At 36.6% G+C, this 72,089-nt stretch overlaps 2 protein-coding genes across 2 annotated transcripts; both read right to left on the bottom strand.

Moving 5' to 3' along the window:
- Positions 1-10,443: 10,443 nt before the first annotated feature.
- Positions 10,444-19,598, bottom strand: LOC129283286 (serine/threonine-protein phosphatase 6 regulatory ankyrin repeat subunit B-like). Its single transcript, XM_064113971.1, has 5 exons — positions 15,841-19,598; positions 15,258-15,428; positions 12,895-13,052; positions 12,455-12,489; positions 10,444-11,718 (listed from the first exon to the last, which is right to left on the bottom strand). Exons 1-5 carry the CDS (start codon positions 19,102-19,104, stop codon positions 11,168-11,170), a joined length of 4,179 nt encoding a protein of 1,392 aa, XP_063970041.1. The 5' UTR covers positions 19,105-19,598; the 3' UTR covers positions 10,444-11,167.
- A 29,545-nt stretch (positions 19,599-49,143) lies between these two features.
- Positions 49,144-67,093, bottom strand: LOC135157647 (uncharacterized). Its single transcript, XM_064114014.1, has 4 exons — positions 66,996-67,093; positions 66,339-66,489; positions 64,641-64,710; positions 49,144-55,673 (listed from the first exon to the last, which is right to left on the bottom strand). The coding sequence occupies exons 1-4, from the start codon at positions 67,089-67,091 to the stop codon at positions 55,241-55,243; spliced, it is 750 nt and encodes a 249-aa protein (XP_063970084.1). The 5' UTR covers positions 67,092-67,093; the 3' UTR covers positions 49,144-55,240.
- Positions 67,094-72,089: the final 4,996 nt, after the last annotated feature.

The following is a 72,089-nucleotide window of genomic DNA, read 5'->3' as shown; positions in this document are numbered from 1 at the left end:
TTTGTCTACTGACATTTTATTTTTAACGGGGTGCACAGGGTGGAATTAGGAAAGAAGAAAGAAAGGCATATCAGCAAAAAAAAAAGAATTAAAATAAAACAGAATTATGAATATCAAGGGCATTTGCGAATTCTCATTATGTTAAAACAAACGTGCGGTCAATATTGGGATCGTCAATTCGTTGACATGGTTGATAAAACCCTAATAAGGGGAATGAAAGTTACGTTGAAAACAAATACTAGTATGACCAAGATCATACAAAGTAGACGTGCAAAAAGCGAACACCAGCAAAACTGGTTGTGCTCATCGATTTGTTATTTTGTTCTTTTGTTATTGTCAACAGTCTGGTAGAGGTTTGCTCCCCACCCACACCTTTGATCTCCTTTGATCACATCCGCTTCCCAATTTATGACAAGATGTTCATAGAAATGGGGGGGGGGGGGGTAGTAACAATAAATGAGGATATTCTTTTCATTTCGGTTCAAATCGGGTCTCTAAAACCCTCACCCTATAAAAGTATAAATTTACCTCAACGTAACAGATGGAACAGATTTATCTGATCACATTACCTGCTCTCTATTGCGGTTTTTAAGTTACATTGGTAGATATTCGAATTGGGAAGAGATGAAAGTGGTGGAAATAATAAAGGAGAAGCATGAAGAGGAGTGCAGCTTCATGATGAGAACAACGCATATATTTCGCTAAATTTTATTCAAAATTATAGATGGTATTAAAACCAATATTAATATCCCTGATGCACCTACATGATGATAATAACACGAATAATTGACGTTGAAGTCAATATTAAACTATCATATTTACGGACTGCGGTTTTATATTGATATAGATTAGTCGGACATCAATTAAAGTTATACAAAAAAAAAATTTGTTTAAAGTAAAGCAAGATTTTCCTTCTAAATATATTTTTTTATATGAATTGGAAATGATAAAACCAAGACACAACTTGGTATAATACAGAATTCAGTGTTATATGGCAGCTAAAAATAATAATACATGATATTTGTAAAGCGCACTTTCCATCTTGATTGGATGCTCAATGCGCTTCAGAGCAAAGCAACAAAAGTATTTACATAATGTAACTATTTATTTTTTTAGCACATTTAGCTTCAATGTTTAAACACATACCCAAGTAAAAGTATGTTTTCGAATGCTACTATGACGTAGTGTGTGGAATGGGTACTTAACGAGTTAATTATCACTTGCCGACAAAGCGAGAATGGAGCTATACAAACCATTCTTTTCTTTTGTTAAGAGTTTTGGTGGGTGCTCACGCAAACGCTAACTATCAAACCTAACAATTCTTTTCGGGGAACAAAGGAGTTAGTCAAGCCAAGTTAAAGAATGAAAGCCCCGTCCCTGTTCACCTCTATATAGTCGAAAATCCTTTTAATCATCACGCGTGAGCATTACTTAGTAAAACAAGTTTCATAACCAAGTACTGCAGAACTATAGGGTATCCATATTACCATGAAACAATAAGCCCCCTCTATTTTCTCTTTCTCCCCTTTCCCCTTCTTTTTTTCGCTCCCTTCTCCTTCTCTCACTTTTTCTATTTTCCTTCTCATTTTCCTTCCATCCCTTCCTTTTTGTCTTTTCTTTCATTTTTCTTTCTTCATTTTCTTTAATGAGCGGATATTAATTCGGGACAAGTTTTTAATTGATGCAACGAGAGCAGAAAATTGTGAGCATGGTGAGAGAAAATAATTACAAGATTGAGCGCAAACATGTTCAATACTTTTCATAAGCGTAAAAATGGGCAGATGCGAATTACTAAAGTATTTTCTGACATGAAAAACTGGAAAATTTCCCAAATTTTTCTTCGAACACAATAAGTCATTCAGTGAAAAAGTCTAAAATCTCAGTTATCAACCCAAAACTTTGTAATTTTCATAACGGACTTTATCCACGATAAATGATCAAATGCTCATATGCTTGATATGAGATAAAATCACATGCAGTCTTGAACGAATGTGTCAAATCAGACCTCCTCTTTCGACCAAGAATGCACGGCCGAACATCCTAGGGAAACACCATAGGATAGACGCGGGCGCTCCCCTAGGGCACTCATGTCCTAGGGGAGCGGACGCGGGCGTCTTCCCTCGTCCGCTCCCCTCAAATGTCCGCTACGGGCTACCGCGTTCGCCCTAGGGGGCACTGTGACGTTTCCCGCGGCCGGCACTGTAGGATGGATTTCCAGTCCTAGGCGACGACTGTGGTTAGACTTCCTTGTATGTTGGGTCTTTTTGCACGCCAGCAAGAGACTATACCAGGGCTTGCTCGTTTGGTAGTCTGGTTGGTCTGGAAGCGGACGGTTCGGAGTCTGGAGCAGAAGGCTGGTGGTCCGGAGCAGACGGGTTGGTCTGAAGTGGATGCTTGCTGGTCTGAAAGCAGACGGTCGGAGGTCCGGAGCAGACAACGGTGAAAACTACAAGTAGAGCAGAGCCAATGGGTATGGTCGTGAGAGCCTGACTGCAGAAGGGCCCATACATGTGGTCGAAGAACCAGACGTAGTTTCCGGTACTGAACAGATGTCCGTAGTTGCAGTACGGTATCAGACGTGGTCGTGGTACTGAACAGACGTAGTTGCAGTACTGAACAGACGTTGTTGCAGTACGGTATCAGACGTGGTCGCGGTACTGAACAGACGTGGTTGCAGTACTGTACTGACGTGGTTACTGGTCTGGAGCAGACAGACGGAAGTCTGGAGCAGACGACGTAGGAAATTACATGTACAGCAGAGTCCATGGGTATGGTCGTAGGAGCTTGACTACAGAGGAACCCATACCTATGGTCGTAAGAGCTTAACTACAGGAATCAGATGCATATGGTATGGTCGAGAGAGCTTAACTACACAAGCTAGATGCATATGGTCGGGTGAGCTGTTGGAGCTGACAACAACAGAGTGTAGCCGTCTGGAGGTAGCCTCGTGGTGGTACTGGCTGGTTTGAGGCTTGTGCAAGTGTCAACTGCGGCAGTATATCTCTGCCAAACGGATCCGCGACTAAAGTTTGGAAATCGACGTGGCAAAAGTCACCCGCCGGCGGCAGGCATACTTACAAGAGCGGGCTGCCGGCGGACCGACCACCTGCGCCGCCGTCTAGTCCGTCACAATATATATATATATCTATATATATATATATATATATATATATCTATATATATATATATATATATATATATAACATCTACTGTTCTTCATGTACATTTGTTCAATATGACTAAAACAAAAATAAAAAGACTGGCACATCGTCAGATACCCATGAAAAGCAAGAGAGTGGGACTCCAGAAAAAGCACACATTGAAGAAAATCTATATTCGCCGACATCGCATTGTACAGTCTTTAGTTACAACTAATTCCTCATTTCTAGACAGAATAAAATTGATGATACAATCAATTGTAGATGCAACGTACCAACGACTCGTAGACTACACATAGGAAAATCGAGGTTTCATACATGTACTGGAAGTTAAGATGGAGGAGAACCAGAAGGCCATGGAGAAGCTTCACAACATTGTGCAGTCACAACAGGAGCAGCTGGATACCCTGAAGAGAGCGAACAACGATCTCGAGCAGTATTCCCGCCGCAACTGTATCAGGATTTTTGGAATACCCGAGATTCGAGGAGAGAATCCTGACCAACTTGTCACTGATGTACTCCAGAAGCGATTGAAGCTCGACGTAACGTCAGCTGACATCGAAAGATGTCATCGCGTAGGAAAAACGGATCCAGATCCTGGAAAACATCGCGCACTGATAGTTAAGTTCTGTAGCTATCGTGTTAGAAAGCAGGTTATTTCATCACGCAGAAAGTTGAAAGGATCACGCATGTCAAAACAAGAAGACCTGACTATGAAAAATTAATCGCTATACCGTAAAGTCTACAAAAGTGTAAAGATGAATAACAACACTGTTCTTTATTCATGGACCTATGATGGAAGAATCTTTGCCCAAGTTAAAGCAAGTGGTGGCAAGACAGTAACACTTGTCATCTCTACAGAAGCAGATCCTGCTCGTCTTACACAGTGACTCTTCAAATGCCTCATCTTGCTTTCCAAGTATAAATCATACTTTTATTATTATGCAGATATCCACTGGCAATCTTTGATTCCCTTCTCAATTCATCAAAAAATCAAAACATTTGTAATCTCTTACATGTAATTCTAGACTTGTAATTTAAAAGAGATTAATTTTATGACTGTTCCCCCAGACACTGCAATGCATTCATTCTGCTGCTGCTGTTTTAGTCTTTACACATGCTACTAATTATGCATGCCATCATTATTTGTTACTAAAAGATTAATTTTTGATGTCTCTGTTATTGTTCAATATTTGCACTGCATTTTTACCTCATTTTCCTGATGTTTTACCCTTAGATACACAATTGTAATGTCACTGTTAGATGTGTCTAGCTTTCTGCTCTGTCATTACCTGTTGTGAACGATGAGAGTTATATATTACAGGAAGAGGCTGATATTGACTGTATATATGTAACACCAGAAGACTTTTCAAATGAAAACTTAGGTAAAACACCTGGTTTTTCAGTCCTGCATTTAAATTGCCGTAGCTTGCCAAAACACTATGATGATATAACGTCTCTACTGCCACATTTAAATAATTCTTTTGGTCTTTTAGCATTTACTGAAACATGGTTGGACAATGGTAAACAAGATGAATTTAATATTGATGGATATAAGACTGAGAGTAAATCACGAAATAATAGAAAAAGGAGGAGGAGTTGCATTTGCCATTAGAAATGATGTAAGATACATCATGCGTAATGACATCCTAGTATTTAATTGTCATTGTGAAAGCCTTTTTATTGAAATTTTAAAACCAGGAAAGAACATTATTGTTGGTGTCTTATATAGACCACCTGATCAACCACATGCACATTTTATGGATACTTTAGGAAATATTTTGTCTACAGTTCACAATGAGAAAAAAAAAGAATGTATATTTCTTGGAGACTGTAATATTGATTTAATGAAATTAAATGGACAGAGTTCTTCTAATGAGTTGCTTGAATTAATTTACTCATATTGTTTTTTTCCTTGTATTACAAAACCAACAAGAATAACTAACTCCACAGCTTCATTGATAGACAATTTATTTACAAATAGTATGTGCAATATTTCCACAGGAACACTAACCTGTGACATATCTGATCATTTGCCATTACTTGCCATGTTTGATTTTAAAGGTATATATGAAGATGAACCTGTTACATATAAACATCAAATTAATGATATAAATATTGACTGTTTTCCGAATGTTTTATCTTCAACTGATTTTAACAATCTGCTTTGCAGATATCAGGTTGAGCCAAATTATATGTATAAACAATTTATGGAGTTTTTTTCTGAGACTTAAAGGAAATGTTTTCCTCTCAGAAGATTGAAAATAAAGAAAAATCATAAACCCTGGTTTAACAAAAAAACCTTAAACAGATGTGTTCTAACAAAATAATTTATATAAAAAGTATATTAAAAATCCTACATCACACAGAAAAGAATGTTATACTAAATTTCAAAATTCTTATACAAAACAAATACGTGATGCAAAAAGAGATTACTACATTTCTAAGTTTCATATGTTTAAATGAAACATTAATAAAACATGGAAAACAATTAATGATCTGTTGCAAAGAAAAAGACTCCATAAAAATACCTCTGTCTTCCAATGTAACGGTATACTTATTAGTGAATCCAAGAATATCGCTGAAGGTTTCAATGATTATTTTAAGAATGTTGGTCATGAAATAGCTGGAATGAATAATAGTAACACTTGCAACAACTTTGAATCATTCTTGGGTAAAAGTTGTCCCTATACAGCTTATTTTTTACCTATTTCAGAAAAAGAAATAATTATTATTGTTTTATCTTTCAAAAATGGAAAAGCTCTTGGTTTTGACTCTATATATTGATTGCACTGTTCTCAAAAGAGTTATACATGTTATTTCTAAACCACTTTGCAGTATTTTTAATTTATGTATTAAAAAGGGTATTGTACCTCAAGGTCTGAAAGTTGCTTAAGTTATTCCGATACATAAAAAGGGACCAAAATATTTATTTACAATTATAGACCTATTTCCTTACTACTAATATTTTCGAAATTTGTTGAAAGATGCATCTATACACGACTTCAAAACTTTCTTGATAAAAACAAAATTCTTTTTAATAAACAGTTTGGTTTCAGAGCTGGACATTCCACTCATCATGCTATCTTATATTTTTTAATGAGTGTGTCAAAAGCAATCGGAAACAAAGATATTATTATTGGACTGTTCCTAGACTTTAAAAAACATTTGACTCCATAAATCACAAAATACTTTTTAAAAAACTTTCTCATTATGGAATCCGTGGTGTTACTTTAAATTTAACAGTTATTTGAGTAACCGCAAACAATTAACAGTGTACAATTCTAAAAACTCTAATTATCAAACTGTTTCTTGTGGTATTCCGCAAGGATCAATCCTCGGTCCCATACTTTTTTTTATTTACATCAATGATTTAAATTCAGTATCTCCACTATTAAATTGTTTGTTATTTGCAGACAACACCAATATATTCTATAAACACAGTGATGTGGAATGTCTTACTCAAAAATTTCTGAACTCTGTACTTTCATAGGTTAGCAAATAGGTTGAAGCGAATAAATTACAACTTAATTATAAAAAGAACCATGTAATGCTGTTCAATTCTCCGTAAAATAGTGCAAAAGGAGTAAATATATATATATTATTGCCAACTTAATTCAACCTGTAAATACAACATAATGTTTAGGAATTAGTATAGACAAGGATTTAAAATGGAAGACACACGTTTATGAGGTTTTAAGAAACGTTTTCAAAACAATAGGAATAAGGAGTAAACTTAAAGACGTTTTACCACAAAATATTCTTCTTACATTGTATAATTCATTGATTTTACCTTAATACATATCTTATTGCAACACTTACTGAACCGCATCTTTCTTCTTCAAAAGAGAGCAGTTCGTATAATATGCCATAAACCCTTTCTAAGTCATAGTAGACCTCTTTTTTAAATTAAATATACTCCCAATTTCTTTACTACATGATTTTCAATTATCTGTTTTTATGTATTCCTATTTTAACAACATTTTGCCTAATAATTTTGACATTTTTCAAACCATAAAAAAGATATACATACATGTAATACTAGAAACTCAGCTGATACTCGTGCAATATATGGCCATTATTCTTTCTCAAAAAACACATGTTTATGTAGGGGTCCCAATATTTGGAATAAGATCCCTTAAAATATTAAGCTGTGCAAAACCCTTCAAAGCTTTAAAAGACAATTAAAAATACATTCCATGCAGAAAGTCTAATACTAATAGTAATACTGATATAGATACAATTGTATACTTTTGTTATGTTTGTTTGTTCTGTATTTCCTTACTGCATTTGTTTTTAATTGTGTTGTTTTGTGTTACTTTCAGGATCACTAATTCATAAGTTCCTTGTAACTTTTCAGTGATCCTTCCACTATCCTTAAATATACTCACTTTTGTTATAATGTATTTTATTGAAATATTTATACTTCTTGATTTGTATGTTTTTTTTATGAAGATTGTGGTAAATAAAGTTTCAATTTCAATTTCAATTACCAAAGCTTGAACTATAAATAACTAAACTATTAAAGGAAACCAAATGTAAAAATAACAGTCCTACATTCGTTTTCTTGTACACATGCATCAAAATATAAAAATATTTTCATTAATTTAATTCTTTATTTTCATTTCTTTAGTTTGTCATTTCTTTATGTTTTCATACCGGCAATAGTCTATTGTAGCAATAATACAACGCAAGTTATATTTCAGTGTCATTAGCGCCTGTTTCTTCGTTTTGAACATAAATTTTTGATATCGAAATTATTATGGTCTGCAATTAGAATCCATTATCACATCATCATCCGAATAATCATCACATGCAGTCATCTAGTTTGTTCTCCTAAAAAGGAAGGGCTTAACTTGAACTATAAACATATACACATGTTGTTTGAAGGTTTGCATGGTGGTATGTACAATCGCTGATGTGGTTTACGGTACACCATGTAAAGTGTTATAGAAACAGTGGATAGAAGAAAAGAAATGAATAGGCGAGAAAGTGGAGATTTGAGAGTAGAGTATTCTTTCTTGAAAGTAGTCCTGAAAAGGACTGTAAACCAGGAAAGATTGATGAGTTGAGAACAGCTTGAGTAGTAGAGCTAATGAGGAGATGCTGGCTTGAGTCGGCGAGTAGAGATGATTAGTAGAGAGATTCGACGTTTCGGGCAAGTTGACTGTCCGTCTTCAGGAGTGGAAGAGTTAACCGGAAGGGTTAACAATTTAGGGCAAGTTTTCCACTTTCAACTTCACCAATCATGACAATGCGAGGTTTGTGAAACATTATACATACGGCGAAGGTGGTAAAATACATGATAGTTAAATCTATTCGTGAAATTCACTTTGACCAATCGCCTTGGAATGACGTACCTATGAATTGAGGATTAGTGCCTTCATCCAGAACATAGGGGGAATGATGTTCTGGCTATTTAAGGGCCAAGCAGTGACCAATTGGGCCACATTAGACAGGAGTGAGTTATTTGGAATAATATTTACTCAAGGTGAGCTTGTAATATTTCCAATCGAAAGGGATTGAACGCATTTCCATAATTGCTCCACAGTCGTGTTTATTTGCTGCTAAAGTCATACATTGGATAAATAGTCAAAGTGGCCAAAATAACAAAGATGGTCACAACTGTTTGATTACGTACTATAAGTAATATATATTAAAATCAATAAGTATTTTGTCACTTATTATGATTTAAATATAATACATCTTATTAACAACACAGAGCAACAACATTTGAATCATTTTTGATACATTCAAATGTCATTGGTCACTGTAGGGTCCAAAACTGACCAAAATGACCACTAGCTCATAAATGGTCATTAAGACTGACATATATAATGTATATAGAATCATTGAATTAATCAACTTCAGAAAGTTTAGAAACATGTCCTAACATTAAATGATTCTAAAATGTCTCATTCCTGAATTTGATGCCCCATATATGTGAAGTTTCCATTTACATGTAGAACGCGGTCAAGGTGGCTAAAATCATGAAAATGACCTCAGTGCATAGTCAAAACCCTTATGTATGATCGATGTAAAGGATTTTATCACATTTATCAACACTCTTCACCGATTATTGGTAGTTCTTGCTGATAATGATACTGACCAACATTTGAGCCTTTTTTAAATAATCAAAGCATGAATGATCACTGGTGAGGAAATAAGTGGTAAAAATGACCACATGGCCCAATAGTTAGGCCAATAACACTGGACTATGTGAATCATTGTATTGATTTTCACCCAAAAGCTTTCAAACTTCTCCCTATTTAACAATACTTGATGCTAATATTAAAGCAATCATGAATGTCTCCTCACCATGCTGGTCAAGCCCGGGTGTCAAGGTGGCCAAAATGACCAAGGTAGTCAAAATACTTAAGGGATGCTCAATATCAAGGATTCATACACCAATGTAATAGGTGCCACAGCACACCCTTGTTACGATTCTGGTAACATTTCAAGCTGTTGAATAGGGTAATTAGGACTGACATATTTGGAATCAGCATATAATAAAAAAAAAAAGACCTTGAATGCAATCCCATCTTATAAGGGAAGAAGATAATACACGTTGAAGACCTCAAATTCCTGCCTATTTGAACAGTTGAACGCAAAACTGCGCGAATGGTCAGTTATGTCTAAAGTACTCAAAATGACCCTCAAAACTGATGGAATAAGTTACAGATGTCAAAATACTTTTAAGATGTTCAATTTAAAGAATTAATACACCAATGTTTGGTGTCACAGCACACCCTTGCAACGATTCTGGTAACATTCGAAGTATTTTTGGATAAATGAAACTTGACTGTGTTATTGGTCACTTTGAGGGACATAAGTGACCAAAATGACCACAAGCTGTTGAATAGGGTCATTAAGACTGATATATTTGGAATCACAAGGAGGATCTTTGAATGTATTCCCATTTAATAAGGGAAGAAGATGAAACATGCTGAAGTCCTCAATTTCCTGCCTATTTGAACATTTTATATTGCAAAACTGAGCGAATGATCAGTTAGGTCTAAAGTACCCAAAATGACCCTTATAGGTCAAAACTGACGGAATAACCTTCATGAGGTTGATTTATTATGATCCAGCGCACATTTTAGAAATAAATGTAGATTTCTTAAGACATCCAATTATAGTTCTGATCAGTACTTGTAACACATTTTGGACAACAAAAATCGTGAAAAATGTAATTTTTTTAAATAAAAACGTGGCAAAAATTACCACTTATATTGTGATTTGGCGAATGAAACTACTTTATATGGAGTCTGGGTGCATTTTTTTTACTAAAGATAGACCCCTTTAATTGGATGTGGGTACAAACGTATTCCGTTAAGGGACAATTTTCCAAAGAGTGATCAAAATTGTCATTTTTGGTCAAAAATTGGCCAAAATAGCCAAAACCTCGTGAGTACGGTCAATAAGACTGACATTTTTGGAATAAGCACACAATTCCACCCCGGATAAGCCTGTCAAACCTTCCCCACCAAAAATTCTGAATAATGCCCCCTATCTCCTAGACTAAAAGGAGAGGACTATTTTTACGCGGTGGACTGACACCAGACCCACGTGACCAAAAAGTAATGAGGTTTCGCGGTCTGTGTCATAATTTCACCACACCCGAACTAGTCGTATGGTAAAAAATATGAAAATCAAACAGACTGACCAAGAAATTATTTTGTTCACTATAAGCCTATTGTCTTTGTTTGGGAGAACGAAATGCTTAAATCTTCAACAATCCGTCGAATAGGTAGAATTCATGTATGTTTTCATGCAACTTTTTCTCGATCAATCATCAATCGTAACTTGCGCGTGCAAATAGAAATTTACTATCATCTCTTTCTAACTCAGTCATGCATGCATTATGAACGTTGAAATTGGTATCAAATCAAAGAGGGGAAATCATGTTCCCTTATCGATGTTTATCTCATGAAGCAAAGTTATGATTATTATGGCAAACATTACACTGAATTCCGGTTTCTTTTTTTCTGGGATGCACTGTTTATGCATTAGCTCAGCGCTCCGATTGTTTCATGCACTACTATTCCACCACCTCGTATTAAATATGCAATAAAAAGGGGAAAGAAGACCGAGTGATATATAAAATCGCAAACTTTACCACTTGGTCGATAATAGATGCAGACTTCTGCATCCTGTGGCCTTGCGAATGCAGCACAGTGGGGCATCGTTACTTTAACAGGACTGTCAAAGATTGCATCTGGAGGCGACATCTTCAATCCAACCGATATGATGGCTTCTGTTTCCTTCAGCTCCAGCTCAGGTGGGACGTCTTCAATCACTTCCACAGAGATGTCCTTTGCGCTGTAAATTTCATATTTGGAAATTCTGACCGTGATACCATGCTTTTCAAGTTTAATCAGGTCATATTCTTCATCATCAGTATGATCCGCATCTTGTCCTGTAGTTTGGGTTTGAGTTTCATTTTTACCCGCTTCCCTCCTATATTCAGGCTTAGGAGTATCTTGGGGCGTAGTGAAATCCTCTGAAATTCCTTGATCAGGGACCCTAGATTCCTCTGGACGTTCTGTATTCACTATGTCTGTCCATAAAATAACAAAAACAGCATGCATAATGATCTATCAGCAAAAAATAACACCAGGCAATGAACTTCAACACTCTATGGTTCAGGTATACCTTGGATGCCCACCCCAACCCCCGCGCCCCCATTAAAACACAGTTCATTTTATCTCGCTTTGTAAAGGACATGAAAATATAAAAAGAAAATAAAAAGAAAAAAATAATAAGATAATAATAATAATGATAATCCGCTTTTATACAGCGCGTCCCACAAAGAACGAAACCGAGATTTATCGATGATTTATCATGCCTTAATCGCAAATACAATGGACATGTGACCTGTCATCGTAAAGAAACATAACTTTGTTATTTCGTGACAATTTTCTGCGATGTAGCTATCAAATCAAAGAGCCAGTATTGAGATTTTTTAGCATGCGATTTTCTTTTTGAAATTTTGATACCCCCGCCAAATGACATTTTGCTGTCCTTTATTCTCATTTTCTTCATGCATGGATGAAAAATGTTGTATGTCATACCATAGAGCTATTAACAGATAGCTCCATGGTTATACCAGCTAAAAGGAGACATTCTAAGCTTTACAATGACCGGTCATTTGGCTATTCATTTGTGATTATATTATGATAAATCATCGCTAAACCTCGGTTTCGTTTCACGTGGGACGCGCTGTATAGCGCTTAATACATCGGAACGACGTGTCTAAGCACTTTACATATATATTCTTAACCATATATTCTTACCTTGATGATACCAGGCCGGTTCAGGAAAATTCATTCTGAAAATTAATGAAGCGTGCATTAAATAGTGACGTTATCTACAAGGAATAATTGCACGAATGAATTTATTGCTATACAGGTATACTCTGTTAGAGGAAGGTTGAATATCAATATTCAAAATATGGAATCAGAAAATGGAATATGATACATCTACGACTGACAATCTTTTAATGTGGCCAATCACGGAATATTCAATCAATTTCAGAACTAATGTCTCTCTCATTGTGTGATTAGTGCTCTGAACGTTTTATCTATATAAAGATGAAAATAGGAATTTGACTTTTGTTATACATCAGTGTTTAACATTATTGTAATGCTAATTCAAAACTATTCGAAAATTGCTGTATTAGGAAAAAGTGTGCCTATTGAGTCAAAGTAATTTTTGTCATGAAAAACTAAATTACCTCGATAAGATCATCTGTTTGACCTCTTCATCCTTGGCATAGTGGATTGGTAGTTTGCCAGACCTATCTTCTACATCTGTCTTAGCTCCATTGTCAAGTAGATAGAACACCAAAGCCTTCTCGGGTGATAGGTTTCCATTGTAAAACTCATCAGAAATCTGAATCAAGCAAAACTCGTAAGCCACTACCCCCTAATATTTTCTTCCGTACATGGAAGCAGTATGGTACATGAACTATTCATAAGTTGCGCTAAAAACTAAAGTGCGCAGGCGCATGGACTTAAACATAGTTCTATAGCTTGATCAATTTGTACATGAACGAACGGATTAGCACACTCTTGTACAAATGAATGGACTCCATCTCAATCTCCCTTCTTTTTTAAGTTTCGATTTCTCACCCCCCCCCCCTCTCTTGCAATCTCTCTCCCTTCCTCTCTCTTAGCATACTCTATCTGCCTTTCTTTATAAATCATGAATGAATTGACTCGCATAATGCCCCCCCACCCTATAATCTCTGTTCCTTACTCTAACATGTCAGCCTAGTTCTCTTTCTCTGCTGCTCTCTCTCTCCCTCTCTCTGTTTGCCTCTGCCCCCTTTGTCTCTCTCTCTCTCCCTCTCCCTTTCTCCCTCTCTTACCATGTCCTTTTACTTTCTCGTTCTGAATCTTTTTTTGATGTGTATATAAGTATGTCTTCTTACTTATGTTTTCTTTATGTTATGAATTATATATTTTTAGGTATTAATGCAGAGCCCTGTGGAAGACAAGCAATTTTTAATGAATGTTTTAATAGTATATATTGTGTAATTTTACATAGGCCTATTTGTTTGTGTAAAGCTGAACAGGCTACTCTGGATAAAGATTTGAAATAAAAATAAATAAAAAATAAACGGTTTGGATGGTCGCCACGACATGGTCTTCTAAAAAATATTAAGTGATGGTAAAAATAGCGGTGAGAGATGGACGATCGCGTGGTGTCGATCAAAAACAAACACATTCGTTTTCCAAAGACACTACAATTATTATGTCTTTGTGAGATCGAGAGAGAGAAAGAGAGAGAGAGAGAGAAAGAGGGGGACAGAGGGGAAGGCAATAAAGGAACCGAGAGAGAGGGGGGGGGGGAGAGAGAGAGCATTAGAGAAAGAGAACTTGGCTGACATGTTAGAGTAAGGAACAGAGATTTAGAGGGGGGGGGGGGGATCGAAACTTAAAGGTCAAGTCCACCTCAGAAAAATGTTGATTTGAATCAATAGAGAAAAATCAGACAAGCACAATGTCGAAAACTTCATCATAATCGGATGTAAAATAAGAAAGTTATGACATTTCAAAGTGTCGTTAAAATGTTAAAATAATGGAATTCCACGTATCAGGGAGGAATGAAACTTCACTTCACATGACAATGACGAGAAAATTTAAATATTTCATATTTCATATAATAAAATACAAAAGAAATAGTGAGTGAGTGATGTCATCAGTTCCACATTTGCATACCGACCGAGATGTGCATATAGCTGTTTTGTGAAATGAAGCCAAACTTTAAAATACCATAACTTTCTTATTTTACATCCGATTTTGATGAAATTTTCAGCGTTATGCTTGTTGATTTTTTTTCTCTTTTTATTCAAATCACGTTTTTGTTGGGGTGGACTTGTCCTTTAAGAAAAAAGGGAGATTTAGATGGAGTCCATTCATTTGTACAATAGTGTGCTAATCCGTTCGTTCATGTACAAATTGATCAAGCTATAGAACTATGTTAAAGTCCATGCGCCTGCGCACTTTAGTTGTTTAGCTCAACTGAATAATTCATGTCCATAGCGTTTCCATGTACGGAAAAAAATATTCGCGGTACTCCCTGACGTTCAGCAGAGGGCAGCATTTGCGAGGATTGCCTTTAAGAAGAAAAAAAAACCTAAAGGAGGATTCAAGGGCAGGCCGCGAGATCACTCAAATTTCGTATTTCGTTCGGGTGCCCAGCCAGATGCAATTGTCCAAGAGTTTCACAATCTAAAATAGCATTGTTTAAGCAGATTTTTTTTTATTTGAAAATTACGAGCTACATGTATATTCAAGTAAGGTCATCGTGTTTTAGGGACTTTTTCTTCTTTTTAAAACACTATTCGAAAACTACAAGTTCTTGCGCCTTTCCGCGAAAAAAAAATCCCCTTCCCCTTTTCAGCATTTGTTTTTTCTCGCAGATGCTGTCCACTGCCCAATGTTAGTGACCCCTTGGCATTATCTGACATTTTCACCAATCTCACAGCATTAAGAAAAATTCGGAAAATTATTTAGAATATAATGCAAAAAACCCATAAAATTATAATTATTGAATCGACACTGAAGTTTAGGACAATTAAGAAAAAATTACCTTTCTTAGCGTGTAACTTTCCTGTACATTTCTCCCAGTATTGTAACAGAGTTTGATGGCTTCATGAAGGCACATCTGACCGTCAGCCGACTGGTCATTGAGATCAGCTCCTTGAGACACTAACTTTTCAATGACGGTGGTTTGACCATGTCGTATAGCAAGATGAATAGCCTTTATATCAAGACGATAGTGAGAAAAGCGGATAGTGGATTGGAAAAAGAAGAAGACACTTGAATCAAACACGAGACAAGTGATGGTAAAATAAGTTCCTAATATCAAACTGCTTGGAATCCGGCTTACTGACATCTTGTTTTACTGTTTGAATGACACGCAACAAATTATTGTACTGACTCAACACATATATATTATTCAGAGGCGTATATAAATGACATTATTTTGATTGGGTTATTCGAATCGGAACTCCGGATCTATACGTGCATAGTGTCAAATTCTTATTTTTTCGAAAGCCATGCATGTACTTAAAATCCTTGATATTTCTATCTGCCGTCCAGCATAAGCTCCAACTGCACTCTGAGTCCCGTTCAGACTAAATAACAATGAATTTTATAAGACGGACACTTACCACGGTATTAGATGTGGTGATGCAACGTTCTGCGAAGATCAATGGACCTATAAACATAAGTAGAAGCATCAGTTGACTTTCCATTTCATTATCCATTTCGGCACCTGCAGCCCTAAGAACTTGAATGACATAAGGATGAAATGATAAAAAGGCAAAGGCTAAACAAGTCCAACCGTTTTCATTTTTAGCGTTAACCTCGGCTCCTCGACTAATCAGATATTTGACGATTTCTAGATATTTTTTGAAAGCAGCAGTGTGTAATGCAGTCGTACCCTTGTTATCTCCTTTATTCACCTCAGCTCCTTTACTAATCAGATATTTGACGACATCCAGATGACCAATTTTAGCAGCAACATGTAATGCAGTCGCACCTTTGTTATTTCCTTTATTCACATCAGCCTCTTGACCGATCAGATATTTCACGACATCAAGGTGACCACTATGAACAGCAACGTTTAGTGCAGTCGAACCATCGTTATCTCCTTTATTCACATCAGCCCCTTGACCGATCAGATATTTGATTACATCAAGATGACCAATATTAGCAGCAACATGTAATGCAGTCGCACCTTTGTTATTTCCTTTATTCACATCAGCCCTTTGATCGATTACATATTTCACGACATCAAGATGACCACTATGAACAGCAACATGTAGTGCAGTCGAACCATCGTTATCTCCTTTATTCACATCAGCCCCTTGACCGATCAGATATTTGATTACATCAAGATGACCAATATTAGTAGCAACATGTAATGCAGTCGCACCTTTGTTATTTCCTTTATTCACATCAGCCCTTTGATCGATTACATATTTCACGACATCAAGATGACCACTATGAACAGCAACATGTAGTGCAGTCGAACCATCGTTATCTCCTTTATTCACATCAGCCCCTTGAGCGATCAGATATTTGATGACATCAAGATGATCAACCTGAGCAGCAATGTGTGAAGCAGTCCAACCATCGTTATTTCCTTTATTCAACTCAGCCCCTTGACTGATCAGATATTTGATGACATTAAGATGACCAATCTGAACAGCGATGTGTAATGAGGTCACATCATTGTAATCTCCTTTACTCGCTTTGGCTCCTTGGCTAATGAGATATTTGATTATATCAAGATGGCCATTCTGACATGCAATGTATAATGCAGCAATGCCATTTTTATTTCCTTTATTCACCTCAGCCCCTTGACTGATCAGATATTTGATGGCATCAAAATGACCATTCTGAGCAGCAATGTGTAATGCAGTCCAACCATCGTTATTTCCTTTATTCACCCTAACCCCTTGACTGATCATATATTTGATGATATCAAGATAACCACTCTCAACAGCAACGTGTAATGCAGTCCAACCATCGTTATTTCCTTTATTCACCTCAGCCCCTTTACTGATAAGATATTTGAGGATATCAAGATGACCATTCTGAGCAGCAACGTGTAATGCAGTCCAACCATCGTTATTTCCTTTATTCACCTTAGCCCCTTGACTGATCAGAAATTTGATGACATCAAGATGACCATTCTGAGATGCAATGCATAATGCGGCAATGTCATTTGTTTGTTTTTCTTTATTTACCTCAGCCCCATGAGTGATGAGATATTTGATAATATCAAGATGACCACTCTCTATAGCAATGTGCAATGCAGTATTACCATCGTTACTTCCTTTATTCACATTCACCTCGGCCCCTTGAACGATCAGATATTTGACGACATCAAGATGACCACTACGAACAGCAATGTGTAATGCAGTCCGACCATCGTTATATCCTTTATTCACCTCAGCCCCTTGATCGATCAGATATTTGACCACATCAAGGTATCCATTTTGAGAAGCAATGTGTAATGCGGTAAAACCGTTTTCACATCTTTTATTCACCTGTGCCCCATTAGCTATTAGATGTTTAGCAATACCAAGATGACCTTGATAAGCTGCACGGTGCAATGCAGTGATATTATTGTTGTCTCCTTTATCCACATCGGCTTCTTGACTGATCAAATATTTTATGATGTCAAGTTGACCATTCTCAGTAGCAATGTGTAATGCAGTCGCACCGTAATCGACTCCTTGATTCACCTCAGCCCTTAGACTGATTAGATATTTGATGACATCAAGATGACCATTCTTAGCAGCAAGGTGTAGTGCAGTCGTACCATCGTTAACTCTAAAATTCACCTCGGCCCCTTGACTGATCAGATATTTGAGGACTTCCAGATGTCCATTCTCAGCAGCATGGTGTATTGCAGTACAATCCTTAATCTCCCCTTTAGTCATCTCAACCTTTTGACTGATAAGACATCTGATGACATCAATATGTCCACTCTGAGATGCAGTGTGGAATGCAGCGTGTAATACACTCTTATAATTTTCATCTTCTTGATTCACATCAGCCCCTTGACTGATCAGATATCTGATGAAATCAGAATGACCATTCTCAGCAGCAACGTGTAATGCAGTCGAACTCCCGTTACCTCCTTTATTCACATCAACCCGTTGACTGATCAGATAATTGGCGACGTGAAGATCTCCATTCCAAGCAGCGTGGTGTAATGCAGTCCAACCATTGTTATCCTCTTTATTTACCTCAGCCCCTTGACTGATCAGATATTTGACGACATCAAGATGACCTTGCAGAGCAGCCATGTGTAGTGCAGTCCAACCATCCTTAGCTCCTTTATTCACCTCAACCCGTCGACTGATCAGACATTTAATAGCATCAAGATGACCAAAGAAAGCAGCACAGTGTAATGCAGACAGTCCTTTGACAAAGGTTCTCATCTCAGCCCCTTGACCTAATAAATAGCCCAATACCTCAACTCTGCCGGTCTTTGCTGCAATCACTAACGGTGTCCAGCCTTCAGCATATACCTGATTTACATCCGCCCCTTGACTGACTAGGTTTCGTACTTCATCAAGGTGACCATTCTTTACAGCCGTAAGTAATGGAGAGTAGTCATCCGTTTCTTCTTCAATCATACTTGCTCTAAGATTATCGATACGTTTCCACGATTTAGCGATTCCTCGCGGGGCACTTTGATATTGTGGTCTGAGCTCAATGTCATCTCCTTTAATTGTACTCACTCTTCGACTTTCAATATATTTGGCTGATTCACAAATATCTCGTGATGTGCCCAAAGAGTCATCTGGACCTCTATCAGTATGACTCACTCGAAAACTTTCAATTGATTTGGCTAGATTGCAAATTCCCTTTGATGGCAAGACCACACGGGCCTTCAAGTTTGATATTACGACCATTGTGTAGAACTTTCTTGTATGTTTGATCGTATCTGTGGTTAAAATGAACTACCTCGGGGAGCTTTTGTTTTCACTCGTGTTAGAATTCAAGTTTTTGCTATCCGATATTGTCTGATGTCCCTGATAATGTACATCGATTTACGGAATATCCTATTATGATTATGTCAACAACATGAAAAATTTCTTAATTCAAGAATCGTTAGGCTGTATGTGATACTTTCCTGTTTCCTATGTGCAGCAGCGTGGAACAGTGATGTAGATATGCATCACGTGCTAAGCCTCTCCTCACGCACTTAATGCCAATCGACGCTACATTGTTTTGTTGAACCCTTCATCTTCTGTGTAAAATTCGTTTTAATGTCTGAGATTGTTGTAGTCAATGGTATAATCTCCAAAATATCACACGGTGTAGTTTCCAAACATCTGTATAACTTTATCGCAGGTACAACGGCTCCGACGTTGCGTTATTAACGTGGATCAGTAATGGAGTATTATTGATCAAAAATTGAACAGGCAAAGTAGATGATTATGATAAAGTAATTGAACTTTGGAATAATCTCGGGCGGCCTCGATTTTGTTTGTTTGTTTGCTTTTTTTTTTTTTCATTTTTATCAAGATGATATAAAGATGACGTCATTCCAGGGGGAGACACTTCCATTGGCGAGTAGATACCAGGTGCAACCAACCAAACGGGTAAAGGGATCTCTTTTTCAATATTGGGAACGTTAATGTACGTAGGCTTAATTGTTACGATCGTCTGCGTTCGCGGAGCGAAGATGGAGCGGGGGTGGTCGAGAAAACAGGGGGAGTTTTTCACGAAAGGCAGTACTGATTAGTCTTTTGTACCAGTTGTTTTCGTGTCTGTGTAAATTTGTTGTGAGGGTATGGAGGTGAGGTGAGGTTATGTTGTGTGTATGGCTGTGTGTGGGTGCATGTGTGTTTTCTTTGGAACACTTCGACTGACATTTGCATCTAAAAGGCAGGAAAGACGGGAAAAAACACAAATCGTATGCATTCTCATTTCGGCACATTTATTTTCAAGAATCTCGGCGGTGCACGCGTCGACAGGGTTCTCCCGTACATGGTAAATAATACATGGTAGCTAGTACATTAGTACTAGCTAGCAGCTTGCAAAGGAAAGCCAGTTTCAAAGTAATTGCTTCAGTGGTGTACAGATGAGGGGACGGGGCCTTCGGCCGCTCGCCAACATCCCCCCCTCCCCCCCCAAAAAAAAAATAATAATAATACGACCAAGAAATAAACTCGTATGATCACTGTGTTGTATTCCTTTCCCTTCTTCGCAACTCATTTCTTCCTGTTGTATAGGATCGCCTTGAGCACCTAAAAAGGTGGATATGTGCGAAATATAAATACCCTATATTAGTATTATTATTATTATTATTATTATTTGTCTTTCTCTATCCATCTCTCTTCCTCTCTTTCTTTCCATTGTTGTATATACTACTGCTTTTTCTCCTTAGGACATATATTCAATGAGTATACACCGGAAAATTACAATATGTGTTATGGATAACTTTTAATTTCAAATTCTTCCAACTTTGTTTACTCCAGCGTAAAATTTTGCAGCCCTGCAACTTCATGTTTTTACCTCTTTCATAATGTTTGTACTTTTTTTCTTCCGAGTCCGACTCTCTGCTCCACTCCTACCATTTGCTCCCCCTCTCTTTATCTCTCTCCCTTTTTATCCCCCCTCTCTCTCTCTCTGTCTATCTACCTCTCCTCCTTCTCCATCCCTCTATCTTTTTTTTCTTTCTCGCATTTCTGATCTATCTCTGCTCTCCCCCATCCCCCCTTCGCTTCTGCTAAACCTACTCTTACGATTTATAGTTTTGCTTGATAAATTTTGACGTATGTATTTGTCATGAATATTCTCATTTTATATATGATAACGGCAACTATTTATATCAAATTTGTTCATGCATGGATAAATAACCTGTATCCATCTATTCAGGAAAGTTTCTTTTTGAATATTTTAAATGTTTAAGCACTGTGTCATTCTGCAATTGTTTATATATTCTTGAACTTGTTTTTTTTTTATTCTGCAATTGATTTGTTTCGTAACATTTCTATGCAAATGCAAATTCATTCAGAATAGAATACAATATTTATTTTGATAATTCCATTGTTTTATATGGATTTGTGGAATTGGTGGAGGTTTAGAATTAATTAATTAATATGCAATTCTATTCAAAATCACAAAAACTGCAAGCTCTCTCCTTTTCTCCTAATTATCAGTGGCGAAATGAGCCCTAAAAAGGGGCCAGAGATGTCGTATCGGGAAAAATGTACTGAAAGCATGGACCTGGTCACGGAGGATTATCTATATATATTGTTAATGGGGGTGCTGTGACAATGCTCAGTAAAATTAGAATAATCCTCCGTGGACAGAGCCCTGAATAAAATTTGTGAGTGAGCAAGACAAAATTTTGACATTTTCATTAAAAAAAAAAATAATAATCAGATTTTGACATAAAAATATTCAGAAACTGATATCATATTTCAAATGTCTCTCTTTTCTTTCCTTTTTTGTCGTCATTGTTTTTTGGGGGGAAGCACCCCGAGCCCCCCCCCCCCCCAATTTGTGCACTTCTGCCGATAGTCTATTATTGTTGTTATTATTTGATGAATAGTTTTCATAGAAACGACATGTTCAGAAAACTATTAAACACAGCCTTTCGTGAAAAACTCCCCCCCCCCCTTATCCCCAAAAGGTGCATTTATTTGACTCGCCTCCCCCAACCCATCCTTTCGAGAAAAGCTTCCCCGGTTTTGTCGGAAGGTGCGGCCACCTCCGCTCCATGCCGCATTGCGAACGCAGACGATCGTCACAAGTCTGTTACGTACGTAACGTAATAAGAGTTTTAAAACACTAAAAGACACAAAAAAGGTATATAGGTTCACTGACCTATTGGAGACATTTTTAGAATTGTGTCATTAAAACATGTTGTAAAATGACAAGTATCTCACTTATTGAATAAACCGAGCACTACGCGCGAGCCGAAATTTATTGATATTCAGACCTAAAATAGGGGTCATTATTATAATTTTTTTTGTAATCATGATGTATCACTATAAAACAACAAAGTGAGCGCGAAGTGCGAGCTGAAATCTTTGTAATATTGTCCCCAAACGGACACTTTGAGCACTAGTTTGTAGGAATTCATGAACACTGTACCTATCTTGTCATACAGTCATCGAAGTCGAGCTCCAATTGCTTGCTTCACCTAAAAGAGCACTTGTTTCAGTCATTGTTATCACGAACATGATACGTAATCAAATATTGCGAGGTCGAAGCGCGAGCTAAAATTCTCTTTTATATATATATATTCAGACATGAAGGGGGGCATTCAGAAGCTTGTTGTTTTACTAATCAATATGGCGCGGGCCTTCAATTTTTGATATTCTGACAAGAAAAGAGATACATTTTAAAGACTATTTCAGGAATTCTTGTAGAGCAGACATATCTCCACAATCCACTAATGCAAACTTAAGCACTGACTGGAAATGTTCTATGTGTCAACCTTAAGGGGGGGGGGATCACTGTAGGTATAAAACAGAGAAGTACATGTCACTATATGAATTATTAAGCTCGAAGTGCGAGGAAATATGGTGTATATTAAGTTAAAAACGGGCTGTTCAAGTATCCCTTAGACGGAATTTTTATCTCATTAAATGGACAATGTGAACAAGAAGGGTGATTAACGAATAAGCCGTTGGCAAATTATGTTTCATAAAGTTATGGAAAAAAATGTTATATAGTATATACATATATTATATCACACAATAACTTCTTCTTCTTTCCCTCTACGTTTGTATTTCTTTCTCCTCTTTTTCCCCCTTTCCCCTCGTGTTTTTTTTTTAAGAGTTGGGGGGGGGGGGAGGGGGTAGCCCATATAGAGATGGACATGTGTCGTAGTTACGGCATCTGGCCCAAACACTACGTATTTAGAGTACGATTTGAGCGAGATGGGGTTGGGGTTATACTAAACGCAGAGCCAAAACATAAACCCCGTCCGTGATCACGTCCGTGACATATCTTTGTATTCTGTACTTGTCTAGGAGGCTAATACAGGGAATACTTGCCAAGGGTATATGCTTTGTTTCAAATACTTGTTAAGGGTAGGGTTTCATATGCCAATACTTGCTAAGGGGTGCATTTCCAGAATATGGAAATTACTTGTGTAGCGTGCTTTTCGAAACCCCATGGTCCCGCCTGTTATCCACTCATCAATCTGGGCGTCAACCCCCCCCCCCTCCCCTGAACGACGGGTAATCCAGGGCCCTGTGATTAAACTTTTTGTTTGTTTGTTTTCAGTTTTATTTTATCAGGTTGGCCTCATTAGTTAACAAACTATTGTCCTGAGGGCCCTGCGATAAAATCAATATGTACAATATTAACAAAGAATGAGTACATAAATGAAAATGGCATTAACTAAAACGATATATATATATATATGGAATACGAGGTGTCGCACAACAATGGTTTTAAAGTTATTTATCTCTTAGAAGACAATATACAAGGGTACTGACTCAGATGTTTATTCTCTAACATGTGGTGTCCCACAGGGGTCTTTTCTAGGCCCACTACTATTTCTCATTTACATTAATGATATTTGTGATGTTTCAGCTGCTTTGCATTACACTTTATTCGCAGATGATACTAATGTTTTCATTTCACATCGTGATGTAAATGTTCTAGAGCACAAACTGAATTCAGAACTTCCGAAGCTGACATTATGGTTCAGGAGTAACCTATTATCCCTGAATTTAGGAAAAACAAATTTTGTTCATTTTCAGGGGAGGAAATATACTGGTAACAAACAAATAAGCATTAAAGTAGATGGAGTTGAAATAGAACAAAGGCAGTGTACACAGTTTCTAGGTGTGTATGTTAATCAGAATCTAGACTGGAGTGATCATGTCACTCATATTGTTACCAAAATTTCTAGAAATATTGGTGTACTATATAGGGTAAAAACATTTGCTAATGATGCCATATATTCATAACAATTCGAAACGTCATTGTTATATTTCGGCAGTCTATCACTTTTACATTCTTCTCTTTCTTTCCTCTCTTCCTTATTCTTACATTTTTATTTTGTTTTCTTGGATGCAAAACCAGTTTAAAGGTGCTTCAACCAATCAAGTTTTTAGCTTATGTTGCAACACCTTTGTATGTTCATTCTTTAGTTGTGCTTCATATATATATTTATATATTATCTGTGTATTCTTTTACATTGTACATTGTGAACATGCATGGATAAATAAATAAATAAAAATAAATAAAATAAATAAATATATATATATATCTATATATATATGTATATATATATATTGTGGCGTAACCGAGCTCTGTCGGGGTAGCGTTCTGCCGTCTCGCAGTCTCCAGAACCCGGTCCACGCTTCTCCTCACTTTTATATCTCTTTTGGGGCAGGTTCGTTCACAAAAATATATTGTGCAACGTGGTACACTCTCTCGCTCCTCTGAAATACACCGAATCACCCGCTCACTCACCCTCGATCATGCAAATGAAGCAACTTGGGAGATATTCAGTATACAGTTCAACTTGATTTATTCGGAGCTTACATCTTACAACCGCACGCCACCGCAGCTCCCGGCGAACTGACGTACTTCTCCAATAATCGCAAAGCATATCACAACTAAAATATCGCCCTCTACGATTAAACTATGAAATACATCTTAAAGGTATAACTCATTATGCTACAATATATATATATATATATATATATAACATTAAGAATACAGTCCAATAAAAGATCCAAATTGAATTTCGATGTTAAAACCAGGAAAAAAGAGAAGGCAACTGGAAACTATTGAATATGATTTAACGGGAAAAAAGATGGATGACTGGTAACAGAGTATTGTTCTATTGATTGTTAACAGGGGCGTAACAGGGGTCGGTGGCCAGGGGGGGGGGACAAGAGCCAAAAATTTCCCGGTCAAATCATGGTATGAACAGGATTTTTTATGACTGTGCCCGAGCAATAGGGCTAAGCAGCTCAATGCGTGATAAAAAAGAGGGGGCACAGCATAGCACGCGCGGCAAAAAGTTGCTTAATATAAATCCCGAGCGAGCGAAGCGATCGAGGAAAAAAATCACCTTTTCATGAGACTCTAACTTTGTGATTGATTTGACAAAGAGGTATTCAGAAAATAACATCATATCTTACATCTTCCTTTCCTTTCATCTTTTCTTTTTTGCTCTTAATTGTAGAACTTTTGTTGGCCAGTGCTTTACGGATTGGGTCCGAGGCAGTGGCGGCACCATGGTTTTTAAGGGGAGGAAAATAATAAAATTGGGGGGGGGGAACAATTTTTTGCCTACTTCACAAAATTGAGCGAGAAGCATGGGCTAATTGTTCAATGTAGGCACCACTGACTTGAAAAGGGATATGTTAAGGACAAGCTGTTTGCATTGCATCATGAAGATTATCTCACCAAATAAATAATGCGAGCGCGAAGCTTCAGCTGAGAATGTTTGATATCCTGAGATGATAACTGGACGTTCTAAGAACTTTTTTTTCATGAACTGGATGGCTATCTTACTAAACAAATAATGTGATTTTTTTTTAAATGAAAATTATGAATACGCAGAATGTGTATCTCGATTTAAACAAATAATGAAAGCTCTAATCGCGAGAAGCATATTGACTTGAATGCAGGATTTTTATGCCCCATTTGAATGGATAATCTACTTATCTCTGTCAAAAATTACTGCGGGCGCGTAGCGCGAGCGAAATTCTGAAGATTTGTGACATATATTGTTGGGAGCTAACAGTAAATGGATGAGAAAATGTTCAAAACTTAAAGATCGAAAAACTGTTTTGGAGCACTTTGCAGTTTTAGTAGGATCAGGGTAGGATGCTTATGACATATTAACTGCACGCCTTTTTTCCCTCAAACTTTCGGGGGGAGCAAGTGGAGGCCAACTCACTAGGGGCAAATGCCCCGGTTGCCTCCCTCTTGGTGCCGTTACTGGTTCGGAGCGGAGCCCCCGAAACCTCGTGATATTTGTAAACATTGCAGATGGCCATTTTATTATCAAACCGTGGGTACACACATGCACAGCACATAATTTCAAAGCAGTTGCGGATAATTATCGAAATATTAGCCATCTTTCGCAAACCTCAGGGACGGTAACATTAGGGTCTCCTAACAGAAAAATTAGCGATTAATCGTACATTCGATTTTTACGATTAATTGTACATTATAATCAATGGAATCAATCATACAAAACTGTTCTACATTCATTGCTAAGTTTTTGTGATACAGGCCCTATAGATCTGCTTTTTGTGTGCAAAATTCTTTCACGCGACACCCGCACCATGCTGCGAGATTAAATCCCGTTTTCATGAATGTACGTCTGGTCATCATCGTATATGCCCCCTGAGCCGGCGGCGAGCCTCTACTATGACAGCTGGCTGGAGATATTCGAAATGCAGGGCCCACAATAGATTATGACATGGATAAGAAAGTGGTTTTTCAAACAAATCGAGTACATATTGTTTGAGGAAAAACTTACTGAATTAAGGCTTAGATACAGATCATTACAGTCCATCGAATCGATATTGCATTTAATGTGAATTATTGGTGGATCACTGGCAATTGAGTCCATGGGTCACATCACCTCTCCAGCCGAAACCATTTCGCATGCGTTAATATGTACACAGCAGATACAATAGGCCTAAATACGTATGAACTTCAGTCGAATTTGCGGGGTTTTTTTTCTTTTGTTTACTCCTTCAACACAAACTATATGCCCCTAGCACACAATGTAATGGGCATTATGTTTTACTTTCCCCAGAAATGGGGGATTAGATTCAAATTCCCAGGCGGACCACTTCCATTGATGAGTGGATACCAGGCACGACCATTGGGTTTCGATAAGAACCCTAAACAAGGGAAGCAAGTCTTTTCCAAATTATGAAAACGTATCTCTTTACAAGTATTTGGCTCGTGAAACCCTACAAGTATTGGAAATATATCCCTTTTTTCAGTATTTTATTTTGACACCCTTATAACGTTACATAGGCCTATACGTAACGTACTTGCCCACTCTGTCCCCCTTTACGCATGGTCGATTCTGGTATCCACTTGTCAATGGAAGTGGGCCCCCCGGGCGGCCTCTCGAGCTCTGGGAGGAACCAAATGTGGCTCTGGAAAGTCGTCCTAAATCGGATATATCGCTGTTACCATAGCAGCAACCAGAATTTTGCACACGAAACGCATATCTCACGAAATCTCATGTCACACAATTTGCATTGCAGGACAGAGTTTTACGACCATGACGACGGGCCCAAAAGTCTCTTCCAATATCAACTACCATCGTAAATAAGCGTTTGCATTCTCCAACGAGAGTCGGGAATGACTCTCCAACCGCGACGATTGGCCAAAAGTTTTATCTTTGCGTTTACGTTGTCTACTTTTACACTTTAAATAAACGTCAGCTAAAAAAACATTACGACCTGGGAACTTTATCTTTTGGTTTTGGTTTATGATATATTTAATGAAATGAATTTTCTGAGAGAACGTTACGCAAGAGAGAACTCTTTATTTCGTCTGTCCAAATATGGTTACCCTAGATATATCCCCCGTCCCCTGAATTTACGCCCGTGAAATCAACGCTCGCGTACGCGTGGTCACAGACGACCATAGAATGGGGAAATTCGTTAAAATGCACATAATTCTGTCATTTTCTCAAAATTTTCCACATTTGCTATGTTGTGCTGCCTCATAAAATGTCGTTTATTGCTTGCAACTGCACTAAAGTTATTATATGTTTTGTGTGTGTACCCACGATTTGATAAAAGAAAGTGGCCATCTGCAATGTTTAAAATATCACGTGTTTCTGGAGGCTCCGCCCCAGACCAGTGGCGGCACCATAAGGCACGGGGGGGGGGGGCATTTGCCCCAGTGAGTTGCCCCCCACGTGTTCCCCCTCCACCCCCCCCCCGAAAATTTTGAAAATGTATAGTTCTACCATTCTACTAAAGCTGCAAAGTGCTTCAAAGCAGCTTTTTCGTTCTTTAAATTTTGAAAATGTTCTCATTCATTCACTATTAGCCCCTGTCACACCCAAGTCAACCCAAGAGGACATACAATCAATCTCGCAACCAATTGTCACACCCAGGTAACTCAAAAGGACATAAAAATAAAATAATTACATGAACAATAAAAATACAGTTCAAAGAATTTATTAGAATTTTATTCAGGTTCTTGTAGAACAATAATTCAATGGCTTTGTTTCAGAGTACAAATAACATATGAAATTAAAGTCTTTGGAATAACATACAAAGTAACCCACTTTTTGAGGTGATATAATCACTCCAGTTCAATGTTCATTGATACTGAAAAATCGTTAACTAGTTACATCATTCGACGATGGATCTGTCTTCCCTCTAACTCTCTTTAGAAGTCTTGTCCATAGCGGGATTTGACAGTCATTATCATGGTGAAGCCGGAGCCGGGGATGGGACCGGAACGGCAGTTGGAACCAGACTCAGAACCAGAATCGGAACGACCAGTGGAATTGGAACCCATCTAAAAACAAACATTACCCAAACTATAAATAATCTAAGGAATAATGATATCTTTAAATCTTCACAATATTAATATATATAATTCCCTAGATTAATTCCAGTATTCAAAGGAATAATGTCTTCAAATCTTCAAAATACTCATATGTCTTTAATCCCACAACTGATTAATAAGCATGATCAATCCTCAATTTTTGTTACATATAACAAGAAAATGACTCCTTCCTAAAAAGCATTTGTTTTAGAAAATCCTTTCTGATGTCTGAGATTCAAAAGTTAATAAATCTGTGTCCTGGAACAACTCAACTTCTTCATTATAACTATTAATTAACATGACATTAATTAAATTGAAGATGTGTTTATAAAATAACACTCTTCTCTTTTATATATAATTCAGTGGTCCTTTTAATGACCTTGACTTTCGCAATGACACAATCGAAATACAAAATGAACAGTAATTAAAATCATTTTCACTTACAGTTTGACGTCTGTGACTAAAGGCAGGAAATCATCAGGAAGGCCTCAATTCTCAGCAGTAATGTTCTTGATGCTTTGAAATGGAAAATGCAGCGCTATCTGCCCTAAATTCAAGTTTAAGAACTTCAATTTTCCAACAGCATTTCTGAACTAGTAATTGACCCATAGGTCCTCCCTGTTTGACCAAGGAGGTTACATAGAATCTTCTGAAGCCTAAGTGCTTGGTAAGGCAACATACCCAATGTTCCACCTGTTAAGCCAGGGAGAGTGCACTGGAGCCTAACAATAGTTTATTCAGTCCCAGGACTTAATTCTGCATTACAATAGGGGATAGCATAGGGGAAGAAGGTTGAATCCTTAACAGCCCCCAATAACTTTTTCACTAACATAAATCTTTCAGGATATTACATACAATTCAAAAATTCGCTCGCGCTCGCGCTACGCGCTCGCAGCAACTGCTCACTGAGATAAGTAAATTATCTGTTCACATGGGGCTTACAAATCCAATGCTCAAGTCAAATATGTTTCTAGCAATTAAAATTGTCATTATTCGTTTTGGCGAGATACACATCACGCGTGTTCATAATTTTCATGAATAGAAAATTTTCAGCTCGCGAGCGCGTATTTGTTTAATTAGATAGCCGTCCAGTTCATGATTACAAAAAGTGCTTAAAACGTCCAGTTGTCAGGATATCCAAAATTTCCAGCTCGCACTTTGCGCTCGCATTATTTATTTGGTGAGATATCATCTTCATTACCCAATGCAAACAGCTAGTCCTTAACAGGTCCCTTTACAAGTCAGTAGGCTCTACATTGAAAAAAATAGCTCGCGCTTCTCGGTCGATTTTGTGAAATCGGCAAAATATCTGTGGGTTGCCCCAAAATGTTATTTGCCACCCCCCAGGTTGAAAATCCTGGTGCTGCAATCGCCCCTGAAAAAAAAAAAATTATGAAGTATGCGATATGGTATGTAAAGTCAGTTACCAAAAACATGAACTTTTTTTCTCATTTCCCAGAAAAGAGAATATATTATATGAAACTTGGTAGATTTCCTCTCTAGGTAACACCCCTCCCTTCTACACCAAAATTCAAAATTATCAATTAACTGTCAAGCCATAGGGTACCATCAAATATGTGTAACGTCAGTTACCAAGTGGAAAATGTAATGTCAGTTACCGAGATGCAATGTCAGTTACCATGATAAAACGTTGGTTACCAATAGTGAAATGCAAATGTGGTCAATTTTATGGTGAAGAAATATAGTATACTTGTTATTTAAGTCTTTCACTTAGGTATATCACACCAGAAGGAGCTTGCTATTGATTTTTTAAAGGTATGGTCCTCAAGAAATACTATGTAAAATCATGAAAGAAGTTGCATTCCCATCGTGCAAAAAAAATACTGTGAAATTGCATATGTACATGTACTTACCAAGTACCTAATTGTTTGTATCAGACAAATATATATATATTTTTTTCGGGGGAGGGGTACTTTTTCCAACCTATTTTCTAAATCTGCAACATTTGAAAAGTTTAATTCTGTGATAAATGGGGGTTTCCATTGCCCCTTTTTAGCTTCTAGGATTCTTTTGAGCATTGCCGGGTAAAAGTAAATTCCTGTTTTTTATACCTGTTAATAATAATAATAATAATAAACAGTTCTTGTATAGCGCATAACACATTATAAATAGTAGTGTAAATGTGTGATACAATTCTGGTTCTGGTTTACAAGTATAGATGAAAGGTGAAATTTGACAGTTCTGATCAATTTTGCATCATGGATCTACTAAAATTGTGTCCTTTTTTTCTTCTAAATTACAAATAGTTCAGTTTCAGTTTAGAAGCTGGAGTTTATTTTTTTGTTGACAGCTTAAAAAAGAAATTAGCAAAGAGAATGATTAAACAAATTATCAAGAAAATTTGAATCCGACAGATATGAACAAGCATTACTTGCACTGACCAGAATATAAATCAATAAAACTGTATGGCTACATAACATTCGGCGGAGGGGTAGCCTAGGGGAGGAGACCCTTTTTTATTTTGCCCTTATTGAGGGGAGGGGGGGGGGGGGAAGGAGATGAAAAAGGTTTAAAAAGTCAATATAAAACTATATGTAAATTGGTGTATAGTCAGAAAAATCCATGTGTACAGTCGATGCAATATTAAATTACTATAGGAATACAAATAACTGCTATGACCCCCCCCCCCCCTCGAGTAAGTAAAGCATACATTTCCTATATTTTGATGATTTAAAATGTGAAATATTATGAAACTTTCATGATTTGTAAAAGCCTTACATATAAGTATCAAGAAAATTATGCCTCTGGAAATCATATGGCACTGGTAAATGTTAATGTGTTATGTCAGTTACTGACAAGTAATAATAAAATGTTCAAATCAAAGAAAATGAATTAAGAAAAAGAAAAAGTTTTTTCATTGAAATGTTCCCAGAAACTCAGGTATACTTCCACATCAAGCTCACTTTCATGTGAAGCCCTGCACAGAAGATACAATGCAATGATTCCACATATTTGACTTCCATTTGCTATCTCTATGGCAAATTAAGTGTAACGTCAGTTACCGTAATGTCAGTTACCAGCATTGTCGTGGAAAAATTATCATAGCCCCCGAAAGACAAACACAAATTATTATTTTTTATTTTTTTTTATTTTGACACATCTTTACATAGTAGTGTATGGATATTTACATATTCAAATCATTACTGTATATACTCAGGAACATGAGATATTTCAATTTTACTGAATACCCTGAAATTGCATGTCCTTTTGCATAATGTCAGTTACTGACTCATTTTTGCTTGCTGATGCGTAACAAATGTGGTTACATTGAAAAACTTAGTATCAGAGTATACAGCAAGGTTCACTTTATCAACTGTATCAAAAGCAAACTCCCATCATTTGTTGTTTCAGAGATACACACAATAAAAGGTGCGTGACATTGTGCAAGTGGTGCAGGTGAGTGTATGTGTGCGTGGGGGTGTGTTTATTTTTTAGAGTGGTGCTCGTGTACCAGCAATTGGAACATAATATACAAGTACAAAATGAATAAGACCCATCTTGGTCAGTGATGTATGGGCATAAGAGCAAAGCCCGACCACCCCGCCCCCCCAAAAAAAAAAAAAATACAATAAAACAATTACAGCAGCAAAACTTAGAATTCATTACGGGGGCGTTTAGACAAGACATATTTAACATACATAAACTAGATTTGGCTATACAGAATATTTGATTATTACAGAGGTTTCTACTAGACAGGTAAAACAAAATTACTGTTTTTGAAACGACAAGAGTTGGTATACTTTGAGAGATGAATATCAGGCGAAATGAAAAGAAAGAAGAAGTAAATAAAAAACCTGACGTCAGATCCATTAGCCAAAAAAAAATTGTGTTTCTTACATCTTGGAAAAACACAATACTTCCCAGACAGTCATAGAACAAACAAGTAAAATTTGTTTAAGATTGCGATCATTTAGAGTTACATACAAAAAACGTAATAGTACAATTCCAAAAACAATTGATTTAAAGAATGATAAGCACTGTCAAATAGACTGGTGGGGACTACAAGCTCAGTGACAACACGAACCCGCCAACTATTGTTTAATAGAAAGTTTCATTGAGGAGGGGGAAATGATCAGTGGTGCGTAACCACGCCTTGGTGGTTGAAACCTGGATGTCATAATGCAAATTACTACATTGAGGTTTACATATTATGAAGGTACAGTACATTAAAAAAAAAATATGCTAATGTTCATCTTTCCCAGCAGACCGTTTAGAAATCAAAGAATGAATTCGGTCATCCACTTTGAGACAATGGTTAATTGGATAGAGAGATTAAGCGTTTGGTACACAAAAGGGTGGGTGCATATAGGGATGAATTCGAGGAGTGGCGGAAAAAATACTATATGGAAGAATGTTAACTACGTGACTAAAGATAATGGTTCAACCATGTGGTTGAAAAGACATATAACGTTTTGCTCAAATTTTCACGAATTATTTAAAAGTAAGGTGTGCCTGCTTTAACGGAAAGATTTGTCCATAGTGCCATCATTCACTTAAAAAGACCTGTACCAAGGGTGGAAAAACGTTTCAGGATACTATAAATCATCGCTGTTTCATTTTTTCTAAGTGATTCGTGTACGCACTTTGTTGCGTTCCATGACTCAAACTTTTTTTAGCTATCGCTCGTGGCAATGATTCAAATAAACCAAGGTTCTGAAGATAAAGAGCATACCTTTGATAATTAATTTTGACCTTTATCATTCAACCAAGATATCATATGGAATAATCTTTATTGTTTGCAATGTCATAGCCCTAGTACTCCGATTGTTTACTCAAAGTCTCGTAAAGCTATACACGAAGTTAATATTTACTAAAAGTGTAAATGATTAAATAACCATATGCAGTGAAGACTAGGGGACCGTTTCATCAAGCTAGCAAGAATTTTTGCAATTTGTATTACAAAAATCTATTTTTAGGATAGATTTGGGAATACTGTTCAGAATGTGATATCATATTTCACCTTTCTCTCTTTACATTTCTCTTTTCTTTTTCTTGTTCGTTATGTTTTTTTTCGGGAGGGGGGGGGGGATGACGGACAAGATCTCCGAGCCCCCAATCTGTACGCCACTGCCCAAGGTAGTATATTGCCCTGGCAAACGTTTCATTAAAATTTTATTTGATTCTGATTGGCAGATAAGCACTGTAGATATGGTAGCTGCCAGATGAAACATGATTTGTCCGATAAAACTTTGGACTTGTCTTTTCATGAAACGTTCGCCAGGGCAATATACTACCTTGGGCAGTGGCGTACAGATTGGGGGGCTCGGAGATCTTGTCCGTCATCCCCCCCCCCCCCACCCCAAAAAAAATAAAGAACAAGAAAAAGAAAAGAGAAATGTTTGGCATTTTGGACAGAAATGCGATTAATCCGGACACTCTCGATATCAGATTCAGTTCTGAAAATGATTCTTCTTTTCTTTTGCGATCAAAGGCGATTAATTCCTAGTACCCACTGTCAGAATTTGTGCCACGATGGAAACGGTGGTCTTAATCGTGAAGTAACCATAATTGCTCGTGCCAGATTGCATGAGGTATGAAATCGATGACCATAACGTAAAAATTGTGAGAAAATATGGTTTTTATTGGCATCTTCATGTTGGGGTTGGTTTTTTAAGCCATATGGAGTCCAAACGTGACCTATTAACTTGTGTTTTAGTCTGAATGAAGTCTGAATAACCGTTCATAACAATGTTTCAAAATAATCATTACAATGAGTGTTAGATGCGAGAAACCGTTCTTGTTCAATCAATTAAGGATCAAGGTCCCGTATTTAACACAAAGAAGTTAACTTGGTAGCTTAGATATGTTAGGTAGTAACGTTGGATGTTAAGTTATGTAGGGTAGTCAAGATGATAAAAAAGTGAGTTCAGTTTAATGAGTTAGGTAATTAGGCTTTGTGATGTAAAGCGCTAAGAGAATTTTTAGTAGGCGCCATATTATTATTGAATTACTATTATTATTATTATTATTTTATTCTTACTAAATTTGTTTATGATACCGGTATTTCTCGAAATGATTTTACAAATGTGCTCTACCATGTCTACGTGTTCTTTCCAGGAAAGATTATTGTCAATAGTTATCCCAAGAAATTTGGTACTGCGAACTCTTTGTAAATTAGTATTTTCGAAAATGATATTACCCTGACGTTCATGTATGATATTACTAAAGAGCATATATCTTTTTTTTTTTTTCGGGGGGGGGGGGATTCAGTGATAGTTTATTGGCTTTGATCAATTCAGAAACAGGTACCAAATCGTGATTAATGGTTGCAAGCAATAGTAGGGGAGAGAGATAGGGTTCCCATGCACCCAAATGAAATATTTTTTTAACCTACATTTTTGTAATCCGTAAGATGTGTAGTTAATGAATTTTGATGTTCCCAAAACGAAAGATTGTCCCATGGGGTTCAAATTCAAGATGGCGTCCAAAATGGCCGCCATATTCATGGGATTTGGTTTTCCGTACATATATTCCGACACAAACATTCATTTGCCATAAAATTAGTGTCATATGAAAGATAAATAAATTTTCTACAAGTTGATACTATTCATTGGTGATGAAAAGCTAATTCGGCTGAGATTTTAATAAGAAAATTGCAATTTTGAGAATTTTTTCCAAAAAATTGAAAATTTGTGAAATACATGATTTACCATAAATCTAAAGAAAATAATGGAATCGCCTCAAAAATTTCTAGAAAACTTTCCTAATATACAATTATTAAGTGGACGAAATTCCAAATTGATATCGTTATTAGTCACAAACTTATAATGTCTCAAACTTGAAAATTCAATTTTCATAAATTTAGCTTTTTTACTGCATATCGGAGACTTGGATACACTAATGTATATTGTCACATTTTCAACCCAGAAAATGGAGATAGGCCTTAATAAAATGCGAAATTATATATCATTTTTGTTGGTAGAATTTACTACAATCCCTTTATTCTTCGATTTAAAGTCGGTTTATATAGTTTTTGAAAGAATTAAGACTTTTGGCGAAAATTTGTATGTTTTTGGTAAAAAAATTGCACATGCACTGTTATTGATCAGATTTATTATGAATATCAGTTATTAATGCACAATCTCAACATTCGATATGAAAGAGGATGTATCAACGAGAATATTGGCAGGCTTCATGCCACCATGAGTATATTCATTTGCTTTAGAAAGAAGGAAATTATGCTGAATGTATTAAGCGATTTTGCGCTAAAGTGAGGCCAAAAAGCAACCTCGGTGTGGCAGTCACACCCATGAAAACGATTGCAAAGTGATGAATGGTATGTTATTTAAATAATACAATAGCTTGGATCAGCCTATCGCATCGATTGTGTTGGTATGACTAACACACCTTAATGTACAGTATGTAATGTGCATCGTAATAGAAATGTATCTGATTCAGAAGGATGTAAAGGCAAATAAAGTGTTTCTGTTACATCATAAAGAATTTATTTAATTAAGTCTTTTGGAAACAGTTATGAGATACACTAGCACTGCAGTTAATAAAGATGAAGTTTTGACACATCAATACACAACTGAAAGGAACATGCCAAAGCTACCTCCACCTTATCTGTATTTTGAATTTATGGCCTGTAATCAGGTTTATTATCCAACACGTTCTGACTCTTTTCTAAATTTATGAAGAGCCAAAATTATGTTTATTGTATATCTCTTATGTTTACAACTCTGTTCCGTTTGCTTTCATAATGAAGGAAAAAACCTAAATTTGGGGGTCAATATTAATGGAATTGGCTCTCCACAGTAAAAGTCATTGGGGTAATTCTGTCGCCAGTCAAAAAGTGATCATAGTTGAAAACCATAACGTAGTTCAGATCACCGAAGATCTGACATGATATCTGATGATTGTTTACCAAAACAAAGTGGAGGTGCCGTGGCCTAGTGGTCTAAGGCGCCTGGCTATACATGAAAAAGTCCAGGGTTCGATTCCCGGCCGCGGCAGCTATGCCTGTGAGCAAGGCATTAAATCTACAATGTTCTTTTATCCTGCTTTGAAATAAATGGAAATGCTATATGCATTATTGGTAACTAGGTGTGAACTTGTTTAAAAAAAAAAAAATCACGATCAAAATCAAAAGGTCGAAAGAACTAACCAATCAGCGAAATGGACACAACACACGATACTATCACAGATCATGATCATTATCAGTCTAAAGGCAGTCTATCCAACTTTGCATAATTTGACACAATACACACCAATGGGCCACACACAGTTGTAAATTCAGAAGGTACATTAGCATTTGCTAACATTTGCATATGCCCACATAGTGATAGTTGGTCAACATAAGCTCTACCTAAGTAGAGCTTATGTTGCAAGTACTAACACTATCATAGTACGTACGCCAAGGAAATATAAAGTTCAAAGTCGGAATCATTAGTGAAACAAACACCAGTAAAACTTGAAGCTTATGGTGAGATTCCAATGAAATGTAAAGGTACACTTGACATAAAATGTTACAGTCCGAAATGGTCAACACAGACATTCTATGTACCAGATGTCAAGGTTTCAGCTATCCTTGGGTTGTTAGGTTGCACTGACCTTGGAATTATCACAATTCACTCAATGTACAATTATGACACACCTACACCTAACCCTAAACCTAAACAAAACCTATCACAAGTGATAAGGATCTCGAACAAGCATTTCCAGAGCACTTCGATGCTATTGGTAGTTTCAAAGGAAAAGCGATGCTTCATGTCAAGGACATCGCTAAACCTACCATAGACGCACCACGCAAGTCTAGCACATTAATTGAAGGACAAGATCAAGATCAACGTGGAGGAACACAAAAAGAATATGTACTTGTTCATGGAGACGGCAAAGCAAGAAGACTCAGTGTTCAACAGCTCCAAGTGCACAATCAAGAGAGAAGCTATCAACTTCTTTGGCTCCAAGTGCACTAGATCAGATATCTACCCAGATCATAGCAAGGTAGAAGCTAACACACTACCCAAGGACAAAGAGGATGTTCAGAAATGCCTAGTATTGTTCAAATACCTAGCAGCATATGTTCCTAATTTGTGGGAAAAGTCAGCACCACTTCGATAACTTCTCCACAAGGAATTACCGTTTATCTGGGACGATGATCATGAACATTCCTTGAACAGCCTGAAATGTGCAGTATCATCAGGTGCATGTCTACAGTTCTATGACCCAGAGAGAGAGAGAGAGAGAGAACTGTCGACATAGATACATCAATGAAAGATCTAGGAGCATGCCTGCTTCATGAAGGTAACCTGTTGCGTTTGCATCCAAAGTCTTTCCACTTCACATTCCAACTACTCAAACATAGAGGGAAATCTTACGACATGATTCTTTCCGATCCGTTGAGTCGACTTCCTAATCCTAAGGAAGCATGCGATGTACCGTTGGGTGTCAGAGTTAAATCCATCTGCTCTGAGGAAAAAGATTCGCATATGCGATCGACTTATTACTCTTCGGAAAACACAAGACAACAGAACTTCAGAGAGAAACGGCTAATGATCTAATTCCCAGATCATTATGGCAAATTTGGCCTGAGTTGGCCTGAAACAATCCAAGAGTAATTGAAATCCCTTAGGCAGTATTGGTCGTATAGAGATAACATCGGATTATCACATGGAGTACTCTTCACATGAAGTCAAGTCATCGTACCGAAGTCACTGAGGAATGATATCATTGGACAGCTTCACCTAGGACACATGGGAATCGAAAGTACCAGACGACTTGCTCGTGAGACAGAATTATTGTCAAACATCAACGAGGACATCGACCAGTTGATAAAGCAGAGTGAAACTTGCCAGAAACATCAATCAAGGCAGCAGAAGAAAAGAAGTGGAATATCAAGCACATTACTTCTTTTCCACACTATCCAGGATCAAACGGATTAGCTCAGAGGATGGTTCGTACAGTCAAGAATCATTTGACAAAATGTTCTCAGACTGGCCAAGACAGTCAACTAGCAATGATAAACCTGAGAGCAACACCAGTCGAAAGTAACTTGAGATCACCAGCAGAAATGTTATTTGGTAGACCCATCAGAACCACGTTATCAAGTCACTATTTCTCGAGAGATTCTACTACCACTGATTTTCTCTTGAATAGGCAAGACAAGGTGAAGGAAGTGCATTATCGACATGCAAGTTCTAATCTACCACCTCTGCATGTAGGACAGCCAGTGAGAGTTATACATCCAAGATAACACACTTGGATACCAGCTAAAGCATCCAACGTCTGTGAGGAACCCAGGTCTTACGAAATATCAAAGACGAGCGGAGGAATCTTGAGAAGGAACAGATCACACGTGAGGGAAATTCCATCCACCATCCCCACTCCAAAGCAGGGCTCGAAATTAGCGGTGCCCGGGTGACGTTGGCAACCAAAACTGCCATCATGGTTGCCCGGATGGCAACCAAGAAAATTCCGTGGTTTTTTCTCAAAGAGAATAAAAAATCTCTTGAATTTTGCAGCAAACAAAATTGCTTTTCCAGTCCAAAGTTTACAACTTCTGGATCAGGGATATATCTTTCAAGATCACATTGGCACAAAGTTTTAGCTCAAAAAGATCGCCCAAATCTAGCACATGAGCCTGCCAATGACTTGTAAGATTGACTGCCTGTCTGTCAAAGTCCTCCCTATTGTCTGTCAAAGTCCTCCCAAAGACAGATTCCTCCGCTCGTCTTTGATACTTCGTAAGACCTGGGTTCCTCACAGACTTTGGATGGTTCTTAGGGAGGCTTTATGGTTCTTATGGAGGACAAAGTCCTCCCTAAGAACCATCATTTTGATATAAGTTAATTGTTGCAAGTTGTAAAATGCAATTTACAGGAGGCCTTTTCCGTGTTACTGACTCGTCACCACATCTCAATGTTCCAAAGACACCTTCCCCTTCTTTACATTGGTCAACAGAGGTTTTTGTCATTTTTGGCACTTTAATGTATCAGAATTGTTTGATTCAAATCGTAAAGAATAAAGATAACCCACTCAATTAATTTCTCATAATCAGAATACCCTCAAAACATTTGTAATTTGTTTTCCTATGACGTCGAATTGAAAAGTTCTGTTAAGAGTTTTTTGTCAGAATCCAAGATGGCCGTCAAGGTGGCGGCCAAGGGATAATATTCAAGTTTTCAGAAGATCAAAATAAATTCATTCAGTATACGGCTCCAGGATTGAAAAGGTGTAGGTTAGAAAAACTTATCAATATGTTGAATAGGGTGGTAAAGATAATGACAATATAGTACATTTAAGTCTGTAAAATGCAGTAAAAAAATAACTCAATTTCTTAATAACTGTATATTATTATATAGGAAAGTTTTCTTTATTTTCCTTAGATACATGTATATGGTATATCAAGTATTTTTGCAAATTTTCATTTTTGGGGGAAACAATTTCAAAATGCACTTTTCTTATTAAGATCTCAGCCGAATTACCTTTTCATCACTTATGAATAATATAAACTTGTAGAAAATTTATTCATCTTTCATATGACACTAATTTTGTGTTCGAAGATAAACCTGATTTAGGAATACAGGCCATAGATTCAAAATACAGATAAAGTGGAGGTAGCTTTCGACATATTCCTTTGAGTTGTGTATTGATGTGTAAGAACTTCATCTCAATTACCTGCAGTGCAAGTGTATCTTATAACTGTTTCCAAGAGACTTCATTAAATAAATTTCTTTATAATGTAACAGAAACACCTTTTTTGCCTTTACATCCTTCTGATTCACATTTCTATTACCATGCACATTACATTACTGTACATTACGGTGTGTTAGTCATACCAACACAATCGATGCGAGAGGCTGATCCAAGCTATTGTATTATTTAAATAACATACCATTCATCACTTTGCAATCGTTTTCATGGGTGTGACTGCCACACTGAGGTTGCTTTTTGGCATCACTTTAGCACAAAATCGCTTAATACATTCAGCATATTTTCCTTTTATCTGAAGCAAATGAAGATACTTATGGTGGCATGAAGGCTGCCAATATTCTCGTTGATACATCCTCTTTCATATCGAATGTTGAGATTGTGAATTTATTACTAACATTCATGATAAATCTGATCAATACAGTGCATGTGCATTTTTTTTAACCAAAAAACTTACAAATTTTGGCCAAAAGTCTTAACTCTTTCAAAAACTATATTAACCAAATTTAAATCGAAGAATAAAGGGATTGTAGTAAATTCTACCAACAAAATAATACATAATTTCGCATTTTATTAAAGCCTTTCTCCATTTTCTGGGTTGAAAATGTGACAATATACATTAGTGTATCCAAGTCTCCGATATGCAGTAAAAAAGCTAAATTTATGAAAATTGAATTTTCAAGTTTGAGACATTATAAGTTTGTGACTAAAAACGATATCAATTTGGAATTTCGTCCACTTAATAATTGTATGTTAGGAGAGTTTTCTAGAAATTTTTGGGGCGATTCCATTATTTTCTTTAGATTTATGGTAAATCATGTATTTCGCAAATTTTCAATTTTTTGGAAAAAAATTCTCAAAATTGCAATTTTCTTATTAAAATCTCAGCCGAATTAGCTTTTCATCACCAATGAATAGTATTTACTTGTAGAAAATTTATTTATCTTTCATATGACACTAATTTTGTGGCAAATGAATGTTTGTGTCGGAATCTATATACGAAAAACCAAATACTATGAATATGGCGGCCATTTTGGACGCCATCTTGAATTTGAACCCCATGGGACAATCTTTCGTTTTGGGAACATCAAAATTCATTCACTACACATCTTACGGATTACAAAAATGTAGGTTAAAAAATATACCATTCGGGTGCATGGGAACCCTACCTCCCTACCAGACTACAATAGGCGTGGATCTTATGGGAGAAGAACAAATACTATAGGTTTTCCAGGTCAAATGTCCGCCGTGTCAGAGCAAGTGTCCGATTAGGTAATTCAAATGTCAATAGGGAATTCAAATGTCCCATTAGCCAGACTTGTATCCCAATAGATGAATAAAATGTCATTAGAGAAGTCAAATGTCCACACAATAAAATTCATTTTCAATAGGTAAATCAAATGTCCATCTTGCAAATCGAATGTCCTAATAGGTCAATAAGATGTCCATAGGGAAGTGAAATATCCGTTCAATAGCAAATGTTACATAATCATGCATAAATTAAGACATCAAGTCGTACTTAGGTAAATCAAATGTCGTTTAGGTAATTCAAATGTCCATTTGCTAATGATGCTGAAAAGAGATTGGATTTTTCTTATAATGTATGACAAATGTACACATTAAGTATCGAAATTCTGTTCAGTAGTAAAGATTATTCAAACAAGAGGGTAAAAACCAATTACAATTTGGTTTATTGAAAGAAAATACTTGAAAATTTATTGAAAGGTTAACATAAATAAACATGCTTCATACCTAGAGTGTAGCACAAATAACATTTATGTAAAGGAAAGTCCGTTGAAATTGATTGTTATGTCTAAATATATGTTCTCATCGAACATTGACAATGTAGGCATCACTCTGCTAGTATTCCATATAGGGTTCAAAACAAGGTAATTAATCAATGATGAAAAGGATGTTAAAAATGAGTAATCGTTAATAAAGATGACAGAACTATTGTTTGAATTAATTAAGGAATAAGAGGTACTTTTACTAAATCAAGGTTAGTTGCATAATGATGATTTTTTTAACAACAAGAATTTGAAACGGCTACCCTGCCTGAGTGAGTCTATCAAAATGATTACTTCTTATCGAGTTAGATACATCCTACCCACCCCATCTAATTAAATTGACTTAAAGTAATTAAAATCAAATCCAACATTGAAAATTAAATCGTCTAAGACGTTCATCTGAATTACCAAAAATATAATTAAGAGGATTTCTGACAGCATTTAAGGTTGTTGCACGTTATGCCTCAGGTAATGCAAATGAGTGTATGAAATGTAACCGTTTTGAATTAACATGCATTTTCATGAAGAGATGGTTTAGCATATGGCATAAAAATAAGGTTGTAGATGTATTCATGATAAAATACAAACATATAAATAGAAATAATGTTCATTTGTGCCTGCGAGGAGATTAATTACATGTTTGGGATGGGTGAGAGACTGAGGAAATGTATCTATATATAAACTGATACTTCATAAGAAGAGTTAAACAATGATTATTTTTATGAGTTAAATAGGTTTCATAACTGTAAGAAACAAACATGTTTACAAATAATGAATATGAAATTAAATGCCATGTTAAGATTTATATATTCTGGGCTGGAGTAAAAAATATTGTAAGTAATATCCGAAGTTTGTCTGTAGATCATGTTGTGTGGTGTTCGATATGTAATGGAAGCAATATAATAATTTGGTAAATGAACAACATAATATGCAGGAAACTTAAAATTTTTACACCCATAGAGACTACTGAAATCACTATATGACATTTGTTTGTTTTCCTATAACAATTGAGATGAGAAGGACAAGTTGAAATGGTGGAATAAATGGAAGGAAGAGAAAAGAGCCTGATACAAAAAGGCGCTCCATCTCCACCAAGACATAAACGGCTCCAAAACAGGTGCGGGGTAGAATGAAAAGGGAGGAAATATATAAAGGTGTACAAAATAAATAAATAAGACGATGAAAACATACAGGGCCAAGACCCCCCCCAAAAAAAAAAAAAAAAAAAAAAAAAAAAAGTAAATAAAAAATGAATAAATGAAAATAAGGATAAAAATAAAGGAGGTCAGCAAATTTGTGAAACGAGGGGGGGGGGGAATCCCTTGCCTAAGAAATGGATAGATCGAGCAGGAAGAAAAAGGGAAAGCTGAATGACAGAAAATGAAAAAGCGAAAGATGAAAAAATGAAGTTTTCACGTTCGAGTCATCATTATTTCAAACCGTGGACAATTGAGATCCCTATACGACATTTGTTTTCCCAAGTGGGACATTACACTCTCTAATTGGACATTTAGTTCCCTATGTGACTGTTGGTTTCCCTAATCTGATATTTGATTTAGCTATATGGACACTTTGAACCTTCGTGGACATTTGAAATCCCTAATCGGACATCCATATTCTTATGCGGACATTTGTTCATGTACACGGACATTTGAAATACCTATATGGACGATTGGTTTCAATCTGCGGACATTTGACCTGGAAAACCTATAGAACAGAAATGAAGTTAAAAAATGTACGAATATTGGAAAATGATCAGATAATCATAATGACATTCATTAAATAAATCATAAGCATGATGGGTATGATTTCATTATTCATTGAAACTGTTAAAAAGGCCATCAGAAAGAGAGTTAGGAGGTCTGCAAAAAACCCAATTACAATAGACTTAATTCACTCTGTGTGTATTGTGAATGGAATGTGACTTGAGTCGATCTTGTCAGTCTGCTGTATGTGACTCTAATTGAACAAATGGGCTAGGAATTGCAACTATTGTAGTTATTCTAGAAAACGTTTTTTATACGTATTAGTAAATGCTTAAATACGAAGACTCAATAGCTGGATAATAATAAGTTAAGGCTTTGCACATTGCACATAATCCGCACATTCCGTTTATATATATCATTCTGTTTTATACACTAAAGACTAATCTTTGAGAAATTAAATATTAAACACCAGACTTGACCCTACACTCTGGACTACGTTATTGAGAGTGTTATAAATAGTGCATCTGGTTGGTGTGTGTGATAAATGCTGGTGAATAAATGGTCGCCAGATGTTTGATTGATTGAAATGAGACGTGAAATGTGGTGGATTGCAGTCGACTGATGATCTGACTGGAGAAACGAGGAAAGAGTTGATGGTACCAAATGTCGAAAAGCTTCAGGATATTTGAAAGCACATCATTGTTCTTTACAATTATTTCAAGATGATTTTTGTACGCACTGTCTAACGGTCTTTGACTCAGACCTTTTTTAGCTATCGCTTCTGACAATGATAAAATATATCAAGGTTCGGAAGATAAAGGACATAAAATTAATAATTAATTTTGAATTGTATCATTAAACCAAGTTATCATGCACCATAATTTTTTGTCAATATCATAATCCTAGTACTGGGATTGTTTACGCAAAGTCTCGTTAAGTTGTGCATGAAGTATTTTAGATCTGGCCAACTCGCAGAAATTGGGGCATTTTGGTTACTTTTGCACAGAAATTCGGTTCCTGACACTCTCGACATTCAGTTTTGAGAATGATTTTTATTTTCTTTTGCAATCAAGCACATCAATTGCTAGTTCGCACTGTGAGAATTTGCGCCACGATTGAATCGATGGTCTTAATCGTGGAGTAACCATAATGCTCGTGCCAGATCGCATGAGGTATAAAATGCATGACCATAACGAAAAGAAAATTACCCAGATTTGGAGAAAAATATGGTTTTTATTGACATCTTCATGTTGGAGGTGGTCTCTTAGGCCATATGGTGTCCAAACGCGACCAGTTCACTGTTTTTTTAGGCGTAATGATGATCAAATTATCACAAATAATCGTTAATAACAATTTTTTCGATATTATCATTGGAGTGTGTGTTAGACGGGAGTAAAAATTCTTGTTCAATCAATTAAGGATCAAGGTCCGCATTTAACACAAACTTTATCGCTTAATTACTAAGTGTATCGGCCAATGACGATTATCGTTGCATGTCCATTTTGATCAACAGACTGACTACGAGCCAATCAGTATCTTTCTTTCAAATTCGCGATTAATATCTAACCTTTGTGTAACGGAGCCCAGGTAACGCAGTTAAGGGAATCGTCCAGGATCCACACTCAATCATTTTTCTTTTTTTTGTATTAACTATTTTGTGTGTTTGTCCCTCTATCGGCAACAAGATAACTAAGCCCCTTTCACAATTGACGTACGACCATTTGCGACCTTTTGGTCGTGCGACAGGCTGCAACAGGCATCAATCGCTAGTCATCTCATAAAATCACACAGAGGCTTTCACAGTTGCAACAGCTGTCGTACAACAAAAACAACCAGTAAACCCCGTTGCACGAGTAAGTCGCATATGCTCTTATTGTGCTCGTGCGATCACATGCGAGTGTTGCACGAGGGATTGCGAGTGGAACGGTCGCATACATGCGGATGAAACGGTAGTGCAATGTTGTAAGCCGTTGCGATCGGTCTTGCAACAGTCTTATGGCCCATATTATTATCGCAACCAGTCGCAAGACAGGTCTCTGTACATATAGGTTGCTTGCACATGTGCAAGTGTTGTACGACCTCCAGTCACGTAAATGCGACTACTTAGTTGTGCCACCTCTCGCACCAAGTCGTACAACGTTGAACAACACTCGCACGATGATCGCCCGACCGATGGTACGACCCCGGGTACGGCCTGATGAGAGTGAATCGATCGCATTTGATCGCGTTCGTATTTTGAATATGTTCAAAGTTCAGATGTGACCATTCACGACCACCTCGAGTTCGTGCGACCATCTACAACGACTGCGAGTGTTCACAAGACACCAAGAGATCGACCGTGCAACAACAAGAACAAGCTGTTGCAGGCGGTCGTAAACTGGTCGGACGTCAATTGTGAAAGGGGATGAACGGTCGCATACATGCAAATGCAACGGTAGTGGAATGGTATAAGCCGTAATTTCGATCGGTCTTGCAACAGTCTTATATTATCGCACCCAGTCGCAAGACTGGTCTCTGTAGGTCTCCAGCACATGTGCAAGTGTTGTACGACCTCCAGTCGACTAAATGCGACTATACTTACTTGTGCCACCTTTCGCACCAAGTCTTACACCGTTGAACAACACTCACACGATGATCGCCCGACTGATGGTACGACCTGTTGCGAGTGAATCAATCGTATTTGATCGCGATTGGATTTTGAACATGTTCAAAGTTCAGATGCGACCAGTCACGATCACCTCCGACCACCTCGAGTTTGTGCGATTGTCTACAACGACTGCGAGTGCTCGTAAGACACCAAGGGATCGATCGTGCAACAACAAGAAAAAACTGTTGCAGGTGGTCGTAAACAGGTCGTACGTCAATTGTGAAAGGGGCTTTAGTGTGTAAGTATAAAAAGCGCGATTAGCTAGATTTGGGGTTTACCTTGACATTGTTTCATGAAAATTGACATATCTGACTGTTAGAGAGGGGACTTTCGTGTTTTTCCCACTTATTGATTTTTTTCTTCTTTTTTTTTCAAACTATTTTCAATCTGATTTCTTCTAAACGTAACTTTTCATAAAATTTACTTAGCATTTTTTTATACAGAATATCAAAGATATTCACATAATTTTTTTTCAACATAGTCCTGTTATTAAAAAAAACAAAAAAATCATACAATAACTTAAGCTAAGCTATAATAAAACATAAAGACCGAGTAATAAACAAACATTAAAAACACGATTAAATATGTACGGGATATAATTAATTTACAATAGCTATGAACTAGAAGAGCGAGGGGTTAAATGAGGATACAAACTTCGGGAATAGTACAAGCCTAAAAGAAGAGAGGGGTACAATAGAATAGCGTTGTTGAGTATAGGATAGAAGTAGAGAGATAGAGGAAAGATTGGAGTGCAACACCATAATATAAATTAAACTATTATAATCACACAATAAGACATGGATAAAATATCACCAATTAACTATTAACATGACACATTATATAGTTTCTATTAAAAGATAATTGATTTTCTTTGTGAAGTTTAAGAACGTATGGAAGAGCTTTGTCTGGTGTAGAATAATTCATCCAAATACACAACACAGTAGGCAGTAGGCATTGTTGTTTCGCACAGCTTATTCTCTCATGATTATAGCGAAAATGAATTATCACAATTACATGGATAATACAGACAATTGTACGAAAATGTGTCCGTGTCACTTTAAGGGTTAAACAATACTCATATTTGTACGATCGCTTGAAGGGTAGGAGATTTGGAGTATTCAAAACCTCAATGACTTCGAATACCTAAAATACGTACTTCGAGGACCATGCTAAAACGATCTTTTTCTTTTACCGCTGGCAGCCATTTTTAATATTGTTGGTACCACCCACAACATACACACACCAACACACCCTCAACATACATACACACACACACAACCCCACCCGCAATCGGCATACTACCGCTTAAATTGTTAATTTAGACCTAGAACACTTAAAAGCCGCCAAAACGAAGGGACCTTTGATTGCGTTTGTATTGGTCAACATGACCAACCTATATCTTTCATTAAATGTATTGATGCAGAACCATAAATGAACTTCAATTGTAAAACAGAAACGCCAAATAAATTGACCATAATTTACTACTCAGACTATTCTTTATTATTTAAAATGGTAAGAAAAAATGTGTTTCTATACCACATATCATGCATAGACGCATACACAATATACAGCGTGCCCCACAAAAAAGCGAAAGGCACTCTGAGGCACTCTATGACTTACTGTATATTTAACAACCAATGGAAAGACAAAGAATTAGATTGCGACAGGAGGCAAACGACAATGTAAGGACATAGAATTTCGATTCAAAACTGTCTCTGTTCCGGTATTCATTCGTTTTAAGTGGAGTCACAGAATCTTGCTCGACATGATCAATTAAAAATATGTACCTACGATATTCTGAAAATGTCCTTAATCGTAACTTACGACTACTCATAGCCTAAATATAAACTTCATATATTTCTGAGTATCTCAGTTGTTCTTATTGTCGACAATTTATGTTATTTGGTCCTATAAGAGCTATTAAAATGTTCTTTCAATTCTATTCATGATGTCTTTATTCACTGCAGTTCAATTGCAATTACAATGTAAGCATGGTAAAAATAACCACTCCGACTAATAAACCACGTCTGAACGGGGTTATAAAGCAGTAATTACAAATATAACTTGGCTTAATTTTCAAATATAAGCACTTCATCTGGTTTATCTGATAGTTACACACACACAGAATATGTCTTTAAAGATTGAAAGATATCAATATTTGTTCAACCTCGCTCTCAATATGCGGGGACATAACCTAATATTATATTATGTTCATGATATCTTTATTTACTGCAATTCAATTGCAATTACAATGTAAGCATGGTGAAAATTATTTATGAATAACTTCCTCAGCCATGATTCATTAAACATTAATAACAAAGACAAACTTGGTATAACATTTCACGTCAACCTAAGCAAACACAACACCCTTCTTTGAGTATAAAAGGCAACATAGGAATATTCCCAAAGTTATCATGCGCTCCAAACCTGAACATAATTATTTATGATCATTTTCTCATCGATAATTGTTGATCCATATTTATATTCCATTTGAATATAATAATTTGCATACGGCACTTCGACAGAGTATATAAGGCCTGCTTTTACAAACTTTGCTCATTATCCTGAGGACGGCAAGAACACACTTGTCGAAACGTCGAGATTGGGTGGTCCTTTTCAGGACCAACATCTGCCCAAGAAAGATACATGGTGTACCGTGAAACCTACTACACTATTCTTCTTCGCCATGGAAACCTTCAGAAGTTATAATAATTTGGTTTACTGCTTTATCAATGATGGTACATTACTCGACGTACATAATTATTGATACAAGAACATAGTCAGCTGCAATATATTGGAAATACTATATTTCGAATATTTGCAGCATAAGCATACACACACAATTTTCTGAATATAAAATACGAGAAAGGAATTTCATATAGATTACAGATTTGACATAAATGACTGTGTATACAGTATGTTCTTTGTAAGCTAATTTACTAGTAATGCAAACAAAACATTTTCAAAACATTGCGTCTTCGATAATCTACATTCAATAGCCATAATGTATATTCATCTTTTCATTGCCTCAATATTATTTCATCAAAATATTAAACTACATGCTGGTGATCGTGTCTATGTTGGTGCTGCACCCACACTCTTGAATAGTCTCCCTTCCTCAATAAGAATGCATCATACATTGTTCAAAACTCAACTAAAAAACTACCTTTTAAAGAAAGTTTGAATAAATTACGTTTATGATAAAATTACGTAATAGCACGTTTTTGTTACATAATTTGAAGAAACAGTAGGCTTCCATTTTTCCCGTATAACTTAATTGTACTTATTGGCTACTTATCTTATTACCATTTCACCTCTTTAGTATTATAATGCGCAGTTGAGTATAGACAAAGAAAATTTCGCAATAAGTACAATTATCATTGTTATTATTACCATTATTATTAGTATTATTCCCAAATGGAAGAGAAAATGACATGGTATCATTGTGATCTATCCATTATTTCTGGTATCAATATTCTAGATATTTGTTTCAAATTTTATCTCATTAATATTAATTTCTATGGTGACAATCACGCACGATATAATATACGTCAAATAACATACTTGCAATTAGAAAATTCCTAATTTGTACTACTGGTACTTGTCTACGTTTTACATGTTATATACATTTTAACATACCTTGCAATTGTTTTAATTGGAAAATATATCTACATTATTATACAAGTTTCGATATACCCCTAACAACTTCATTATTTCACTGGAATCAAAGGTAATGATATCAATATTATGACCAACCACCTCAACTGGTCCAGTGGTTAGAGCATTGGACTCATAATCGCAAGGTTGTGAGTTCAAATCCCAATTCTGCCATTGTCTCCACTTTGATAAAAAGGCCCAAGAGTGATATCTGTCGTCTATTACGTCAGCCACTATGACTGATTAACCTAGACGTAAAGAGTTACCACAAACAGAAACAGAAAAAATTTATCCACAATTTCAAGGTAATGATATCAAATTATGACCAACCACCTCAACTCTCCTTACTTTAATGGAATTTATGCATAATTTCAAGGTAATGATATCAATATCATGACTAACTTCCTCAACTTTCAAATAGTTACGTCAAACAATAGGCCTATATAATGCGTTAAATTTTCTTTTTTTATTATTTATACATATATTTCCATATTACCATATATATATACACATACACTTTTTATATATTTACACCAGAAAATTCAGGGATATAACTGCAATATCCACATTACAGAAAGCTAATAACAGTTCTTGCTTTCGTTGCAATCTTAGTTTACACTGCGGTACAATATATGACTTTTTATATAGGCCTTCATACGCCTTACCATATATTAGGGTCCCATAGTTGGTTCTTTATACTTTAACTACCCATGAAAAGACAAATAATGAGTTAACATGCGACATTAGGGAAACGCCAATGTCTTGGACATCAATATGTAGTTCAAATCTACTTTTTGTGGCATTTATTCATTGTATTTGAAGTGAGATAATCTTACATGGCATATACACGATGTTTCGAAATTTTCGTCAAATTTTGACTAATTATAGCCTAAGGCTAAACACAATCTTCTTACGTTTCACATACGAGCTGCTAAAAATATGTATTTTTAAATTGTATTCACACATACAACTTCATCATTTCACTGTTATTTCATAATAATGACAATGTAATCATGATTTTTAAAAAATATGTATAACCTCCTCAACTATAAGACATAAAACCTTGTTCAGACGTGAGATCCTATTTTGAGTTAAAAAAAATATATATCTTGCATTACAAAGATATTTTATTTTTTGTTTTGGTCGGAGGAAGCCCAGTCGGGGGAAGCCGGAGTTATGCCCGTCTAGACAGAGTTATTCCGACCTTCCGTTGATCAAGATACACTTGGAGAGGTTTAGGAGTATCTTGGTCGGAGGAAGGTTAGAGTAACTTTTTTCGAAAGATAAATATCTTCGGGTAAAAAACTACTCCTACTAGGAAATATCGTCTGAACGGGGTTATAAAGCAGTAAATGCAAATACCAACTTGGCTTAATTTTCAAAATAAGCACTTCATTTGGTTAGTTGTTAATTACACACACAAAATAAATCTATATCTTTAAAGATTAAAATATCTCAATATTGATCAACCTTGCCCTCATTATGCGATGACATAACCTAATACGTTTTTACTTATATTATACATGAATAAATAAATGAATAAATATAGAATGGAACAGGTGAAATGGTAGTAAAGGTTGCAAATAGGAATACAGTCAATGTTTGATATCAATATATGGTTTAACCTCGTATACGGTGGAATAACATTTCAAATATAATACCAAATACGTCAAATAACACATCTGTGATACACTGAAAAAAGAGTATTCAAATGCTTGTAGCTTAAAGATAAATTCCAGTTTTGGTAACGATCTCAAAATGACTTTTTACAGAATTTAATATAATGACCACCCAAGTGTCGGTTTGTATGAATACAAAATATGTGCCAAAAGATTCTGGAAGAAATTGTGTAATTGCTGAGAAATAAGCAAAATAAGCGCGGATTCAGTCACTTCCGTCGGGTCTTTATTCCAGCAATAATAATACACTGTCCCACGTGTGCCTATCTGTGTTGTTGATCTTCAGTCTGAACATTTTGCAGCGTAGATTTCAAGATGTAACGAAGTTCAGTTTATGTAACTGTACCAGATCTAGATCCTCGATGATATACTGACAATTAAGCCTGGTTTTACAGACTTTCTCATGAAATCAGTGTTTACTGCAACTACAGGCATTTCTCTTTAACTGTATTTAGTTTCAGTTTACATTTCGGTTTCACATCTCTCATAAATAAAACATTTGAATAGCAGATACAATTTATAAATATCTTCATACAAATACAAATAGATCATGTAAAAAGGTTTGGCTGAAAAAAAAACAGACAAAGAAGAAAAATACATAAGACATCAATTATATAAAGTGAACAAATAAGAGTTGAATTATATTATATAGCAGCGGATGAGGGGATCAGCATTAAGCCACTGGCCTGCCTATGCTGATCCATGGTATACTGCATAAAAAAATCAGACAAATTAATTGAGTAAGAAAAGAAAAAAAATCTACATAAAAAAATAAATAATTGATTGGGGTTTATCATGCAGTGGAATAATTCGATAACAATATTTTTATTTTATTAAGTTTTATTTTCGTCAGGGCGAACTTCTCCTTAATTAATTTCAAATTTTATCAGTGTTATGTAAAATAGTTAAAATATGCACGCCGTCATGAACATTCATTGGATGGGTTTATGATGTCATGTCACTACTTTCCTTTTCCTTTAATATGTTACTACATAAAATCACAATTATGTCATATTTTCATACATCATACATGTAACATGCAACAATGCGGACAATGAACAGTAAAAACTTTGACCCTTGCTGCTTGAGTAAGATTGGTTGTAGAATGTCATAAATCTATTATTCTTTGCCCGATTTAGTTGATAAAAATTCAGTATTCTATACACAACAAAAAAAGTAAGTCCCCCCTTGAACAAACATCAATAATTTCCGAACCAATGCGAGTTTTTGATATATTTTTACATGAGCGTGAAGGTAATTTTATAAGCTACCCTCTGAGTAAATGTTATGGACGTATTTTACTTAATGCTTCAGTGAGCACCGTCAGAAGGCAAAAATGTCACTTTTCAAAAGTCACGAGCCAAAAATCATGAATTGGATTCCATTTTATTGGAACTGATTCCACATTCTCATCATGAAAAATAGTCAGAAGGCTTGTAAAAGATACTTTCTAAAAGACGATACAATTTTTTTGGCTAAATTTCACGGTTGGATAAACACAAGTCCAAATTTGCTGTAATTGGATTTTTTACACATTTCCATCAATAAAATGATAGAATATGATGACAGTTATTTTGGGGAAGAGTATCTTCAACAATATTCATCATTTCACGGTTCAATGAACATTCATTGAAAACAAAAAATACGATTTTCAAATATCATAGGCAAGTATTGTTTCATTTTGGTAACTGAAACTGATCTTTGATCAACTTTTTCGTTATGTTCATGACCAATTAACATGCTTCAATGATTCAAATGCGTTTAATTAAACATTCACGCTTGAATGAACATGTGAAATGTGTTTAGCTCTTTTTTACGTTATTGGAAAAAATGAAATTGGTAACTAGGGATATCTGTCACAAACCTCCTTGCATGGTTCATTTGATTTGATTTGTATGAAAATCCCGATGTTTAATGCATCAGTGAGCACACAATAATCGAAAATTATGCAAATGAGAAGAAAGTTCAAGGCCTTGGCCCCACTCTGTGCCGTATCGAATTGTTATTTTGGTGTGCGCGCCTTTTGGATAGTGTTACTCTGAAGCCATGTGCGAAGTTTCATGAAATAATTGTTGGCAGAAGTAACAAAACCGTCCATGAAACAAACCCCTTATTTCATATTTGTTAGAATTTTGAGTTCCTCTATCATAGACTTGTGTACATTATGGGTGCATATTTTTAAGAATAAGTAACCCCTTATTCAATATGGTGGAACTTTTTTTCAAGACTGTCTTTAGCCATGTCATTTGGCAGTAATGTTTATCAACCTATGGGCAGAATTCTGTGCAAAAATGAAATCGATTTGTTTATTTACGGATGAGTGAGCACGCATCAAAGTGGGAAAATTTGTATTTTCAATGTCACAGACTCATTTTAAAGGGTAATAAGGTGAATATTGGGGGCAAATTCGGTTTCAAATGTGACTTTGATTGCTCTTGTTTTTATCATCCATCATTTCTATCACCACACACTTTCCGAACTTTTAACATTTTCATGGTTGAGTGAGCACATTCGAAAACTTAGGAATATACTCTTTATACTGCATAAATGTATTCTTTTCCTAACAATTTATCATGATCAGTTTAATTCATGGACAAATCAGTGGTGGATCCAGAATTTAAAGTTGGGGGAGGGGCCTATAATCGGGGGGGGGGGCACCAACATTTTCAAATTTTAATATGACCTTACAAGTTGTAGAGGATACTACCAAAAGCCCTATGATGATACGTCACAATACAGGGGCCGCGGAACGGTTTTCAAAGTGTGGGGGAGGGGCTGAGCCAAAAGTGGGGGGGCTGACCATGCAAAAAATCACATTCGTATGGTAATTTTTTAATTTTTGTACATGATTTTTGGAAAAAAGTGGACCCCCACCCCGCTTTCACGGCCCCTGCGATATTGTGTTCACTCAACCATGAACACACGATATCAAAATTGTGTGTGGAGTGGCTAAATGATGGATAGTAAAACAGCATAACACCATAAAATTCACCAAAAAACAACTTTTGCCCGACTTTGTATTTGCATAATCTGAAAAACGACTCTTGTGACTTTCAAAAATGGTCATTTTTAATTCAATCTTTAATTACTCATGCATGACTCAACCGATCAATCTCATTTTCCCCCAGGAGTTGCTTAATGAGTGTAGAAAACCACCTACGAAATATCATATCTCAAAATTACTCCGTTCAAAAGTTACAGCAATTTGATTTAGGGGGGACTTACTTTTTTTGTTGTGTATACTTGACTGAGATTCCTGAATCTGTTCAAATCAAATAGAATTTAGTCAGGAGTAGGCCTTCCCCTTCATTTAGAAGTTTTTGAATATTTTAACATGAAATATTCCATACAAAAACAAACATAAGTTTGTTTAATTAATACCGCTCATCAAAGTTAAAAACAAAGAAAAACCAAAAAACAAAAAGCAAACTGACAAATCCCCAAAACCCAACATACACAGAACTTGAATAAGGGGGAACATAACTGCCCCTCCTATATCCCCGATGTCCTTCTGTGTTCTCACTGAATAACTCGTCTGCCAGGCGATTAAGCCCGGTGTCATTAAGGGCATTTCTCAACAATTCTCGTTCTTCTGCTTCAGGTGTTCTTTTCCTCCAATCACGAAGCATATTCAGCGTGCCCATGTAATCTGCAGATCCCGTGTTTGCCTGTATGTAGCGTTGTATATCTTCCGGTTCAAAGCCCAGTTTACTTCCTAGATCATCAATATCACTGCTTTTGTAGATCTTCCTTGCAATTTTCTTCAGAATGTCATCGAAATCAATCTCACTTGTTCCTCTGTGTTCTCTGGAAATTTGATAAAATAATCTAAAGATGATTAAAATGAAGTTATTGGTAACATGAGCTAACAACAATCATCAATTAAAATGTAACATCAAAAATCCGAGCCAGACTTGGAAGATAATATCTAAATGATCTAATCTTTACTACTTATGGATCCGATGCCATTGAAGAGTGGACAGCATCCGGGTAAATCGTCATGAAAGGGCTAAACGAGGAATCAAAGGCAGGCTACAAGGACAATATAAAGGCGGATTTAAAGGACAAGTCCAGTCCAACAAAATGTTGATTTGAATAAAGGAGAAAAATCAAACAAGCATAACACTGAAAATTTCATCAAAATCGGATGTAAAATAAGAAAGTTATGACATTTTAAAGTTTCGTTTAATTTCACAAAACAGTTATATGCACATCCTGGCCGGTATACAAATGAGGAGACCGATGACGTCATCCACTCACTATTTCTTATGTATTTTATTGTATGATTTTTTTTCTAATTTTCTCCTCATTTTCAAGTCAAACGACGATTATTTCCTCCATGAACATGCGTCGCAGATTTGCATTCTATTTATTCGCGTTCCGGGCCTACCGCAAAAAAAAGGATAAAACACAATCTTTAGAGGAATCAACATGTGATCGACCGCTCAGCAAAGTAAACTTTTTAATCGAACAGTTTTTCTGTGTTCACTGAGAATTTTTGAAATATTTCAGGATTTGGTGTCAATAAGGATAAAACAAAAAGTTCCTTTAATTGGGTCTTTACAAAAAAAAATATTGGAACCCTTCGGCCAGAAAGTGGATTTTTGTTAAAACTTTGGGGTTGGTGGAAACAGAGGGATTTGACATTGACGGGTAAAATACAAATACTAAAGTTATTTACATATTCAAAATTCATATACACAGCATCCCTCATGCCAGTTCCAAAATGGGTTTATGAAGAGTTAGAAAAATTAACTTTTGAGTTCCTGTGAGGTGGAAGAAATAAAAGTAATAAAAATACAATGTATCTGGATTACCATTTAGGAGGACTCAAAATGATGACTTTCAAACTGTTAACAAAAGCACAGTGAGTTATGTGGAACAGAAAGCTTATGGAAAATAACAAAATGAAAAGGAAGCTTTATTCTAATTACGCTACACAACTTGTAGGCGGAAGTTTATATTTTTCTTTTGACTATTTGTTTGGCCTTTTGAATTTAACATTGCCAAAATTCTTTACAGATCTTCTGGAAGTGTGGATAGAAACGAGGAATTTCCAGCAGAAATATGAACCGTACAAAGGGAATGAAATGGTTTTTTAATAATACATTCATACGAGTTAACGGAGAGCGCATATTTGACAGAAAGCTTTTTGAAACCAAAATATATAGTTTGAACCATACAACATGTATAATGGATAGGGATTGATATTTAATATCCTATGAATACGTTCAGCGACGAGGATTAGAACCCAATGACGTTGAATTGATTGGCAAGATCTATGATACACTTCTGGTCAGCTGGAAGAGAAATGTGAGAAAAGATAGAGACACAATTCCTGATGAACCTGACATAGCTTTTTTTATGAGGTACAATGTTGTATAAATAAATGATATTGCATAAAAAAACTTTATACAACATTTCTTTGCCAGAAAGCAAATACCCCAGGAGTATTTACAAGACAAAAATGTAAATATTGTCTTTCAGATAAAGACATAAAAAATATTTTCAAAAGACCAAAGCAAGGCACATTAAGTAGCTGACTAAGAGAGTTCCAATTTCAATTAATACACGGAATCATTGATACAAATCAGCATTTGCATTTATTTGGGAGAGTTGATTCTAATCTGCGTAGCTACTGTAAAAGACGAAGAAGTGACTGTGACATCTTGGTCCTCATCTGAAGTTAGGGAGTCCTAAATAACAACACGTCAAATAATGATTTCCGGTGCCAAACTCTGTAAGGCAATGTGGTTTATTCAGCCATATTGGAAGGGTGCCGATTGCGCCCTCTTTCAGTATAAACATTATAGTCTCAATTAGATCACATAGACACAATATTGTCACATCCTTCCGTTTTTGGAGTTTTGGTGAAAGTGTTTTTTTTTTCTTTCTTTTTGAAACAAGAAGAAAAAAAATTCCAAAACGTTAAGCAGACTGTATGTCTACATGAACTTCACATATCAGATAAAATGAAATGCATACAAAGAAAATTTTATAATTCCTTTAAATGTCAATGTTCTGGTAGGTTCAAAGTTCCATGAAATTCTTTGGTTTAATGTCTGTGTCAAATTCTGCGTCATCTGTTCAGATCACTTAAGTAAACAAATTTTTTGTAGTTTCATATTCATCAGGGTCTTCTGGAATCAAAGTTTGTTAAATTCTAGCGCGTAGTTAAGCAAACAGGAATCCAAATTTCAAGTTTTAAAATTTACAAGAAGTATTTTTTAACATTGACCTGTAGATTTAATCAGATTAAATCCTCGAGTTGTAAGTTGTGAAAAATATGCCAAAACAAACAGGTCAAAACTTTTCATTTTTTGAACGCAATTAAATCTTCAATTCTTGTACCTCTCTGGGATTCGTCTTTGGCGAGTCGAACGTCTCAACGGGACCCTAGATGGTTCCCCAGGTGGGTAAACATCTGTGGACCTGACTCCCCAAGGGTTGGTAGTAGAACGTTGACCCTCAGTGCGACGACCTGTCTCTGGACTAGAGGTGACCAGAACAGGGTTCCGTGGATCAAGTGACTCTCTGCTAGCCCTCAGGTGTTCTCTGTTGCGTCTATAGATAGTACCATTATGGTCTACTTCGTAAGACCGTTCATCTAGTCGACGAAGTATTACTGCCTTCCTTCAACGGTCTTCTCCAGGACGAAATGGTTTTATCCTTACAACATCACCTTCAGTAAGAACATGCAAGTTCTTAGTATGCTTGTTGTAATACTTTGCCTGTCTCTTTTGGTTCAGTTCCAGCTGCTGTCTCTCATGTTTCGATTCTTGAGTCTTAGGATGCAGAAGAGATTCAGCTGTTGGAATTCTTGTCTTGGTCCAACGTCCCATTAATCACTGGGCAGGACTTGAGTCAACACCTGGAGTTGGTGTGTTTCTTGAGTTCAGCAAGGCAAGGTCCAGATCCTCTCCTGATGATCTGCATTTCTTCAGCAACTTCTTTGCTGCATTCACAGCTGCTTCAGCCTTCCCATTCGCCTTGCTATTGTATGGCGATATAGTCTGGTGTTTGATTCCAAGATCCTTGGTGAATGCATCAAATTCCCTCGAAGAGGAAGGTGGGCCATTGTCACTGACCGTGACGTCTGGAATGCCATATCTGCTAAAATGATTACTAAGCTTTGTCGTTATACTCTTTGCAGACGTCTTGTGAACCTTGTCTAGTTTAAAGAAATTTGACAAGTAATAGACTGTTACGAGATATTCGGTACCATCCAGAGACAGAAGATCTACACCAATCTTCGCCCATGGTCTGTATGGCACTGGGTGTGGCATGAGTGGTTGAGGAGCTTGAGCAGCGGACTATTCCATACAAGTCTCGCATGTCTGTATCCATTCCCTTACTTCCTGCGTCATATTCGCCCAGAATACGAGCTCCCTAGCTCGCCTCAAGGTCCCATCCACACCATTGTGACCTACATTAAGATCTTTCATCACCTTCTTCCTCAATTGTCTTGGCACCACCAGCCGCTCTCCTCTGAAGATTGACCCATCAGTCACTGTCAATTCGTCACGGACGTTGAAGTATGGAAGAACGAGAGCTGAGGCCTGGTGCTTCTGGTCTGGCCAACCATCCAAGATGGTCTTCTTCAGTGCCTGGAGAGTTTCATTACTGCCAGTATGCTGTCTCCACTCGAGGACCTGTTCATCTGGTAGTGACAGGTGGGTGACCGAACTACCTCGAGGCTTTCCTGTCCATTTCTCTGTGGTAGAAAAGAACGACTTAGCGGACCAGCAACTAAGTTCTCTTTGCCTCTTACATAATGAACATCGATGTTGTAGGCGATTGCTCTGAGGAGCATTCCTTGGAGCCGCTTAGGTGCTCTGTCCAAAGGCTTCTTGACGATGCTCTCCAGCAGCCTGTGGTCTATATAAATCTTGACCTCCCGACCAAAAGTGAATTGATTTCAAACTTTTCCAAACTGAAGACAATGGCAAGCATCTCCTTTTCAATCACTTAGTATCTCAGTTCAGCATCTCTCAGAGCCCTACTGGCATAATTATGCCATCGGCTTGCCTCCTTGCATCATCACTGCTACTAAGCCACGTGCACTTGCATCTGTCTGGATGACTAACTCCTTTGACTGGTCGTAGTAGGTTAGTACTGGTGCCTCTGTCAGAAGTTCCTTAAGCTTCTTGAAAGCTTGATCATGGATTTCGCCCCAGGTCCATGCAACATTCTTACGAGACAAATCATTGAGTGGTTGCATCACATCAGCTAGCTTGGGGAGATAGCGAGATAAGTAATTCACCATCCCTTTCAGGCGATCTATGTCATCCTTGTTGGCAGGAGCATTCATCTTCAAGATGACCTCCATCTTGGACGGATCTGGTTTCAGTTCAGCACTTGACACAATATGTCCAAGAAACACTATCTCTCTTACCCCAAACTGGCACTTATCCTTGTTGAGAACGATGCCTACTTCATGACATCGCTGCATTAGCTGGCGTAGACGAGTGTTGTGTTCCACTTCACTGACACCCCGGACAACTGTGTCATCAGCAACACAGCTCACTCCGTCCAGTCCCTCTAGAGTTTGGTGTAACATCTTCTGGAAAATCTCACTGCTCACCTTAAGCCCAAATGGTAAGCGCTTCCACCTGTATCGACCCCAGGGCGTAGCAAAAGTTGTCAGATGACTGGATGCCTCATCTAAAGGCCATCGCATACCTTACGACTAGTCTGCGACCCGATTTCAGAATAAAATGTAATAGAATTTGATGCTAATATTGAGATTTTGAAAATCTTACTGTGTAATGTTCTAAATCATCGTACGAATACCTATGATAAAATTCGTGACTATGCTGTCATCCTTCTTAGAATAAAAGCGAATTTAATATCTAATCGTAATGACGTCATAGCAGTCGTACGATTGGCTACGATTTGAAACTAATTTGGACTTTACTCCAAAATAAGAACTTGTAATCTTTCAAAATTGTTATAATATTATTATTTTAATTAATTTTAACCTCAAATGAAACGATATGTTCCATTCACATCTTCAGAAAATGAGCAAAATGCGATTTGTTCCAAAATCTTGCATCTTCCTAACGCACGTTCGGTTGATTGATTCCACATCTGTAGACACACAGCTTCCTCCCTCAGCTCATTACGTGGAGTTAAGTATTTCTGTGGCAGCAAGCACACCGTTGCTCCACAATCAACTTGAAAAGCTACATCTTTGCCATTCACCTTCATGTTACACATGATGGGTCTTTTATCATCCTTTACAGCATTGATGTTCTGTACCGTGACATAGCTAACACTTTCAGCCGATGAGGATTCATCTTCTTCGCCAACCGCATGTATAGACTTACCTTTGTAGAGTGCTGACTTCTGGGAGTGGTTTAGCTTTTGTCATGCATTACACTTTTTACCATAAGCAGGGCAGCTCTCCTTCTTCATTTCATGCTTCCTGCAGCAGAATTTGCATGTCTTACCACTACCGCCAGACTTCTGGCTTGAGTATTGACCCTTGAACCTTCCAGTTACGCGGTGCACTGTATCCTTTCTCAAGGCATTCATCTAAAAATTTGCAGCATCCATAGCTTTGCAGATATCAATGGCTTTGCTCAACGTCAAATCATGTGTCGCCATCATCCTCTCTCTCATTTTGTCATCGTGGACACCAAGAAACAGACGATCCATCAACAGATTTTCCGCCATGCAGTTGCGGAAACCAAAAGTTTTCGCCATTGTACGCAACACAGAGACATACTGGTCAACAGTCTCATCGGACATCTGGTTCCGTCGGTTAAACTTGACCCTCTCAAAATACTCCCTTCTAGCACCCAGGAAGTGGCTGTCAAGCTTTGCCAAGATAACTGAAGCCTTGTTACTGTCTTCATCAATTGAGAAACTCATCCCATTGTAGATTCTTACTCCCTCTGGTCCAAGACTATGCAACAGTAGTGCCACCTGATAACCTTTATCCTGTGACCCTAAGTTAGTTAGCACACAGTAATTCTCCCACAACTGCTTCCACATCTTCCAGTCCTCAGAAGGATCATTGGAAACATGAACATTTTATGGAGGTTGAACATTTGGCCTCTTAAAAGGAAGTGATGATGAATTTACAGCATTCCTTGCATCATCTAGACTACCTCCTGGAACACCATCATCTCCTCTGCCACCCCGGCCACCAACTGATTCATCTCTGTCAACAGGCATCTCGAGCACAAACAGATCCAATCACTGACACAAAATGAATACTATGGGACTACAGTCAGGCACTATTTCTGCAACACTTAGCAATATGGTTAATATCACAGTCATTTCTCAGTACTCACTGAAATATGGCATCCAAATCTTGTTTGAAAGTTCACCGTTGCCACCATGTGACATCTTGGTCCTCATATGAAGTTAGGGAGTCCTTAATAACAACACGTCAAACAATGATTTCCGGTGCCAAACTCTACAAGGCACACATGAGTATTACAGACCCCCATTGACTCACGTGTTAAATCATAGCTCATCAAAAAATCATAAAAAATCAATCCCTCGATAGATTTTGCTTTAATTCTCTGACATTAGTCACAATTAACTGTACATTAAGACCTGATATGTTAATCGGGTACTTGCCCGGCTCAATCAAAAGTTAAGTGGCCTGAAATAAGACTAACCATAATTTCGGCCAGTTCATCGCAAGAAAAACCCAAACTGCATTGTGGGTAATAATAATTAAAATGAAATACAAAAATGCAGTCTAGCCTCCCCAAAGGCCTTAATTATGAAAGAGTATGAACATGACATTGTTTCTATCATTTATATTTTGATATACAAACATTTTTTCCATTTCTAATGAATCATTTTAATCTATAAAGTCATGTGATCTTTACTTACGCCTGTCCGACATGCTTTGCGCGCGGTTGAATTACTCTCATGTGCCCTATAAGGCAATGTGGCTTATTCAGCCCTATTGGAAGGGCGCCAATAGCGCCCTCTTTCAGTATGAAGATTATAGTCTCAATTAGATCACATAGACACAACGTTGTCACAGTGACTTATCGTCATTAATTTTTTCAATGTGAAAAAAAAAATGATTTCATTTCTTTCACCAACCTTACTTTGGAAGAAATATTTTTTGGGATAAAATTAGCAGATCAAGGAAAGGAAAAATTGGTTAATCACTTCATAATTCTTGTGAAGTTTTTGGTTTTCAGTGGTAGAGACAAAAAATCAAAATAGATTTTGAATATAATTAAAGGTAAATCTAAAGAACTTGAATCTAAAGAAAAAAATAGGCATCAGATAGAAATAAAAAAAACCTTCACTTAAAAAAAAATGAAATGTTTGGAGGAGGTTTGGGGAGAGCTAGATGTGCAAAAAAAATATGTACATGATAATAATGACACTAAATAAAAAAGTACATAAATGCTAAATTATGTGTGTATTTGCATATGTTTATAAAAGTGTATATATGTAAGCATAAATTTCATAAATATATGTGTACAAATTTCTTTTTTTAATTCTGACTATCTAAGGATAAAGAAAAAGGGGCTTTCCGCCCCAACACGAGTAGAACGGGAACGTTGTCACGGCGAGGGGTATGAATGAGGGGGGGGGGGGTTATGGGGAGAGGTAGAGGGTATATATATATATATATATATATATATATATATATATATACCCTCTTAACCACTAGACCACAGAGACGGGTTAGTGGCTAGGGCGACCCCGATCCGATTGACCGTCAGATATATATATATATATATATATATATATATATATATATATCTGACGGTCAATCGGATCGGGGTCGCCCTAGCCACTAACCCGTCTCTGTGGTCTAGTGGTTAAGGCACCGGCGTTCAAAGCTGCGGGCCCGGGTTCGATTCCCGGCAGAGACATTTTTTCGGCATCACCAATTTTTCCAAAAAGGGTAGATAGCTCTGTGGAACCTTGATTTAAGCTACGCCGACTATTGTTCTCTTCATCCATTTCTTTCACACAATATTTAAATAAAAGAGTTGCCAAAGCTGTAGTACATGTATAACTTCACACATTTATATATATATATATATATGTACATATGTATGTGCGTGTATGTATCGATATAACAACGTATGAATATGTGTGTGTATGTGAGGGTGTGTCTCTGTATGCATTCGTATATGAACCTTAAAGGGAAAATTTTATACACTATTCGTCTTTTTTTTCCTCTTATCCTTCTTTTTTCTTCTTTTATTTTTTGTTCCTCTTTCTTTTTTGCCCCTGAAAAAAGGGTTTGGGGTGCCGCTTTCTATTATTTGATGCCCCAATCACGGAAAATATCAAGAAATAAAGAAGTGCTGTTTATCTATAAAAATTGTTTTGAATTTCCATAATGAAGGCGTTTTACAAGTGAGCTGTCAGACTTTCTCAACACTCCGTTGTGTTGACGATCAGCCATGCTTAGAATCCAGGCTTAATATATGTAAAATTATGATGTAATATTTTGTATCCTTTCTACAAATTGTTTGAACTCGCTCACAAGTGAATAAAGTGAATAAAGAATCTTTTGATTTATACCAGGTGGAAGGGGGATTTAGCTTCATTATATTAGGGTGACTTGGCTATTCTACTTGTAATTAAGTTTAGCAAAATCATCAATAATTCTTTGTTTCGTTTTTTTTCTTGGATGCACTGTATTCTTGTGTCATTGAACTCACAAGATGAAAAAATGGAATGAACATTTTGGATGATCCATATTAACATCTTAATCTGCCATGCAAATGTATAGAAATTATGTTGAATATGATTGAACATTGTGAACATTCTTACCTTTTTTCATGAAGGAATTCTTTGATGGTTTCTGCAGCGCTTCTCGATCTTCTCCTAACTCGAGGAATACCTACAAACATTTTAAGAAAACGTCAATTTCAAAGAAGAGAAATTAAACAAACAGTTTGGGAACTATTTTGCAATCGCTAATGCCCCGTAAATGGGCGACAATTAACAACAGACACTATATGCATGCACATGATCGAGGTTCACATCAACATTTCAATGTGATAAACAATAAAATAAATGGAGTGCAGCCCTGATAACTGCACCAAAAGGTGGCGCTATGAAGACGTCTTTGTGCACTGGTACAATGACATATCATGCATAATCTTCGCTTTTGGGGAGGGGGTGCGGGCAGCGTGTACCGAAATAACATAGCTGTTTCCGCAACACTTACTAGTCTTGTCCGCGCTCTCTAAAGGATAAGTCCAACCCAAAGCAATGTTGATTCGAATGAAAGGGTGCACAAGGGTGCACATGTAATATGCATAACACTGAAAATTTCATCCAAATCGGATGTATAATAAAAAAGTTAAGACATTTTGAAGCTTCGCTTAATTTTACAAAGTAGTTATATGCACATCCCGGGTGGTGTGTAAATGAGGGAACTTATGACAGCTCTCCCTATTTCTTTTCTATCTAATTTTATGAAATATGAAATATTCATTTTTTATCATATTGTCCTGTGAAACAAAGTTTTATTTCTCCCTGAACATGTGGCATTACAATTGTTTAACCTTTTATGGTTCAAACAAGTTGGTCCTTATTGTCAAATCTGTAAAAATTGAAATATTGTAAAATTAAAATAATGAAAAACAAAAGAACTAGTGAGGGACAGCGTTGATTCTCTCATTTGCATTTTGATTAAATTATGCATATAACTATTTTGTGATAAATAAGTGAAAATATAAAATGTCATAACTTCCTTTAAGTTATTTCACATTCGAATTTGATGATATTTTGAGCATTATGCTTGTCTGATTTTTCTTTATTGATTCAAATCGTTTTTTTTTCCTGAGGTAGACTTGACTTTTAATAGCTCTTGTAATGCATATCCTAATGAATATACACAAGAGGACATGATTAGAACTTTTTCATCGGAATAAAGCAAATCTTAAAAATTTAATAACTTCTGTTATTTTTTATCCAATTTTTATCGAATTTTCAGCATTTTGCTCTGTGAATTTTACTCTATTCATTGAGATAAAATATCTCCAACACTGACTAAGCCGTTAATAGCCCTTGTTTTGTATTGTGGCCTAATTTGCTTGTAAAAATAAAGTTAACATGTGCTTCTGTATTTATGAATACCCCTTCTGTTCCCTTAATTTGAATCAACAAACACTTCGATCCACCGACATGTGAATAACTGAATGAACATTTTTCACCCCCCCCTCTCACTTAGCAAAGTGTAGGGTATGCTTGACGCGATATTTTAGGCAAAAACATACACGCCATTTAAAAATCTGCTCTTGTAATTTAAAATCCCCATCCCACTAAATCTGCCGGCGATAAAGTACTGACGCTTTTGGTGCTCTGCTAATACGAAATAATTAATATTGGAGAAATAAAAACATATTACCATGAAATAATGATTAATCAATCGTGATTTTCACTGTCTATTTGATATGACATGAGATCTTATGGAGAGACGACTATTATTCTTATAATATGAAATAACAGGAACTGTCTTACCGTCTAGTGGCATTGGAACAAGGAGCAGCTTCGTTTCAATTTGTTTCAAAACGATTTGCAGTATCACTTCATGCGAGCTGATCTTCCTCGTGTTTACTTTAAACATTTCTTTGTTATTTTTTAGGTGGCGTAGAGACCTTTCTCCAACAGTCTGTAAGCAATCACATTTCAAAAAATTACAAAAAAAAACTGGCAAGATTTTCCTAGAGGATGCTGTGTGTAGGCCATTTATTTTCCATCGGTAGCATCCCCTGGAAGTCTGGAAAGTGCGGAAAATTGATAAATATAACCTAAATGACCTTCATTTTTTCGTGAAACTTTTTTTTTTTTTTTTTTTTTTTTTTTGGGGGGGGTCAAATTTACATCAGCATCTCCAATTGAAAAATCGTTCCCATGGCCCTGACCCCCCCCCCAAAAAAAATATATATATATGCTTTGGTAAGAGAGTACTCCAAACTTAAATATATTTTAATGTTTAATATATTATTTACATTAATTCACACTAAGGCTTCCTCCATGTGGTTCTTACAAAAAAACGGTTACCCAGTTCAAGCTAGGTTCTCACAAACTTAACACGTATGCGGGGGGATACGCAAAATTAATGTCTTAGAAAGTATAATCATTATCTTCGTTATTGGTCATGAGATTGTGTGTTACCTGAGCTTCATCTCTCATTGTGCTTTCTTTGCACGTAATGTGTAGCCCTCCTGAACGCCACATGATTAAGAATTCCTCTCCTAAGATCGGGGCCATGAATCCAGTGTGGAGCTCCGGCTAATTTCAGCAGTAAAACGATATGACAAAAACAGATCAAATATAGGGGACCATATAAATCGAGAGATGTGTGGTGTTTGGAAGTTTTTGCATTTTGGCTGAATGAAAGATTATCAATTTTTTTACAAGTGCACACCTAGTAACCAATAATGCATATATCATTTCAATTTATTTGAGAGCAGGATGAAAAGCATTGTAGATTAAATGCCTTTGCTCACGGGCCTAGGAGCAGCGGCCGGGGATCGAACCCCGGACTTTCGATGTATAGCCAGGCGCCTTAGACCACTCGGCCACGGCACCTCCATAACAAAACAAACAGAATCGATTATCACATGCTTAAAAAAAATATCTTAATCCTATACAAAACTTGGGCTATTTAAATTCCTATAGCTCGCTAGTTGGAGCCGAATTTTACGGCACATGGGTTTGAATTCCAATTATACTTATCTTACCATGACGTGTGTTCACACGACGATCGTGGTAAGAAACTTAAACTAATTTACCGCGGCCTCCGTGGGATCAACGCGGGGAGTCAGTGTAACTTCCGACAGTGGAAGCGCTACGCGCAAGTCGACCTTACGATTGTAATCAATATGTAATCTGTAATTTGACTAGCCTCTTGTCTATTTATTTTATTTTATTTATTTATTTCATTTCCAGGCAAGAAAACATGACAGCAATAGAAACATTACAAAAGAAATGTAAAATTTAGCACCAGCCAATGCCTGGGGATCACCTAAAAGAATTGAAAATTCTGTCGAGAGGTTCTCCACATTGGCTGGTGTCTACATGGAATAACACATTCCTGTCGGCTGCTTTCCGAGCGAGCATGGCGAAGCAAGGGATATAGTAGTCCAGATGCTGGACCTTCGAGATTGTGTTTTCCTCCACACACTGCGCTCTAACCACTGCTCACTTTTCCTACACACTGCACTAACCCATTGATCGCGCGATCCCCAAATTTACCCTCCTAAGGGATCGCGCGATCAATGGGGAAAAGCGAACAGTGGTTAGAGCGCAGTGTGTGAAGGAAAACAAAATCTCGAAGGTCCAGCATCTGGACTAGGGATATAGCAAAGCAGAGCGCCGCGAGACAGGGCCTCTTGACATCTGAGCCGAATTTCACTGACTTTCTTTTGATTTTTATTGTTTTTACCAATATTCCGACCAAAAAACTGATCGGTGAAAATCATCAAATGAGAGCGCGGGCTGCTATGACGTCATATTGAATATTCATGAACTCATCTTGAATGGCGACCCGTGGATTCTTGGCGAAGAGTGACGACGAAATATCAAAGAGAATTGAATATGCCTCTAAAATGCTGAATATTGACTGATTTAAGGATTTTCAAGTCGATGAAATTAAATCTGCACTGAAAGGACAAGATGTTTTTGTAAATCTACCCACAGAATATGGAAAAATGTAATATTTTACGCAATTCCACTATGCGTCGATTATTGATCTCCGCTGTGCACCCGGGCTGTGCAGTGAGGGAATGCTGGAGTGGAGTTGCTTCCCTTGACTCGAGTCTGACCAGCGGCTGACCAGTACCTCCCGGGAAGTTTCGGGGCGGTGATGGATCTGTTACGGCCAGTACTAGTAGTAGTAGTAGTACCACTACTTGTATCATTTTGCTGGTTATGTCCCCTTTAGTGTCCCGCAATTAAATGAATCCCCTGCAAAATAGTGGACTACTATATAGTATTCCGAACCCCGGAAGAAACAGCTTTGACATTTCATTGGTTTACTAGGTGACCGGTAATATCATGACTCATGTATATTCATTAGGAGGACGCTCCTCATGAATACATAATTCAGCTCAGATGTCAATAGACCCTGGCTCGCCTCAGGCCTAATTCGCTTCGCGAATTAGGAAATCCCTCGCTTCGCTAGGGAAGCAGCCGCCAGGGCCTCGACAAGAGGCTATAATTTGACCAAGTAAGTATGTATTGTTGGCTATCCTGGTGATGTTCAAACTGCCATGTCGTAAGGTCGCATGCAGAGTTATAGCCCGGGGGGGGGGCACTTCCATTGATGAGTGGATACCATACGTGACCAAATAAAAAAAAACACGTAAAAAGGATCCCTTTTCAAGATAGGACATGTTACGTACGTAACGTAATAAGGGTGTCCAAAACACTAAAATAATGAGAAAAGAGTATATATTTCGCTAGGAAAACTACGTGTTTACGGTCTAATTTGCGAGGGTATAAAAAACTAAAATACTTTTATAAATGATGTACTTCTTGCCCCAACACTACGTGTTTAGGGTGGTACTAAGCCCAATGAAAGCAAAGGTAAAGCCGACGTCCATGAATACGTCCGTGACATAACAGTTAAGATATCCTTGTACTTGTTTAGGTGGTCAATTCAGGGAATAATTGTAAGGGTACCGTTTTGTTTCCAACACTTGTTAAGGGTAGGGTTTCACACGTCTTGTTAAGGGGTGCATTTTCAGAACATGGAAAATACTTGTTTAGGGTGCTTTTCGAAAGCACATGGTCACGCATGGTATCAACTCGTCAATGGAAGCCCCCCTCCCCCGGGGGTGCGTTTCCGTTTTACACCCTGGCGAAGGTATTTTCCGGAAAAATAGCCACAAAGCGACTAGTGAAGAGTCTACGTCTACGTTTGTTTACATAATCAGCTGGGCGCGCGATCCAAAAGTCCGCACCGAAGATATCCGCAGAACATACGTGCAAATGCAGCAGAGCTTATAGACCAAAAGCTTCAGTCTCTGTATTTGGTTGTTCCGCTGAACTATATACGTTGGCTTCATGATTTTTTTTACTTTATCGCACATGATCGTTTATATGAATGAAAATGAATAATAGCTAAAATATTGAAAAATAAAACACATAATTACTTTTTTTTCATATTATATCTATCCTTATATCTATCATATCTGTCTATCCACTATCTATGTTATAAATCAATCTATGGTACTCCATGATATATCTATCTGTTAATTTGTATATCTACTCTGTCTCTCTCATTCTCTATCTACCTATCTATATGTCTATCTATCTATCCATCTAACATCTATCTCTCAAATTCTCTATCTATCCATCTGTCTCTCTTTTATTTCTCTCTATCCATCTATTAATCTACTCATGTGCAATATCAACACTGCTTTGACTTCCTTCGGGAGTCTATTTCCTCAGCTCTACTTTTCCCTTTTTTGTGCTCGATTCGATTCAATTACTACTTTATTTACTTGTTACCATTGTTAAATGTCTTGTATTGCATAATGAGTTTTTTTTCTGAAGGTTGCCTCCTATTCTCTTTCAAATTCCACCTCTTGCTTTCCCTTCTCTTTGTCTTATCCCAATTTCTTTCCCTTCTCTCACCTCTTTCTTCTTAATCTTTCATTCCGCTTTGTTCTTCTTTGGTGACACTTTACTTTTGGCCTTTTGTATTTATTTATGATACATTTATTTTTATCTGTATGAATTTGTATTGTATTTGATATTTATTTATAATGTTTACTTTATATTTTGTTATGATTCTATTTGTATGTAAACATTCACTTATTTCAGTCTTTGACTGCTTGTGATTGTATTTTGATAGTTTTTATTGCAATAAAATCAAATATATATATATATATATCTCTCTCTCTCTCAAATTATCTCTATCTCTCCATCTGTCTGTCTTTTTCTCTCTCTCTGTTTCTCTCTATCCGTCTATCTATCTCTCGAATTCTCTCTATCCATCTGTCTGTCTGTCTGTCTCTCAAATTCTCTCTCTCTATCTATCTATCTATCCATCTGTCTGTCTTTTTCTCTCTATCCGTCTATGTATCTATCTCTCAAATTATATATCTATCTATCTATCTATCTATCTATCTATCTATCTATGTAACTACAGTATCTATCTAATAATCTTCTCTGTCTCTCTCTCTCTATCTTTCCATCTGTCTTTCTCTAGTTCTCTCTCTCTCTATCAATTTATATATCTATCTTCTATCTATCTATCTATCTATCTATCTGTCTATCTATATGTAACTGCAGTATCTATCGATCTGTTAATTTGTCGCTCTTCTCTGTCTCTCTCATTCTTTATCTATCTATATATCTATCTATTTATCTATCTATCTATTTATCTATCTAACATCTATCTATCTTTCAAATTCTCTATCTCTCTGTCCCTCTATCTATCTCTCCATCTGTCTTTCTCTATTTCTCTCTATTTATCTATCTTCTATCTATCTATTTATCTATCTATCTATGTAACTACAGTATCTATCTATCTGTTAATTTGTCTATCTTCTCTGTCTCTCTCATTCTTTATCTATCTATCTATCTATTTATCTATCTATCTATCTATATATCTATCTATAACATCTCTCCATCTCTCAAGTTCTCTCCCCCATCTATATATCTATATATCTATCTTTTATCTATTTATCTATATATGTAACTACAGTATCTATCTATCTGTTAATTTATCTATCTTCTCTGTCTCTCTCATTCTTTATCTATCTATCTATCTATCTATCTATCCATCTAACATCTACCTATCTCTCAAATTCTCTATCTCTCTCTCTCTCCCTCTCTCTATCTATCTATCCATCTGTCTTTCTCTATTTTTCTATATCTATCTATCTTCTATCTATCTATTCATCTATCTATCTATGTAACTACAGTATATATCTATCTGTTAATTTGTCTATCTTCTCTGTCTCTCTCATTCTTTATCTATCTATCTATCTATATATTTATCTATCTATCTATATATCTATCTAACATCTATCTATCTTTCAAATTCTCTATCTCTCTCTCTCCCTCTATCTATCTCTCCATCTGCCTTTTTTTTTCTCTCTTTGTCTATTTCTCTTTTTCCGTCCATATACATATATCTATCTATCTATAACATCTCTCCATCTCTCAAGTTCTCTCCCTCATCTATATATCTTCTATCTATATTTTATCTATTTATATATCTATGTAACTACAGTTTCTATTTATCTGTTAATT

Source organism: Lytechinus pictus, chromosome 19 (genome assembly GCF_037042905.1).
Source record: "Lytechinus pictus isolate F3 Inbred chromosome 19, Lp3.0, whole genome shotgun sequence".
Classification (NCBI taxonomy): Eukaryota; Metazoa; Echinodermata; class Echinoidea; order Temnopleuroida; family Toxopneustidae; genus Lytechinus; species Lytechinus pictus.
This window is presented reverse-complemented; position numbering and strand designations above follow the sequence as displayed.

Excerpts from the sequence above, each read along its gene's own strand:
- LOC129283286 (XM_064113971.1), bottom strand. The coding sequence starts at position 19,104 with ATGGTCGTAATATCAAACTTGAAGGCCCGTGTGGTCTTGCCATCAAAG. Across the intron at positions 12,490-12,894 it reads AAACAGATGATCTTATCGAG|AATGAATTTTCCTGAACCGG; the intron begins GTAATTTAGTTT and ends ATTAATTTTCAG. Across the intron at positions 11,719-12,454 it reads ACCGGCCTGGTATCATCAAG|ACATAGTGAATACAGAACGT; the intron begins GTAAGAATATAT and ends TTTTATGGACAG.
- LOC135157647 (XM_064114014.1), bottom strand. The coding sequence starts at position 67,091 with ATGGCCCCGATCTTAGGAGAGGAATTCTTAATCATGTGGCGTTCAGGA. Across the intron at positions 66,490-66,995 it reads CAATGAGAGATGAAGCTCAG|ACTGTTGGAGAAAGGTCTCT; the intron begins GTAACACACAAT and ends GATTGCTTACAG. Across the intron at positions 55,674-64,640 it reads GAATTCCTTCATGAAAAAAG|AGAACACAGAGGAACAAGTG; the intron begins GTAAGAATGTTC and ends TCAAATTTCCAG.